Raw genomic sequence first — 72,089 nt, 5'->3', positions numbered from 1 at the left:
AGGGTCTCTCTCTCTCTCTCTCTCTCTCTCTCTCTCTGTGTGTGTGTGTGTGTCTGTCTGTCTGTCTGTCTGTGTCTCTCTATCTGTGTCTGTCTGTCTGTCTCTCTCTCTCTGTCTCTCTCTCTGTCTCTCTGTCTCTGTCTCTCTCTCTCTCTCTCTCTCTCTCTCTCTCACACACACACACACACACACACACACACACACACACACACTTCTTCAAAGACAATTCTGTTGAAGCTCCCATCACAATGGAAGGTAGGTCTGATGTCTCCCTAAAAGGGGATAATTTGGACACAATCATTCCCACAGAGGAATTTCCCTGTGAAGAAAAGGCAGAGTCTGTAGTGGTCAGCAAGGAGAGGGCTAGTGGTACAAGCCTGAATTCCCAGATACTCAGGAGGCTCATGATCATGAGGTGAAAGCTAGCCTGGACAACCCACTGAAAATTACTCAAAACAGATAGTTTTTTTAAGAGAGAGAGAGAGAGAGAGAGAGAGAGAGAGAGAGAGAGAGAGAGAGAACATTGCTAGCATGTTCAATTCCCAAGAGCCAGTAAAATAGATAAAACTAGGAAAGATATCCAACAAACTACCAAAAGCAAAGATGTGGAACTGACTCTCCTTCACACCCCTCTGAAGGAATCACCTTTCCCTCCTCTTGATCTTGACCTTGCAACCTGCAGAACTATGAACATAAAATATTAGTTATCTGAAGCATCAGTTTGTGGTGTTTTGTTACAGTAACCCAAGCAATTGTGTCCTTAGCCTACATACTAGGGACTGTAGAGAGCAATGATATTACTACCCCCATTTGGTTCTTAAGAGCAGAATTGACAACTGTCTAGAAGTTAATCATTTCTCAGCTATTCATTTTATAGCCTTCTGGTTCCTAACATTGTAATTGCCATCTGTTGGAGTGAGGAAAGGTCTGATGGAAATGTGTTCTTTACGTGAGTGATGTGCCTCGCACTGATGGATGGATGATGGATATATCTGCAAGAATGAGGCCCTGTTGTAGGAAAATGGGCGCTGAGCTGTATATAATCTCAACATATTGGTACCAAGGGCCCAATACATAAAGACTCTGCTTTGACATTAATCTGATGCCTGTGTTAAAAAGACACTAATGACAAATGTTCAAAAATAATCACGGGCAAGTTTTCTGTTCATATAACACAGGTGCTCATATGTTTTGCTTCTGTATAGAAAACAGTCAGAACTAGGTATGAAATGTCAGAACATGGGTAAGACTGGGAAAGTGATATGACAGCAGAGAGATACTCTATTCTAGAGGTTCATGGGAGAAGAGGAGAAAGAAAGAGCCGTGAGATCTAATAGTGCTGTATCCTGTCCCTACCTGCTACCTCCTAACTACATAGTCTTCTGGAATAGATTCTATCTGATTGCCTCTCTGATGTGGGATAACAATGCCTTTGTCATATACTTGAATTGAGGATTAAGAGATAATGTTGGAGGCCGGAGAGACAGCAGAGAGGTAAAGAGCAGTTGGCGATCTTGCAAGGGAACCAGATATCAGTTCCCAGTTCACATGTCAGTCAGCTCACAACAGCCTGTATCCTTAGCTCCAGGTCTTAGAGCCAGAGTCCTCTTCCTTTGTCGGCATCTTAAACCTCCCCCACCCCTCCCCCACCCCTCCTCCACACACACACACCATGCACACACATTATTTAAAGATAATATTGTTGAAGTTAATGTCACAATGCCTGGTAGCCTCAACAAAACTGTTCAGTCGATGGTAGCTGCAAATTTCCTATTAGACCTTGTTATTGCTGGAGGTAACCATTTTTTTCCCTCCAACACTGGGGAATCTGAATGAAAAATCTGCTTAGTAGAACCCAAATTAGTGAACATAAAAAAATGCCAAGAAAAAAAAATGTTGATTTAGCTACTGAAATTTCTCCTCCACCATGCACTGTGAACTGAAGCCCTGGACAGGCCGGCATGTCTTGCTCAGGGGTTTGGATGAGTCCTGGATAGTTAACCCAAATACAACTTCAGTCTAAAATGCTTACTGTTCTGAAAGACAAATTAAAAATAAGGCAGGCTCTGCCCATGGAAAAGTGGCTAGAAGGTGAAGTTTTATAAAGGCAAAAGTTCACAGCAGGCTCCCCTTAATTTCAAGGCATGCTTTCTTTGAGGCTCTGGGATATCGGCCATGCTTTTTTGAACTTGATTCCAATCAGAACAGTCTTTGTGTGCATTCTCTGAAAGAGGCATTCTGGAACTATAGACACAAGGCAAGCAAGAGGCTCTAGTGTCATGCTGGGCATTCCTTCTTGGAGGGAAAATAACCATATTCCAATGTGACTCTGAGCTGACAGCATGGAAAGTGGGCAAGGTAGGTCGTTATATAAAAGAACCCTTTATAGAAAAGGAACTACGCAGACACACACCTCTTTCAGGGTTGCAGCAACTCAAAGGCCATGCCATGAGGTACCTGTTACAAGTACCCTCTTGATACCAGGCAGCTTCAAACTTCAGTACATTTAGCCTGGAATCCTCGGGTCCAACATTACCATGTGTTTCCCTAGAGGTTAATTTGTTCCAGTTTGAATGTAGTGAATTACGCCAGGTAATATCTCTCCATCCCCTCCTGCCACACCTTTCTCCTTCCATGTTCCCTGTTGAAATTGCTCATTAATCAGCCTTGAACTTGCCAATGGGAAATCTCATCCACGAGGCTCTAAACTTGACAGGATTAGAAAAAATTAGACCTAGACGTGGGGGTAATAGGCTCAGGTTAGTGCGACAAGCCCGGAATATACAATGCAGTGGGCAGGAACGTCCTTGATTGGCAGCGCTGAGGCGCAGCTGTGGATGTGAAGCAACCATTTGTCTTGCAGAAACAAAGTGAACCTGTGTAGCTTCAGCAAAATAAAAACACAATAAGTATGGCTTTTACATTTGGAATGCTAAGCCCAGAGATTTAGGCCATCTGAGAACTGCATAGGGCCTCTTCTTTCCTGATTTAGGGAATCCATCCGAGTTTGTGGTGTAAGGTATTTGTAGATCAGTTCATCCAGGGGCTAAAGTTGCCTCGGAAATAGATTACTCATCCATTCATTGAGTGACAGGGGCCTTCTTTACCACTGGAAGTAACTACTTAATGGGCAGTAAGGGCTCTGTTTAGCCTCTCCATTCCTGACCTAGAATAGACTACTTGCTCTGAACCACATAACCATGAGTTTCTTTCTTCTCCTAAAGAGGTACTTTATACTCTGCCCTTAGCTCTGAATGTATGAACTGTGACTCAGCCCCACCACCTAGCACACCTCAAAGAGAGACATTTCAAACTCGCGGGAAACCAGTCCATAGTCATTTCTTTCGTTTAATGGCAAGCAGTAGTTGGGTTGAAATTGGCCAAGAGTTTCAAAGCACAGGAGAGGGAAAGGGGGTGGTTCACTGATAAGCGATGCTGGAAGCCTTTGTACCCACAGATTTCAGTATAGAATTGCCAGTCTATATTTATCCTGAGTGGTAAAGTTCCACCTGATGTGAGAGTTTTGGACAGAAGACATTCTTCAATTCCTACCAAACTTGAAGTTGGATCTCCTTCATATTAAAGAGGAATGAGGTTAGGGGAGTAGTGGCCTCCTAAAGCCAGCAGCAGCCAAGGGAAAAACAAGGTCAGGTCCCTGGGGCTTGGAGACAACAGTGCCAACTCCTCTCCTGTACCAGAGCCGCACCTGCCACCCTCCAAATGCTCAGACATGGATTGATCATTCTGAAATCAGTTCACTGGAAACGCAAAAACAGTACTGACTCTTGCATTTTTTGTCACCAGCACAGTCCATTGCCACCTCTCTCTAGACCAGTGGTTCTCATCCTGCGGGGTCACAGTCCCCCTGGTGTGGGAGGATCCTTTCACTGGGGTCTCCTAAAATCATCAGAAAAACACAGATTTTTTTTTTACATTATGATTCATAATAACAACAAAGTTACAGTTATGAAGTAGCAATAAAAGTAAATTTTGGTTGGGGTCAGCACAGCATGAGGAACTGGGTTTCAACATTGGGAAGGGTAAGAACCAGTGCTCTAGACCTTTCCTTATCTTTTTCTGCATTGTAGCATCATTTGTTTACATGTCATCTACTAGGAGACAGGCAAGGTTTAGAGGCTAGAGGTCATAGGGAGGTCTATGCATCATGACCCTGATTTATTATAAACTACCATCCCATGTGTGAGTTCATTTCTTCCTGAAAAAAATCAATTATATTATTTAAGGATTTGAATGGGGTTTTTAGATCTACTGTAGTGCATTCACACTTCAAACAGTTGTTGGAAAACAGCCATCCCTATTCTGACATGGCTGCTGTGTCTTTGTTGTCATCTCCAAACTCTTCACTGGTCCACCCACTGTAGAGACACTGAGCTGTAGTGATAGGACATTTTGAGGAAACAAATCCTTGAATATCTTAAATGTCATCCCCTGCTCCTTTTGATTGGCATGTTACACTTATACATATCAATGAGAATAGTGTGATGCTTTGGTTGCTGTATGTATTGGATAGTGATCAATTCAGAGTAATTAGCCAATCCGTCACCTTAAACTTCAAATATGTCTTACAGTACATGTACTTGAATTCTCTCTTCTAAATACTTTGAGGTTTTTTTTTCATTATTAGCAATGATAATCACCCTGCTATGTATAGAATAGCAGAACATACTCCTCATATCTAACTCTAATGTTGAAGTGTTGACATGTTGGCCAGCTCCTCTTGGGCCTTGCCCTGCTTTCCTCAGACTCCCATAACCAACAGTCTATGTTCAATTTCTCTATGCTTGATTACTTTAGATTCCTCACGTGAGTGAGATCATCCTGCTGTGCCTGGCTTATCTTACCTAACATCGTGTCTTCTAACTCCATCTGTGGTGTCATGAGTAACAGGATTCAGAGATGAGTAGTGTTCTACTGGGTATCCCATTTGAGTGTTATACTGGCCTCACAGTAGTCATTCAACCCTTTTACACCAGTAGCAAGGGCTCTCAGCAGCCACCAGGATGATGAACCAACCTGGAACCCTCTTAGAAATGCATAGTAGACTTGAGTCTCTGAGAGGCAACGTTTTGACTTCTATGGAGGCCACACTGTAGCATGAAGAATATTCTAGCCTTCAGCTTGCTGGATGCAACTGACTCTTTTGTATGACACTGTGCCTACATGGTCCTAAGGATGATGGTCTTGTTATACTTCTTAATCCTTGGTCGATCCTCTATACTAGTCTTGACACTGAACTCAGCTCAGAATAGTAGTTCTTCACGTGTGGACCCTAGACTGGCAATGCAACATCACCTAGAGACTTGTTAGAAATAGTCCCAAGTCTCAATCCAGGCCTACAGCATCAGAAGACAAGGGCAGAGGACAGACATCTGTGGTCTCCACTGGGTAGTTCAGATATGAGTTTAAGCATGAGAGGTCTAGAGATGAGGGAAATGAGAATTGATCATGTGGACCGCATGTCCAATTTTGAATGGATGGCTTTTCTTGAGCTGCTACCTGTCACCCCACCAATTGATCTACAGATTGTAGCCTAAGAACAGCTGAGATGCCCAGCCCCCATCAGTCTAGGGTTTCAAGAAGATTGCAGTCTCAGCAGCAGCAGCAGCAACAGTGCCTGGCACTCCTAACTGTTGGAGAGGATAGTCCAGATGCATATACCATGATGAGAAAAACAGCAGTTTCACCTGAGGACAGTGGATGAAAGACAGACTGGTTTTTAGTTTTAGATATGGTAACAGCTGTTGTATTCAAAACTTAGAATTATTATAGGGCTGTAGATGTAGCTGAGTGGCAGAGTGCTTGTCTGGGGTATGCAAGACCTTAAGTTTTATCCCCAGAACCATGTGTGATGGCAGAAATTACAGATCAAATCCCAGCCTAGGCTATTTAGCAGAACACTGTCTCTGGAAATAAAAGAAACTATTCTTTGTAAATTAGAACCCCATAGACAAAAAATACAAGGGTCCAGATTTATACCAAAGAATAAAGAACGGTCTAGTGACAGCAGACACACTTAAGATAGGCACATGGAGGTGTGATGTAACTCTCTCCGTGTTCATAGTCAGACAAAGGCCATAACAGTCTTGTCCAGGACATGGGATTGACAAGAGTTATCCTAAACAAACTGCGGGGTTCTTCGGACATTCTGTAACTTTATGCCCTTGAGTTAATAGACACTTAAAGCATATAGGAAAGAAGAAGAGGGAGGGGAGAATAAAAAAATAGGAAATAAAAATTATTCATACCATAACCCTAATTTTGACTGACTATGCAACATCAAACGTACCATCCCATTATGTGTTCTGTTAGTGTGATGCTATTTTTTTATACTGAGTATGAATCTGTGAACACTTAGAAATGATGATGGAGATGCAACAGCTGATTCACTGATTTGCAAAATATATACCAATACGCCCTGTGAACTGGCATCTGGCAAAATAGGTGTTGGGGTAAAAGAGTGACGATGTGGTTTCTCTGCGGTAGTACTCAGGCAGGATAGAAACAAAGCAAAGAAGACAACTTTCTAAGGTACATGGTGGCCTCTACTGGTTGAGAACTAGGTTCAGGACATTTGATCCAAAGGCAGAAAACCAAATCCACCAAGGAGGCCAGTTTCGCTCTTCTGACTTTCCAGAATTAATATTTAGCCCTTGATTCTGCCCTCTGAGCATCCCTTCTCCTGTGCCTCCTTGCTCCTGTACATCTGTGTTGTCTTTTCTGATGCCCACCACATATAAGCGCTGCTTTTACCTTGCTTTTCATGAGTATTTAAATAAGAAAACAGATTTCAAAATAAAGGAGAAAGAGAAAATACACAGGACGTTCATATTGTTGCTATTAGAGAAATACTTCAAATAGTTATTATTATTAATATATTAAGGGGGCCGGCAAGATGTCTCAATGGGTAAAGTTGTTTGCCCACAAACCCAGCCACATGAATTCAATCTCCAGAAACAATGTAAGCTGAAAGGAGAGCACCAACTCCTCAAAGCTGTCTCCTCTGACTTGTACGTGTACATTACAAACACATCCGCACACATACACACTCTGATTTATGAATGCTCTCACACTGATGGATGCACGCACACACCACATTATTTTTAATGAAGGAAATGTGTGGCGATCATCCCAAGCCTTAGTGACATCTTTTATATTTGTCTTCAAGCTGTTGTTTGAGCCATCCAGATGCTCAAAAAATGTTCAGAAACTTGTGAAAGGTTTGGAGATCAAATGCAAATCCTTCTAGTAGACATGGAGCTGAAAATGGCCAGAGTGCAGTAGTATACTATAAACTATGGTTACATATAAAAGAATTTAACCTAGTTAGAAGGGCTTCAAGCTTTATTTGGTAAGGAGTGTAGATTTCCTGTCTTTACAGTACATATACTTGTTTATTATTTGGTAAATGGCTGTTCATGAAGAAAGGTCAAAGGCTTACAAAGCTGATGGTTGAACATTCAGCACACTGAATGGAAGTGTGCACCTCACGGTCTTTGCTCAGCATCAAACACCATCAAACAGACTTCAATCTGATCATTTGGCAGAGTGCCAGGGTCCCTTCCCCCATCACTCACCCTGTGGGCATCAGTTGTCATTTGTGCAATGTTATGAGCCAGGAGATTACCCTGAGACAGTCCAAGCTCGCTCTGTGACAGCCCTGGAAATTGCATTTTTGGGAGTCATTTTCTGATTACTATTTGATAACTTCACATTTGTCCCTTATGCTCAGCTGTCTCATCCGAACTTGGTAGAGAAAAATCTTCACCTCTGCGTTGCTTTTGCTGTGAGGCTAGGTTGGAGCAGCTTGAGGTGGCGATGATGTCTGTGAGTGGTTTCTTCCATGCTTCCCTCTCAGATGGCCTGAGCCTCCTGCTTGACCACTAGAAGAAAGTAACTTACTGCCTAGCCCCAGGAGGGGGGTGATCCATGGTGTCACCTTTCTGTACAAGGAATATCTTCTTTTGCTTCCATTTTAACCTTGTGTTGAAGAGTCCCTTTCCTTCTCTGACAATGACAGATGTGCTGATGACTGTTCAGGTAGGACACACCCATATAAGTCATTTGGGTATATGCAGATAATTTATGTAAATCTTGGGACACTGCTATTATGCTTTGAACATGTTTAATGCTACGAATAATGCTGACTAGTACATAAAACAGTAGGCCACATAGTGTAGCACTAGAGTGGAGTCTAGACTGCAAATACATTCTTCCAATGCTGGCATGACTCTTCCTACCAGGGCCAACTGTCTTTCTAAGCAACCATCTGGGCGATATCATCTTCTTTTCCATCATCCCTCTCCCCTCCCTGCCGAGGGCCCTCCTTTCATTTCACAGTCCAAGACCAGGTGTTGTTCTGCCTGCCTTGCTTCTCTCTGCATCCATCGACCTTTCTCTCCACCTGGTGGGTCTCCTGGCCATTCCCATGGGGTTCGGAACTGGAAAGAAACCACTTAGTCCAACTTTTTTGTTATTGTTCTTAACGAAGAGAGCAACCAAAAGGGACAAAGTTAATGATCCCAGTGGTAAGACTTCATGTTGGACATGACCATCACTACCTCTCTCTAGACCTATATGTAATAGCACAGCCTGTTTCTTGTCACTGCATTGCATCAAGTTCAGACTCCAGGCTGTTCTTTCTAAACCACTGCTTTTACTACTCTTCAGTGGTCCTTCAGTGCTTTCCAAATAAAAATTAAGCTTCTAAGCCTAGCATTCAGCAGGCAAGTTCACGCTCTTCCCTGGACTACTTTTACAATCAGGCACACTGATGTATATCCTGATTCCCCCACCCCCACCCCAGGTGATTTAATCCCATACCTGCATGCACTCGGCTGGCAGGTCTTGGCACTTGTTTTCCAGGCAAACATGTGTGAGTTCTGCTTTCCAAAACACCCTCTGTTCTTCCACTCAGTTAAAAATAACCTCCACTTCAGTGGCTCAGCTCCTTGTCCATAACTCCATTACAACCCCCATCACCTGGGTAACAACTGAGTGAGTTTACATTGATATTGTCTGTTGACCTAAGCCTTCTTAGAGAGAAGGGTCTAGCACACCTGATATGCTATATTCAAAACTTTTACATATGGCATTTACCCACCTAAGGATTTGAAGTGAACCTCTGTATTTGCAAGTTATTAGCCAATAAAGTCAGAACTTTATCATTTCATAAAACCAAATATAACCTTTTTTTTATTTTTGTTACTTCATAGTTGAGGTAGAACCCAGTTACATAGTTCTGTGAGACGGTGTTCAGCTTAATTGTTGTGACCCACAATGTAACTGTCTCCTTGAAAGCCCAATTATATGCCACTGGGTTTATCTGACACGAACCTATAAAACATCGGATAAATAATTTTTTCCTTCTAGAGCAAAAATTTCTACCACCTTACATACACACACCCACATTCACACACAAAAGACCCAAATCATCTCAGAAACACTTACTGCCATCTACTGGACGGATAAATGCAACAAAACCACTAAATAGGGCTGAGTAGCTAGCTAGCTCTTTCCATGAACAGTCTATGAATGGTTAAGCAAAAGGAAGAATTTTCTTTTTTAATTAGAACATTTTCTCAGAAAGTGTATTTTTAAAAGATGCTTGTGTAATTATTCTTTATCATTAGAGAAGCCTAAACTGGTTGTTGGAAATGTGCATGCAAGTAACCCTAGCATTCTCGTCTTTCATATCTGGGAGAGGTGGAAGTGGTCATATAAAGATGATTATGTAAACTTTAATACCATAGTTTCTTGAAGCAAGAATGCACAGAATTGTTTTAATTAATACGTTAGCAATTAGTAGTCCATACCCAGGACGCAAGAGATAGAGGATGGTTCCAAAGTATCCGTGCTGAGTTGCTAGCAAATAAGTAGATATCTAACCCAGAGAAATTGACATTTCTTCACATTATTATGAAACCAGTATTTCAGAGAAAGCACCACCATAAGGCCACATTATGGCCATTCACCTCCTGGAAATCAAATTAGCTACTAAGAAATCATTCCCTAAAATTGATAGGGAAAAGCACAATAAATATTAAACAAAAGTCATTTCCTTTTGTTTCTGTGAGATACCTTTCCCTACAAACCTTTCGTTGTTTAGGCTTTTCCTGGTAAATCATCAACCTCCTAATTCAAAAAACATGGGTGCTTAAACTATTTCCCTTCTGGATTAAATATAGTCCTTAATCAAATGCTGAGCCAGACCATATCCAAAAACATCTTCATGTTATTATTTTGTCTCTGGGGAGCTTTTATTGCCTTCTGTTTATCTGTAATGAAACTCCTATATGGCATTCAACTTGTCTAAAAGAAATGATTTCTTATAATGCACAAAATTATACCTGAAGGAGAACCCTGGATACCTAGAGTGAAGCCTGTTTATGAAAGTAGTTTTAGCACCCACCTGCACCCACCCCGACCCCCACCCCTCACCTCCCTACTCTTGGCACCAAACTTCACACTCTGACTCTAGGGTGTGAGGACCACTGTGTTCTACATTTTCCTCTCATCCTTGATTGCATTTGTCAATCCTTCTAGAAAAGTTATTTGGAAATTAGCTGTCTGAAAGGAGTTGAATATTAGCTCAGTTATTCACTGAGTCAATTTATAGGGACCACTCAGTATTAGGGTCCATTGCATCAGCTCAGGCTGGAGACAATGAAATAATGAGTGGCTATACACTCATCTGCATATGAGGGCAGCGCCAGAGAACTGAGCTAGAAGTGCACGAAGCATGCTGCGGCCAGCCCTGAGGTACAGCAGGACATGTGGAAGGCCTGAAACAGGTAGCAAGAAGTCCTGAGATGAGAGCTACATGGCTCCCTTTTGGGTGCCTGATATTTTCATCAATGCCAAGAGAATAGAACTCCATAATGAGCTTAAAGCAGGCAAGTGGCGTTTCACGTTTTACTTTATTTCAAGCACTAGATTAGATAAATGTAAAAGGGTCAAGATGGAGGTCACAAAGGCTGTGAAAACCTCACCCATGAGCCTCAGCTACAGGGTCAAACCTTGAGTCAGAGCACCCAATTTTTGAGTTTTGAACAGGCTTAGTGGGAGGTTGACAATGGAAGTCACACTCCTAACACTGTGAACCCCAACCATAAAATTATTTTCATTGCTACTTCATAACTGCGAGTTTACTACTGTTGTGAATTACAATGTAAATAACTGTGTTTTCCTTTATGGGTCTTAGGTGACCCATAAAATAGGTGCCTGTGAAAGGGCTGTTTGACTCCCAAAGGGATCATGACCCACAGATTGAAAACCTCTGCTCTAGCACAGTGTTGACCATGACACCTACTGTTATGGCTTAGATGACTGTCAAATGTAGTGCTTTACGGAGGGAGGAAATCACTGTCCGCTCTTCACCCATTACAGGGCTTTAGCTTAAGCCCATCTCACAGACATGTGAACAAGGCAGGAGCATAGAGATTTGGCCCAAAGTTTCCTCCCATGACATGGAGCCTTCCAAAATGAACGCCAAAGAAATAGCAAAATCTGTGGATGCTTATGGACAGGCACACTGAAATGTGGTTAGGGGGCCAAAGGATGCTCTCATGCTGATAGACTGGGCGATGCACATTCGTTCAAATTCTTGGCAGCGCTGAGTGATAGTCCTTCCCTAGAGTGTAGAAAGGACCCCATCCTTAGATGCCCCTTATGGTGGAAGGGAGGAAAATGTCAGAGATCATCCCACTGGATTTGCTGTGCCTCATGGGAGAAGGATGGGGGAACGGAAGAGTGACCTTCTTAGTTTTATTTCCCAGATGACAGACAGGGTGCTATAACTTAGGGAGTGTGTCCTGGATGTCTAGCAGTCCCATTTAATATGGGAAGAAATAGGACTGCTGGGTAGTAAGTGTTAGTGCCAGGGCAGTGGAACCCATCCATGCCCAGAAGACAGTGGTAGGACCATTTCCAAAAGATCACTAAAGCAAACTAAAAACTGATTATGGAATTCTGTGGAGATAGCATGGATAAGTTAAGTTAGAGAAATCTTTTGAGAATTAAAGTGATAATAAGCCAAAGATGATGGCTTTATAAAGCAAATAGATCTTGGCTACACATTACAGTCATCGCCAGGATTTTCAAAAACTACTGGAAGTAAGTCTGCATCTCAGAACCATCGAGCTCAGCATGCAGTGTGCGGCTCCAGTGTGCAGCTAAGGGCATGACTGTGAGATACTCAGCTCTCTCAAGTTGCTGGAATGGAAAAGAAACTCGAGTGGGCAGAGTATTTGTTGAAGGTATTTGGGGTTCCTGTTTGTGTTCTGAGAAACGGGTTCTCTGTGAGAGTAGCCACGGCTGATTCTTCATCCTCCTGCCTCAGTGCCACACAGGCTCATCGAGTGCTGGAATGGGAAGTCTATCAGATAACAGTTATTTGAGAAGAAAACAGTCATGGAGCAAGTGCTAGTGGAGACTGACAAAGGGAAACAGGGAAGAAACATCACTGGGGAAACCTGGGAAGGAGATGGGAGCAACAGAAATGCCTGTAAAGTAGGTTTTGGTTGGAAGGTGAGATTAGTAAAGAGATGAGATTAGTAAAGAGATGGGTGTGCATATAATTAAGTTTCCAGGAGAGGGTGAGAAGACTCCCCATTACCGTAATTAAAGCATCTGCAAGCAGATCCGTTGGTCTTGGCTCCCACTGTATGTAAACAGACGTTAAGAAAACATCCCAGGACACTCCTTGTGGATAGGGGACTAGATAGAAGTGTGAGTCCTTCCAGCTTTTGCTGTCACCCCAGCCCCAATGTTGGTCTTCCCTCAGCTTAGCAAGGTTCTTGCAGAAGGAGCTAGCCTTCTCCCCCTACATCTACTAACCACTCCTGGCTATCTCGTCGCCTTGCTAAATACAAATGTGCACTCACATGTCATGTCACTGTATCAGATGTCAGAACACCTACAAGCTGGATCCCACCATCTGAACCTCTGGGATCCAACGGGGGGGGGCTCCATGACCAACATGGAGAAGATGCATATTAAACAGGTGGCAATGCTGCATATGGTAATATATACATTCTGTGATGTAGGTGTGTCTCTGTGGATGTGTGTGAATGTGGAAATATGTGTACATGTGTATATGTGTGTATGTGCCTCTATGTTTAAGTGTGTGTGTGTGTGTGTGTGTGTGATCTGTGTGTGTGATCTGTGTGTGTGAGTGTGCATATGTGTGTGTCTGTGTGTATGAGTATGTATGTGTATGGTGACTGTGTGTGTGGTGTGTGTGAGTGTGTGTATGTGCCTCAGTGTTTATGTGTGTATATGGTGTCTGTGTGTGTGCATGTGTGTGTCTGTGTGTGTGTATGACAGAGTATGTATGTATATATATATATACATATATATATATGGTGCCTCTGTATGTGTACATGTGTGTATGGTGTCTATGTGTATATGGTGTCTTTCTGTGTGTCTGTATGTGTCTATGTGTTGTGTGAGTGTGTGTGTATATGGTGTCTCTACGTATGTGGTCTTTGTGTGTTGCATGTGTATGTCTGTCTGTGTATGTGAGTGTGTGTGTGGTGTTTGTGTGTGTCTGTGTGTGAGTGCACATATATGTGCATGGTATCTCTGTGTGTATGTATGTGTGTGTGGTTATTTTTATTGTATATTTACAGAGCTCAATGCTATATTCATCTCTACCTTTTTAAGTTGTGGCAATTTTTCCCAGTCACAACTTGTGTTGGTGTATTGGTGTGCCTCAAAAGCAGTAGCTCTGTTGTCAGTTTTTAGAGTACTCCATGTTTTCCTGCACCACCCTTTATAAGACAAACCTAAAACTCTGCTGTTTCACTCTGCAGCAAGGACAGGACATTGGCTGTGCTGCCGTCTCATCACATTCCTCTCTCTGAATAAAGCTAAGTATACGTAGCATCAGTTCCAGAGGCACACCTAATCTAGACTGTGTGCTGAGTGACCAGCCAGGCTGCACCACGGCCAGTCTTCCACACGTGCAACCATCCTTCACTGCTTCTGACATGCTGGACTTAAGCGGCAGATACTCCACACTTGAATGTATTGAAACTTAATAAGACATAGCCTAGGCTTTTGTATGGTGAAATAAACATGATGTACAATCAGTTTGTTAATCCCATACGTGATATCTTAACAAGATTAACAGAATCATCAAAAACACCCCACTGCATTGGAGCAATGCTTTCCAGAAGTAGTACAGATACAGGGGCAGGAGGACGGTCTGATTCACCTTCTCTCAAGCTGTGTCATCCCGACACCAGGCCAGACTTCATCTGTAAAAGGGCAACAATATTGGCTATCCTCTTACACCCACACAGACACACATGTGCTCCAGTAAGCCCACTTGAGCACATGCATGCACACAAGTACACAGAGAGACACACATGTGCATGCATGCACACACAAGTACACACAGGCACATGTGTGCCCATGCATATGCACATACACACACACACACACACACACACACACGCTCTCAGGCACACATGTGCAAGGCATGCAAACACACACACATGCAGGCACACACAGGCACAGCAGTATGATGTTGTGATGCACTGCAGAAGGAAGGTAAAGTAACCAAAAGAGAACACACTCACGGTGACAGCTTGGGGAAATGTGTTGCTTCTATAATATTAGAAAAAAACTGTGCTGAGAGTAGACAAGATGGAGAAGTGGGATGGAGACCCTGTAAAGGAGAAACGCTGTGATCTTTGTCCTTAGATCCTTTAAACACTAGAGGAAGAGAGAACAGGACAGTCCTGCCTGTCTCTGTATCAGGCAACTTGCCATTACCTGAATTAATGGGGATTTTGTGTGCTCGTCGTCCCCTGTATGATGACACAGGATACAGGAGATGAGTCCTGTCACTGACCAGGTTCTCCTTTTCATAGCTTGTATAGAAAGCTAGCTACAAGCAGAAGTCTAGGCCGATAGGACATTGTGTTGTTTTGTAGTGCTGGACATGGAACCCAGGACCTGATCATCCAGTAGGCAAGTGCTCTCTCTACCACTGAGTCACTTCCCCTCCTGCACACTAAGCTCACTACTGTCTGATTATTTTTTTGCAATTTTCCCTCTTTCCTTTAGTTTTGCTTTTATTTTCAAATAAAATATAGAAGATTGATGTACTATATGTGACTATATATGTTGCTTTATGTCATTTTTTGATAAAGCATATCCTTGATCAAAAATAATTAATGAGGAGACACATATATGTGTGTACAATATATGTGTGTATTAAATTGTGTGTATGTACATGTGTACATACTATATTAAAAACAGAATATATATACATATTACAGAATACAACAAGTCAAAGCCTCTAAGAGATTGCCCCAGAATAATCACAGAGGTCACCTTTAGGCGTGAATGGACAATGCGTTTTAAATGGCCCGCATTCATTCTGTCCTTGGCACAGATGCCATTGTGGTTAATTATTCTGATGCTAATATATGTGCATAACCTCTTTAATGTGGAGACCAGCCAAAGAATTGGATGGAGACCAATAATCAACAGATGGTAATCACTCGGGGTCATGACTATCCTGGGCCAGGTTTTCACTGGTGATCCTCAATTATATGGAGACTTATAGCCCCAATCTGGCCTTGCAGGAACTCCTCTGATGCCTGCACACTTCTGCAGAATCATCCCACTGCCAGCATCCATGAACTCTTCCTCTCAAAAGGGAGTAGGGGCTTCCTGAATAAAGTTATGCAATAATACACTGTAGAGAGTGTAGGAACAGTCTGCTATCCACAAACTCAAAGTCAAACACCACGAAGTTTTATTTCTTGGTGTTAAGTGACATTTATAAAGGCATCTTTTTATGAACCATCTGTCTCCTAGGGCATCGTTTGAGAATAACATGAAGAGAATGTCAGCAGTAATTGTAAAAACGGCTTTGACTCATGACAGTGATATTTGAATGATTCTATTTAATATCACACCTTGATATTGCACACATATTCTTCTCATGTCACTGTGTGTGCTCTGTGATGACTGTCCTGAAGGAGTCCCTGGTCCCTGTGGGTAAAACACTTTGTAGTTATAATCCAGAATTCATAGAGCAAAAATACTTCCTTTCCCTGTTGGCTGCCACATTCACTCCGTAATAGGCACCAGCTGGAGTTCACAGTCAACCTTCTGATCAGTTCCCAAGTTGATTAAGAACTTTCTATAGGGATCTTTGGAGGACTGAGAGGATCTCTTAACTCGAAGGAAGCAAAAGCAGAGACTTTACTGTCCAATATCATAGACAGTTCAAAATCTGGAAGCTACTTGAAAATGCTTTAAACTCATGGCTCCAACATGTCACTAGGACCCCATCTTGCTCAGTCTCTGTCTCCCCGTTCTGTCTCTACCTCTAACAGGTTTGGTCTATGTAGAAGCCCTGGGGGTTACATTCTTATTTTCCATATCTAGAAGAAAAAGAAAGAGAAAACAAAAAACCTGAGATCGTCACTTTTCCAATTGCTTCATTGAAAGTCCCAGCCTGAGTTCTCATTGGCTCCTTTTGAGTTCCTTGACCACCTCCACATTAGTTTGCTAGGCTGTAAAGCCAAGGATCACATGCTGGGTGCCTTGGACACAGACATTCCTGGTCTCACACTGCTAGAGCTCAGAGATCGAAACCCTTGCTATCTTCTGAGAACTATGAGGGAGGTCCTCCACACCTTTCTCCTAGCTCTAGGTTGCCTTCGGTTGAAGGGGACATTCTGCCCACGTTGACATATAGTCTTCCCCCTTTGAGTGCCTGAGAATTGTCTTCTTATAAGAATTCTGGTTGCTTTGGAGCTATTTGAGTGACATTTAAAAACATGCTTACTTCTGTAAAGCTCCTATGTTTTATGCTTCAGAAGTAGTAAGCACTGTAGGGGAAATATAATCTGTCTCCAATAAGACACGTCCTACAGTACAGGAGATACCACCCACACACAACTCAACCCACAACAACTCCTTAAGCAACCAATGACTCTGAGAAAGACACAAAATGTGGGTCGGCCAGTTCAGAATGACTTGTGGTCCCTGCTGCTGAGTGAATGCAAGAGATAAAACTGAGAAGGGACCAGCTAGCCTAGAAAAGGTCAAGTGCTCTACAAGGTGAAAGGAGATGTACTGTGGGCAGGTAAAGCAATATCCATTATATTAAGTATCTATTAAATAAAAATAAAGCCTATGCCTACCTCTTATACACAAAACTACTGTGAATCACCAACTAAAGTGCTAAGTAAGTGTAAAATGTTCCATCATTCAAATGGATCATAGCATTCAAATTTCCCTCCAATTCGCTTTTCTAAACTCTATCTATCTATCTATCTATCTATCTATCTATCTATCTACCTACCTACCTATCCATCTACCATCTCTTTTCGTGTGTGTGTGTGTGTGTGTGTGTGTGTGTGTGTGTACCTCTGGTTTTGATCTTTACCTTTGACCTTTTTTGAAACAGAACCTCTTTATTTTTTGCCACTGGGTAGGCCAGTATACCAAACCTATGGATTTCCAGGGACTGTCCTGCCTCCAACTCCCGTGTCATCATAGGAACACCAGGAGAGCAAACATGTGCTACTTTGCCTGGCTTTTCATGGCTTCAACCTTCTGCAGCAAGTGCTTTGCCCTTTTCCCCCGACACTCTATTTCTCTCCAAGTAAAGAGAAAATTTGCATTTTTCTTCCCATTTTAATAAGCTAAGAGCTAATTTGACTATTTTGGTGCCAGTGACAGGGAGAGTAAATCTAAAAAGAGAGGGATCGACAGCCAACTCCCATTAGTTACCAAACAACGAAGAGTGACAATTGAAGGGCTGAGGGACAGTCACAGCATCCCTCATGGCTGGAGCCTGGCCAAGGATGAACTCAGGAAGACACAGAAGCAGAACCTACAGCAGGGGTCCTCCATCGCCTTCTCGTGTTGTGGAAAATATCACGCCTGAATCAAAGCACTCCTCTCACCAGGCTTTGAGCAGGCTCAGAATCTCATAACTGTATATCGGTCCTGTGATTGACACACCCAGCTATCAAGCAAAGCTCATCTTTGCATGGCATCGGCCAGCCTGTCCAAATTCTTCCTAAGCCAGGCTCCTACCAGCCTTTACAACTGTCAGAACTGGCTGGAAAAATCCCAGCCATCTGCCCTCCTGCCCTTCTGGGCCTTCCGAGATACCAGCCCTCAGAGGGCCTCACCTGAGTTTTCTGATACCATTTTGTCTCTGAAAGCTCATTTCATGCACATTCAAAGATGCATAAGGTGCACACTATCCATGATAATATGTTAGTAATAGTTCACGAATTCCTTGGTTTGGTGCATTTCTTATCTAAATTAGAACTAATTCTCTTTATATCAATGACATGACTTCAGACCTCTGGTTTCTAGATGCTCACAGATACCTTTCTTAACAATAGCTCAGAATCCGGGCTGGTGTCCTGCCAGCTCCCTCACCGTTAGTTCATTTCCTCAGTAGCATCTCAGTGAGGGTCTTCAGAGCCCGAGACTTCAGCCTCAGCCCCTTCTATTAACTAAAGATGCCTGACTAACCCTCTGTGTGGTGCTGCCATAGCATTTGATAAATACCTGGCTGATTATTTATCTGACTGCACACTGGTGTTGACAGGCCCCTCACATTAGTCTGAATCAAAATGGAGCTTTTGCTGTAAACATCTTCCCATGACTTTCTGTCACTCAACTAAAGAATATACTGAAGCTCTGCTCCAATGAAGTTTGGGAGAACATGGAAAGAAACAGAAGCGACGGAGGAAATTGTAAGAAAAAGAAGGAAGCGCCAGCCGAGGTCCTAGTGAATGCATTAGTGCCTTCTGTCAGTGTGTCTTCTGACTGTAAACTGCTTTAACCACCAGGATCAATGAAGGGCAAGACCTAGAGAGGGTAATTATGCTAATTGGTAGTGACTGGAAAACAGGCAAGCTGCAGGATAAGCAGACAGTGTCTCTGGAGAAACAGACATGTTTGCTTAGGAGGGCAAGGTCTAGTCCTCTCTCCATGAAGCTTTCCTATAATCTGTTTTCTAAGAAACTGCAAATGGGGTGATCAACATTGGAGTTTGTACCTAAGCAGATGTTAGGAGGTACCACGACGCCTGCCTTTCCAAGTTGACATCCTGGCTCGGTCTTCAATAGTGGCCAAGTATGTACATGCATGTGTATGTACATGAACAGGCACACAAGAAATCCATTTCCACTGTTGAAAAAAAGGGGAAAAACAAAAGGAAGAAAGATAGGAAGGAAAGAAACAAACAAAAAAGAAAGAAAGAAAGAAGGAAGGAAGGAAGGAAGGAAGAGAGAGAGTCAGAGCTAGAGAGATGACTCAGCAACAAAATGTGCTTACTATGCAAACATGAAGGCTTAAGTTTGGAAACCAGCTCTCAGGTAAAAAGAAGCCAGGTGTGGCTATGTGGCCACATGTAACCCTAGTGCTGGCAGACAAGGATGGAGTTAGTGCTGAGAGGACAGTGTTGCAGGATATATCATTCTTGGTGGGGGGCTGGGGTTATTCCTCGAAACCATATAGCTCCCAAATAAAAGACACAAATCTCTAGATTTATAATAAGCCTTAAATCAGTAGACCTGAGCAGATACCAACCCTCTATGCTATTTTGTCTACTTTCCTGTCAGTAGTTCCAAGATATCACTTGCCGTGTTCCTCCTGAGCCCTTCCTACTCCAACAGGACCGCCCTCATGGCCTGTACTAATCATCTGCCTACCTGATGGTGGCTGCTTCCTTCCTCCGCCTCTCCTCCTGGGTCCTGCCTGAGACCTAAAACCCGGGAACCTTTACTCTGCCCCCCTCTCTTCTGCCCAGCCCAGGCTGTAGACATCTTTTTAACCAATCAGGGATAACTTGGGGAGCAAGATTTTCACAACAAAAGCTGGCATAAGTGAGAATCTGGAGCAACCAGATCTTGGGGTATGAATTTAGCATTTGAATAAAAGCAACAACAGATCAACCCCCTACAGGAAAGGATGGAGACAGTGGGATGATGGGGGCTTGCTGGCCATTAGCCTAGCTCCAGGTTTAGGGAGAGATCCTGTCTCAAAGGAATAAAGTGGGGAATAGCATGGTAGAGTCACATAAACCATGCACACACATATACGACAGACACAAAAGTGAACAGCTGGGGACACAATAGTAGAGGGCTGTCAAGAGGAAAAGGGACCAAGGCCAGATGAAAAGAATCAAAAAAAAATCCTCCTGTCATCCTATATTTGGGGTCTTGTGTTTGGGGGCACTGTGTTCTGGGTGGAGCTTTGATTAAAGACAATGAAGTAACGGAGGCAAGCGGAGGCATGGTAGAAATCCTGACCCAGGAGCTTCCCACCAGATTCATTTAACAGTTGTGTAGAAGTACATTATTACATGTGGAAATTTAAGAGATCTTCGTTGCCATGGCTATGGCCATAAATGGACAGAGCAATGATCTGAAAGTTGGTGTCACCTTCAAATTTCATATTTGAAACCCCACCCTCAAGTGGTGGTATTAGGTGTCTTTGAGATGTAATTAGCTCTTATTGGTAGAGCCCTCAGAATACCGTTGCATAAAGGACCCCAGAGCATCTCCTACTTTTTTCCCATCTCATGAGAATTTACAAAAAAAAAAAAAAAGTCTGAAAGCCTAAATTATCCTTTACCGGAACACAATCACAGCCTTAAGAATCTTCTAGAAAGCTACCCAATTTATATTTTTTTAATAGCAGCCCCAACTGATTGGGATAAATACCACATTAGTATGGACAGCCATCTGATCATAATGTGTAGAAATGCATCAAAGACACACATGCATACATATATACATACATACATACATACATACATACATACATACATGTGGCATATTTTATATATATATGCTAATAAGTTTAGACTTATTGCTTTTCCAGACAACTCTGAGATTCTGAATTTCTCAATAAACATTAACCACTATAATTATACAATTTTCTTCTTTGATCACTGTAATTATATTTAAGACTCACATATTAATAAACCCTTGATAAAACTTGGATAAATCTGTGAACATTTAGGAAAACGATGAAAATGCCCTGGCTGTGTAAATATCAAACCCATTTATCTTGATCCCTTTCTCTAATCAAGAGATACAGCTGTGGAAGAGATACAGCTCTTCCCTTGAAACTAAATCTTAGACTGGTCAATGAGGTTCCCTCGTCATGCTCAGGCCATGAAGGAGAGGTGGGAAGTCATAAATTCTGTCCACATGTGGGAATCGTCTTCCTTCTGAAGGGATGTCCTGGAAGTTCTAGTTACATGAATCAGATACACAGGAGCACATTCACAAGGGAAGCACCAGACTTCCTTATATGTCTTTTAAAATATCATTCAAACTCTATAGTGATGTCAACGTCACCTCTCTACTTAAGAGCTGGCTGTTCTCTATGTATTCCTGAAGTTGTATGGTGTAGAAAGGCTTGAACACAAAGCAGTAGCAACACATGTAATGTTTCCTGGCTGCAGTTTCTACTCACCACTGTGGAAGATGGAAGGGGAGACAGGGCAGAGTGGTTCAGATTAGCTTAGAGAGCTTTAGTGTTTCTGCCCAATAGATGTTAGAAGAATAACCTAGGAAGCCCTGTTTGCAGGGTGGCAGAGCTGCTACCAGCAGGGGACAACATGCCTTAAATAAATATATTTGTGTCCTTCCTCATTTAGGAAAGTAAGGGAGGGCTGGAGAGGTGACTCCGCAGTTAACAGCACTGACTACCCTTCTGGGGTCCTGAGTTCAATTCCCAGCAAACACATGGTGGCTCATAACCATCCGTAATGGGATCTGATGCCCTCTTCTGGTGTGTCTGAAGACAGCAACAATGTATTCACATATATAATTAAAAAAAAAAGGAAAGTAAGGGAAAGAGAGTTCCTTCCACAGAACTCCAATTAACATGTATGTGGTTTCCAGATTCAGGGAGCCAACAACCTCCCAACAGATGTGCTATTACTTAAATAGATGATGTTATTTTCCTTCTGATCTTTGTCTTCTCATCATGTCCTAGCTTCTTCCAGTTAAAGGAAGAATAGCATTATGGAAATTTAAAGTTGAAAAAAACAGAAGTATTCTTTAGGAACGGTAGAGCCAGGAATTACCTTGCCCCACACAGGAGAGGTACACTATACCCCGAAGATTCAGTAGAATACCAGCAGGGTCCTCTGGATGAGAGATGTAGAAGCCAGGGATAAAAAGCAGATTAAGAACAATGGGTAAAGAGTGAAGATTTGATGGTGGAGGTTGGTAGCATGGACATGAGTCAGTACCTAGTCTACAGAGTGAACCAGGGCGATGAGAAGTCCAGTGCCCACTATGATTGGAGTCTGTGAAGATGACAACCATCATACTGTGCGGAACTCAGTATGGTCTGGAGAAAGGAAAGAGGAGAGAGAGGGAATGGAGAAGCTCAGTCCCTTGGGTTGAATTGTAGGGACGGCAATGACACATAACTTGCCCCGCACACCTAATATTAAACCTGTGGGAAATGAAGTGGAGGGGGGCTTCTCATTCGCACTGAGAGACCTGAATGGAGTCCCCCACGGGTATGTGTAGTGTTCTCAAAAGATATTCATTGCAGTCTTCCTACACTTGATGAAACAGAGAGGATACTAAGGGTGGTGATATGATCTGCCCAAGGTCACCTGACTAGTTTGGTTGGTACCCAGCCCACCCAGGTCTTCTGGCCTCCCTGTCGGGCACGCCCAAAACTGTCCCACCCTCTCCTCATTTTATTTCATCCAGTGCCTACAAATGTCTCCTGATGACTCTGGTTACAAAACAAGAGAATACTGTACTTTAAAGCCATTTGGAGACATGTCATCCGACTCATGGTTACAAATAATGATAATGATTGCTAAGCCAAAATCGAGTCTGTCTATCACTGAAATAATTCAAAAAGCTATTTTTGTGGGAAACATCTTATGTGATAAAAGCAGTCATTTTAGTTGCCTTTAAAGGACACATCCCTCTGTAAATTCATACCACCATGTTGGATTCTGGCGACCAAATGTGACACCTTCCACAAAGAGTATATAAATGACTGTGATCTAGAATGGAGGTAGGCGAGATAAATAAGGCTGACAGTCTGCAGAAGAGGTCTTCATTATGAAGTTATTTTGAGAGGTTTTATAAGTCGAGAAAATGAATCTGCAGCTAATGCCCCTTCTGTGTACTTATCCTGTCTTAATCTACTCTCGTCGACAAGGAGAGAACAAGAAGGCAGGGTTTCGCCTCCCCTTCATCAATTACAACCACATCCTCTTCTCCCATCTCCGTGAAATTACATTTCTTATAAATGGCCCTGTACTGGTGCCTTTTGAAGCAAACATCCAAATTCCAAAGACAGATATGTCTGCCCTGGGCAGTGAAGGACAGCTATCCTCCTGAAGCTGCTAAAATCAAGCTGACTCCACCTGTAGTCTCAGCAAGTAGGGGCAGGGAGAGCAAAACACCAGGCTATGATGGCTGTCCATAATCTACACTGGGAAACTGGAAAGGCTGATTATCTCAGAACAAGTGGGTGGCAGAAGACACAGCTCAAGACAATGCCCCTGTGCCAGTGCCAAAACATCATCTTTACAAGCCAGTGTGTTAGATGGGAGGCGTCAGGGGCTGCTGCAATTCAATGGTGAGAGATCCAGAAAGAGCTCCACAGAATGCTAAGGTGCCAGAGGTTGTCATCGAGCCTACTCTTGGCCCATCAACCAGGAAATCGCAAGATTTACAGGTCTGGAAGGACAACTGGAGGTGTCACTCTCTATTGTTTTCTCAAGAGTTGACAGATATAAAAGAAATCTTCATCTTGAATAATTAATAAGTAAGAATATTTGATAATGTCCATAATGATGTTAAATATATTCATTTGCATAAATATACATATTAACATTTGCATAGATACTTAAAGCATGCAAGAAGAAAACAAAGCCTGAAGATAATCTCTATTTCATTCTTAACCATTGTTTTATTTGCTTCCCTTAATAAATATTGTATACAGAGTTGAAATTACCTCATAGGCTTTTCATCTGTTTTGTCATTCCTGTGATTGTTGCTGTTGTTGTTGCTGCTGCTGTTGTTTGTACTTCAAACCTAATTCAATTTAGTTTCCTTGTGTTTCAATGATTCCAGAAAATAAGAACACAGTCCACACATGACTTCTAACGCTTTTATTGAGTGTTTGGTTAAAGGAACAACCTTCGAAGTCCCTAGGTACTAAACACATTATCAATTCTTTGATCATGTTATGCCAAGAAGATTATAAAGTAGTCAACCATTCTGATTACTCCAAATCCTGTTTTCTAGATCAGTGTAGAGGGAGTTTAAGCTCTGTTCAGAAGAATGATTTAGTGTTATTGTTGTTCCCTGGCCAGGTGGCTCAGCTGTTGCTAAAACATTCCCAGATCACCACCTCCATCCCCAGATTTATGATGGAAGCAGCTGAATATAGTCTTAACTCTGAAATCATAGGAACTCCAGCCTGGTACTCTAGGATCTTGTCATTACATCACATGGCAAATATCAGAAGTCTGAGTGAGCAAGTCTCTTCCTTTAGGTTTTATTGTTGTGAAGAGACACCATGACCATAGCAGATCTTATAAAGGAAAACATTTAGTTGAGGCTGACTTACAGTTTCAGAGATTTGGTCCATTATCATCATGGTGGGAAGCATGGCGGTATGCAAACAGACATGATCCTGGAGGAGCCAAGAGTTCTATATCTTGATCTACAGGCAGCAGAAGGAGATTGTGTGCATAGTTTGAGCATAAGTTGAGACTAGGCATAGCTTGAGTATATATGAGACCTCAAAGCCTACCCTTAGAGTGACACACTTCCTCAAACAAGGCCACACCTACTCCAATAAGGCCAAACCTCCTAAAAGTGCAACTCCCTATTGGCCAAGTATTCAAACATATAAGTCTATGGGGGCCGTTTCTCATTCAAACCACTACAGCAAGTCCCTTCCTACGCTTACATCCAAATGGATAGGACTCTTAAGTGGCTCTTTGATGCCTTTATGGCACAGAGATATGGACCTATTTGTAAGACAGATCATCTTAACACCTACAACCTAATGCGTCCATACACAATAATTGAGCTTTCTAAAGAGGGCTTACATTTATATGGAAAGTTGAAGCTCGCTGATCCTCTAACTTGCTACTGGATTTTTATTTCAATTACCAAATAAACTCAACACACATGCGTGTGTGTGTGTGTGTGTGTGTGTGTGTGTGTGTGTGTGTGTTTGAATACTATCGGCTGTTCATTCAAAATTTAAATCAACATACTTATTAGATCCTTCGAGAAGTGAATACAAAGGTCATATCAAGCAGTGGATACCCATTGGAGAAGGCGTATTGCAAGATAATTGAAACAGACTTCTGTTTTTACAGGTGAAACCTACAGGCATGTGACTGCATCTGTAGCATCTGCTTTCAGAGCACACAGGACTTCAGCGAGAGGAAAGAGACAGGGCACAGAGGAGAGCAGATAGGAAAAGCATATGTCAGAAGATTGAGCATGAGATCTTCATACAGGCTTCAGTAGAGAAGAAAATGCTACTTTCTATCTTAAATAAGGATAGAATATGTTCTGACACAAATATGTGGAAACTTTCATTATTAGTCCAAGAAAATATGCTAGGAATTGAGCGGATATCTGTGTCCATTTTGTGAACATGGGCTGTCTTGGTTGGTAATGCTGAGGCTAGAAATTGCACATCCCTAACCAAACCTGGGCATTGCTGTATTGGTCCATCAGAAAGAGATTGCAGTATGTGTCAACGAGAGAGGATTTTGTCAGCATGAATATAACCAAATTGTTCTCATTCTGATTCTCTATAATTGTTCAGGGCAAGTCAGAGCAACCATGGCCAAGAAACATAGACACCCCCCTCACTCGAGAACATCATGTTAATACCATCAGATAAAAGAAATTTTCAAAGGGTAGCTCAATTTAATGATGGGGTTTTTTTCGTCCAATTTTTTATTAGGGATTTACTTCATTTACATTTCAAACGCTATCCTGAAAGTCCCCTATACCCTTCCCCCTGCCACTCCCCTACCCACCCACTCACAATTCTTGGCCCTGGTGTTTCCCCTGTACTGAGGCATACAAAGATTGCAAGACCGAGGGGCCTCTCTTCCCAATGATGGCTGACTAAGCCATCTTCTACTAAAAAGGCAGCTAGAGACACAAACTCTGGGGGTACTGGTTAGTTCATATTGTTGTTCCACCTATAGGGTTGCAGACCCCTTCAGCTCCTTGGGTATTTTCTCTAGCTCCTCCACTGGGGGCCCTGTGATCCATCCAATAGCTGACTGTGAGCATCCACTTCTGTATTTGCCAGGCACTGGCTTATCCTCATAAGAGACAGCTATATCAGGGTCCCTTCAGCAAAATCTTGCTGGCGTATGCAATAGTGTCTGCATTTGGTGGCTGATTATGGGATGGACCCTGGGTGGGGCAGTGTATGGATGGTCCATCCTTTCTTCTCAGCTCCATACTTTGTGTCTATAATTCCTTCCATGGGTGTTTTGTTCTCAATTCTAAGAAGGGGAGAATTGTCCACACTTTGCTCTTCCTTCTTCTTGAGTTTATGTGTTTCGTAATTGTATCTTATATTTTGGGTATTCTAAGTTTCTGGTCGAAAATCCACTTATCAATGAGTGTATATCATGTAAGTTCTTTTGTGATTGGGTTACCTCACTCAAGATGATACCCTCCAGATCCGTCCATTTGCCTAGGAATTTCATAAATTCGTTGTTTTTAATAGCTGAGTAGTACTCCATTGTGTAAATGTACCACATTTTCTGTATCCATTTCTCTGTTGCGGGACATCTGGGTTCGTTCCAGCTTCTGGCTATTATAAGTAAGGCTGCTATGAACAGAGTGGAGGATATGTTCTTATACCAGTTGGAACATCTTCTGGAAATATGCCCAGGAGAGGTATTGCTGGATCTTCCTGTAGTATTATGTCCAATTTTCTGAGGAACCACCAAACTGATTTCCAGAGTGGTTGTACCAGCTTGCAATCTCACCAGCAATGGAGGAATGTTCCTCTTTCTCCACATCCTCACCAGCATCTGCTGTCACATGAATTTTTGATCTTAGCCATTCTGACTGGTGTGAGGTAGAATCTCAGAGTTGTTTTGATTTGCATTTCCCTGATGATTAAGGATGTTGAACATTTTTTCAGGTGCTTCTCAGCCATTCGGTATTCCTCAGGTAAGAATTCTTTGTTTAGCTCTGTGCCCCATTTTTTTAGTGGGATTATTTGGTTTTCTGGAGTCCATCTTCTTGAGTTCTTCATATATATATTGGATATTAGTCCCCTATCTGATTTAGGATAGGTAAAGATCCTTTCCCAATCTGCCGGTGGCCTTTATGTCTTATTGACAGTGTCTTTTGCCTTACAGAAGCTTTGCAATTTTATGAGGTCCCATTTGTCAATTCTCAATCTTGCAGCACAAGCCATTGCTGTTCTATTCAGGAATTTTCCCCCTGTGCCCATATCTTTGAGGCTTTTCCCCACTTTCTCCTCTATACGTTTCAGTGTCTCTGGTTTTATGTGGAGTTCCTTGATCCACTTAGACTGATAAGAATGGATCAATTCACATTCTTCTACATGATAACCACCAGTTGTGCCAGCACCATTTGTTGAAAATGCTGTCTTTTTTCCACTGGATGGTTTTAGCTCCCTTGTCAAAGATCAAGTGACCATAGGTGTGTGGGTTTATTTCTGGGTCTTCAGTTCTATTCCATTGGTCTACTTGTCTGTCGCTATACCAGTACCATGCAGTTGTTATCACAATTGCTCTGTAGTACAGCTTTAGGTCAGGCACGGTGATTCCACCTGAGATTCTTTTATCATTGAGAAGAGTGTTTGCTATCCTAGGTTTTTTATTATTCCAGATGAATTTGCAAATTGCCCTTTCTAACTCAGTGAAGAATTGAGTTGGAATTTTGATGGGGATTGCATTGAATCTGTAGATTGTTTTCGGCTGGATAACCATTTTCACTATATTGATCCTGCCAATCTATGAGCATGGGAGATCTTTCCACCCTCTGAGATCTTCTTTGATTTCTTTCTTCAAAGACTTGAAGTTCTTATCATACAGATCTTTCACTTACTTAGTTAGAGTCACACCAAGGTATTTTATATTATTTGTGACTATTGTGAAGGGTGTTGTTTCCCTAATTTCTTTCTCAGTCCATTTATCCTTTGTGTAGAGAAAGGCCATCGACTTGTTTGAGTTAATTTTATATCCAGCTACTGAACTGAAGGTGTTTATTAGGTTTAGGAGTTCTCTGGTGGAATTTTTGGGGTCACTCATATATACTATCATATCATCTGCAAATACTGATATTTTGACTTCTTCCTTTCCAATTTGTATCCCCTTGATCTCCTTTTGTTGTTGAATTGCTCTGGCTAGGACTTCAAGTACAATATTGAATAGGTAGGGAGAAAGTGGGCAGTCTTGTCTAGTCCCTGATTTTAGTGGGAATGCTTCCAGTTTCTCACCATTAACCTTGATGTTGGCTACTGGTTTGCTGTAGATTGCTTTTATTATGTTTAGGTATGGGCCTTGAATTCCTGATCTTTCCAAGACTTTTATCATGAATGGGTGTTGGATTTTGTCAAATGCTTTCTCCACATCTAACGAGATGATCATGTGGGTTTTGTCTTTGAATTTGTTTATATATTGGATTAAGTTGATGGATTTCCGTATATTGAACCATCCCTGCATCCCTGGGATGAAGCCTACTTGGTCATGATGGATGATCATTTTGATGTGTTCTTGGATTCGGTTTGCGAGGATTTTATTGAGTATTTTTGCACCAATATTCATAAGGGAAATTGGCCTGAAGTTCTCTATCTTTGTTGGATCTTTGTGTGGTTTAGGTATCAGAGTAATTGTGGCTTCATAGAATGAAGTGGGTAGAGTATCTTCTGTTTCTATTTTGTGGAATAGTTTAAGAAGAACTGGAATTAGGTCTTCTTTGAAGGTCTGATAGAACTCTGCACTAAACCCATCTGGTCCTGGGCTTTTTTTTTGGGGGGGGGGGGAAATATAGGACTGTTTAGGTCATTAATTTGATCCTTTTTTAACTTTGGTACCTGGTATCTGTCTAGAAATTTGTCCATTTCATCCAGGTTTTCCAGTTTTGTTGAGTTGATAGTCAATTTTATTCAATATTGGAATGGCTACTTCAGCTTGTTTCTTCATACTGTTGCTTGGAAAATTGTTTTCCAGCCTTTCACTCTGAGGTAGTGTCTGTCTTTTTCCCTGAGATGGGTTTCCTGTAAGCAGCAAAATGTTGGGTCCTGTTTGTGTAGCCAGTCTGTTAGTCTATGTCTTTTTATTGGGGAATTGAGTCCATTGATACTAAGAGATATTAAGGAAAAGTAATTGTTGCTTCCTGTCTGTCTTAGGGTTTCTATTCCTGTACAAACGTCATGACCAAGAAGCAGTTGGGGAGGAAAGGGTTTATTCGGCTTACACTTCCATACTGCTGTTCATCACCAAGGAAGTCAGGACTGGAACTTAAGCAGGTCAGGAAGCAGGAGCTGATTCAGAGGCCATGGAGGGATGTTCCTTACTGGCTTGTTTTTCCTGGCTTGCTCAACCTGCTCTCTTATAGAACCAAGACTACCAGCCCAGAGATAGTCCCACCCACAAGGGGCCTTTCCCCCTTGGTCACTAATTGAGAAAATGCCTTACAGTTGGATCTCATGGAGGCATTTCCTCAGCTGAAGCTCCTTTCTCTGTGATAACTCCAGCTGTGTCAAGTTGACACAAAACTAGCCAATACACTGTAATTTTTGTTGTCAGAGTTAGGATTCTGTTCTTGTGGCTGTCTTCTTTTAGGTTTGTTGAAGGATTACTTTCTTGCTTTTTCTAGGGTGTAGATTCCATCCTTGTATTGGTGTTTTCCCGTTATTATCCTTTGATGACTAGATTCGTGGAAAGATATTGTGTGAATTTGGTTTTGTCATGGAATACTTTAGTTTCTCCATCTATGGTAATTGAGAGTTTTGCTGGGTATAGTAGCCTGGGCTGGCATTTGTGTTCTGGTAGTGTCTGTATAACATCTGTCCAGGATCTTCTGGCTTTCATAATCTCTGGTGAGTAGTCGGAGTAATTCTAATAGACCTGCCTTTATATGTTACTTGACCTTTTTCCCTTACTGCTTTTAAAATTCTGTCTTTATTCAGTGCATTTGTTGTTCTGATTAGTACACAAATATAATATGTAAGTATGTATAACATATATTATATAAATTATATTTTATTTATATATGTTATACATATGTATGTATAATTTATTATATATGTAAATTATATTTATAAATTGTAAATTGTAATATATTACATGAAAAATAATATATAAAATAATTTAATAATAAAATAAATATAATAGACAAGTATAATACCCAAAAAAATTCTGAAGACACCATACCCTTTAGTCACAGAACATAGAGAAATAAATTTAATAACTAGCCAAGTATTCTTCATGGCTAGCTTTCATAGAACCAGAGGTGGCAAGTAGGATGGATGCTGGTGGGGGAGGGGCATCAACAGTCTTGTCCCACTGTGAACCCTGTGAACTACAACAAGCTATGTCCATGGGTACAGTACTGACACAAATGTATGTGGTTACCAAACACTTTCTGATTGGATTTAAGACCACTCCACAGGATGAAGCACATGCCTGATACTGCAAATCTAGCTAAGAGACCATAACTGGGCAGCTCATGAGCCTCAGTGGTGAACCTACTACTACTATTATGCCGAATGACAAAGTATCAAATAGTATCTAAATTCATACTTCTGTCCTCATGGATTAGTGCAGCTCTTGGACCTCATCAGACAAGTTTCTTAGCACAGTAGACAGTGGCTAATGCAGAAACTCACAGCTGATCAGAGTTCAGAGAGTCACTGTCAGCAGACACCCACCCCTGCCCCAAAGCTTGGGGAGAGTTACAGAAGAGGGAACAGAAAGATTGTAAGAGATCAGTCTTCTTTAAGGGTGTAGCCCCTGAGAGATTGACCATGCTCCAGTGATAGTCCCACACGTGAATTATACGGACAGCACAAAATAGACTAGGTGGGTTATTATATAAAATAAGGGCACACAAAGTTAAGAGGGGATCTAGAGATGGGAGGTGTTTCTGAGAGAAGTAGAGCAACTATGACCAAACCTGTATTAGAACTTGGCTATTAGTAGCTCAGCATGAGCAGAGTTCTGGATGCTGAGATGACATGGACTTAGAAACAAATCAGCATGGCTATCAATCATGGTTTAACGTCTTAATGACCACATGGCTTAATATCCAAGTTCAGAGGTTCAGTCCATTACTATCAAGGCAAGAGCATGACAGTTCCCAGCCAGGCATGGTGTAGGAGGAGTTGAGAGTTCAATGAAGACAAACAGAAGACTGACAAAAAGGTAGCTGGGAGGAGGATCTTAAAGCCCACACCCACAATGACGCACTTCATCCAATGAGGCCACACCTGCCCCAACAAGGCCACTCCTCCTAATATATGTGTAAAACTCCAATATGTAGGAAAGTTGAAGTCTTCCTCTCACCACCTCCCTCTCCACTGATGTTGCTTTTACAGCTGCATCCAGCTGGGTGAATATCGGAGATCTGGGAAATCTTTTTGGCTTTGGTTTTCCCTCTCCAGTGAAAAAAATCAGGGTCTACCTTTCAGTTTTTAATAATGAGATGTTAATCCCTACAAAAGTGCAAGCATGAAGTGGGTGTTTAATGCATTGCAGATCCAAACTTTCCCACCTTTTCTTTCTTCCAAAAAAAAAAAAAAAAAATAGCCAGGAAACTCCTCAATCATGATGCCTTGTCCCCAGGCCAGCTGCTCTCTGGAGGGTCATCTTAGATGCACTCTAAATTGGACTTGCTATCCAGATGTGTGTCCAGAAAAAGATCCATGCACCCCTTCAGGCTCAGTAGGTCCAAATTCATCTTGAGGCTGTAGAAAAAGCACATGAATAGTCCTCTGAGAAGACCTTTCTCCTTTTCCTTTAGGGACCCAATGCAAACAGCTCAGGCAAAGACTTTGCTTCCTTTGTCTGTCCTTGCTCCCCAGCTCCCATGGATATAGACAAGCCATACCAGTTCCCACAGTTGTTGTGATTCTGCCCATCCTTCAAGGACAGCCAGACACAGGACGACATGCAGTTACCCATACATGCAGCCTGACACATGCCAGCTCTTACACTGGCAATGGGACAACAGCTCAACACAAACACAGAGCTTTACTGACACTTTCCCTTCCGCTCATGCCGAGGGTGTTCATGCAACCTGCTCTTGCTCTGTGTCTGGGAGACCTTCTGTCAAAGGACGGGAACCCTGCCCAGCCCTTCTCGGTGCACGAGGGCCTTTCTTTCAAGGAGCATGTTCTGTGTGTCTCACCTGCTAATTCTTCTGCAGATCACTTAGGCAAGGAGGAGAAATGTCTTATTTTTTGTTATCAGAACTCATATCATCATGACAGGGCTCACTTTCAGTTTTAGTTTTTTGATTACTTCATCAGTGGTCCAGGAGACTCTGGTAATGGACAGGGGCAGCCTGGACAGTACACATGTAACCAGAAATGACCTTGAACTTTCAGTCCTCCTGTTTTCCCTTCTAGTTGTCCTGGAATTACAGGCATGTACCACCATGCCCAGTTTAAACCATCTTGGGGATTGAACCCAGGGCTCGTTTGTGCATGTTGCATGCTCTGAGACATTCCCAAACCTTAAAATCAGTTTAATGTCTTGGAAACTATAAATCAACTTTGAATCCTTATTTCCTCACAAATGGTTTGGAACCGAGTAAGCAAACATTGCTGCTAATGAACAAAGGGTTCAAAACTGCTCTCTTGAAGAAATCTAAAATTTTCCTGGTAGAGTCCCATTTGTGTTCCAGTGACCCCGGGTAAATCAGTCACCGGCCAGGTAGGATTAGCTTGGATCCTTCAATTTACTAGAGCACAGTCTATAAAACCTCGGCTTGTAAAACTTACATTTGACAGGTAGTTTGCAAAGGCTGTAAATGCTGATAAATGGATATGCTGGGGTCTTCCTCTAAGTATCCAGGTATTTTCGAGTCAAGTATATGCATGTCTATCTCAGGGTTTTCTACACAGTTTAGAAGGATGGGTTTATTCAGTGTTTCAAACGCATGCATTCATAAAAGTGCATGTCACCAGGCTCAATGAAATGCATCTCAACACAGTAAATTCTACCCAGTGACAAAGACGAAACCTCCCTGTCTGCTGTACTCCTGGGGAGTTGCACAGTTAGAGCATGACACACCAGCTGCCCCCAGCCAGCACAAAGGTGAACGATTATGTGGTTGGACCTGCACAACAGGCTCTGAAGGCTAAGTAAGAGGTTAAAGGAGTAGTTAGGCTAATTGTACTTCAGGCTTCTGGGGAGAAGCGTACAGGAGGACTTTTAGGCATCCTTCCAAAATAGTCACCTTTCCCGCACTGAAAACTTAATGTACGCCCTCCTCAGTTTTGTTTTGCTTAGTTTTCTTTTGCTTTGTCGTGACCCCAGAATTTTTTAACATATACACCATGTCTTTATTTTATAAATCTAAGCAGTTGGTATGACAATCATTTGGGGTACCTAGGGAAGAAAGGAAATGTACCAGATATAAATATCTGTTCTTCAGTGTGGAATGTCTTTAGACTGAATGTTTTAGGAAGCCCAGCCCACACTAACACGGGAAAAATCACCTGGTCTCAGGGTGTTGCTACAGTGGTGGCAGCTTCGTGTTCTGCGCAGGCTTTGGTGACACCTCCACCTTTGATCACAGTTATGTTTTGCTGTAAAGGACCAGGGCACGGGAAAACCTGAATGATCTGAAGCCAGCCTGAGGGAGCATGATGTCAGACCGGCAAGCAGAAGAAGCAGGCCCTGCCTTTGGACTTGGCTCTTCACCCTGAGTTTTCACTTCTTTATAGGTGCCAAGTATCCCTGAGATGTTTACTAGTTACGGAATGGTTGCGGGCCTTCAGAAAGATGCTCCTGCAGTTCCCTCGGATCTCCACAGTCAGGCTTTATGTGGTCTCTACGTCCCCTTATTCTTCTGCTGGCAGGAGTGCTGGGAATGGGGTGTTAGATTTTCTGACGAGAGATCACAAAGAAGACAAGGGTGTGAGGAAAGGATAGAAGGTGAGGAAGAAGCACACACAAAGACTTGCCTCCATACAAAAGAAAATTAGGTATGAAAATGTAACACTGAAATTTGTTTCTTTGTATCAAATCACCCATGAAAATGCAACAACAAAATTTGTGACTTTGTACGCTGATTAACAAGTAATTAATTGAATTCTAACATAGTAATAACTCGGGGTTATCGATCATAGATGCTAATAACACAGAGGGTAGATATCTCCGCAGTTCTTGTGCTGTTTAAGGCTTATTGTAAATATATTTAAAAATAATTAATTAGGATAGAGAGATGGCTCAGTGGTTAAGAGCGCCATCTTCTCTTCCAGAGGTCCTGAGTTCAATTCCCAGCAAGTGCATGGTGGCTCAAAACCATCTATAATGAGATCTGATGCCCTCTTCTAGTGTGTCTGAAGACAGCAAGCAGCAGTGTACTCACATACATAAAATAAATAAATCTTTAAGAAAATAATTAGCTAAATTATTTTTTAAAACACATTTCTTGTTTTTAAAAGTATATTCTATGTAGTCAGGGTGGGAGGGGTAGATATATGTGCTCACGCAAGTGTCAAAACCGAAGTGTATAGGTCAGAAGACAACCAGTGGACGTCAGTTCTTCCCTTGGTCCATTTAGTCCTGGGGGACAAACTCAGGTCATCAGGCCTGGCAGTGAGTCGCTGTTTCTTCTGAGCCATCTCCTTGGATCATGAAGACACGTCTTCTCATCAATCCTTAGAAGGAAAATGAGTATGCTCGTGTCTGAGATGAGCACCACAGATGGAACTCTCTAGATTATTTTTGAGAAAACTACATCATCTCCCACCTTGTGTCAAGAGAAATGAGAACATTCTACGTCCTTATTTGCTCACATAAGTGTTTAAAGTTGTAGACGTTTTTGCCACCCCATGAACACTGTTAGTTCATCTGAACCAAACACACAGCTCTTCGTAAGAGCTCACTGTGAGCGGTAGGTAGGGAAGAACTGACGTCCACTGGTTGTCTTCTGACCTATACACTTCTGTTTTGGCACTTGCATGAGCACATATATCTACCCCTCCCACCCTGACTACAAGAAATGTGTTTTAAAAAAATAATTCTGCCTGTTCTAATATGGTAGGGTAGAGAATGGATCCTTTGGTCACCAACTGGTTAATGTCACCCACAAGAATGTGGAATGTTTCCCTCCTGTTTGCATTCCAGTTATACATTTTTGTATACTACACACACCTTAAAGTGAGCTGTGAGATGTATAATTACTAGAGTCTGCCGAGAACCAAATGCCAGAAGACACCTACACCACCCACTGAAAGATTCTTGGCACGGGGACTGAGGCGGGGGCCCATTTGCACATGGAGATGTGAGCTGTCATGTAGTGATTGGCAGTGATGAGAAAGGCATACTTTTCTCTTTTGAGTTGTATTATTATTTCCTTGACTGAGACGTATCTCCATCTTGAATCATAAGTGTGGGAAAGCCCACGCCCATCTCACGCCAACATGTGTAAATTCCATTTCTCCCAAGACCGCCAGCTATGACAGAATGCAACCCGCCGATGTTATGAAAGTAGCTGGCTTGAAATGTTTGTTCTCCTCCGTTCAGTCACTTCAGCCATCCAAGTGACACACTTGACAAAGCAGAAGGAGAAATTTATCCCTCCAACATGGAGCCGTTTGCAAGGGAAGCCGAGTTTTGGAGCAAGCTAATGGTAAGTGGGAAGAAGTATTTACTATCAAGGACATCCTGCTGGGCACTTTCCTTGTGGCTTTTTATAAAATGAAGATGAAAGGGGAATTTATAATCAAAAGATTGTGGTCTTGCTCATTAGTTTTAAGTGAAGCATGCCTTGTAGATACCAAATGCTGTTAGTGATAAATGGCTTTGAATGAAATGTTTGGTGTGGGTTTTTTTTTCTCTCTCTCTTTCTAATGTTATTGATGAACCATATTCAACAGCCTGCTGGCATGCAAGATAATGTGACCTGAGCAGCTAGGGAGCTTTGCTGATGGACAGGCACACTTAAGAGGAGTGTGAGTTTTGTGTTTCAAGTGAAGTGTTCTCAGAACTCTGTCAGGTTGTGGTTTTCAGGCGAAAGGAGATCTCGTAACTGTTTGTGCAGAGGTGTGCATATACAGTTGTGTCTGCGTGTGAGGTGAAAGGATCCGAGGGGTGTGATAAAGGGGCACACTAATATCTAAGACTAGCTTTCATGATTTGCGGGTGGGAAGATTCAGACCTGCTGCTCACCCTCGCTGTTACTATGAGCTGTGTGTTTGGTTCATATGAGTTAGGGTTAAGGTTAGGGTTAGGGTTCGGATGAACTGGCAGTGTTCACAGGGTGGCAAAATTGTCTAGCCCTGAGGGGACCCTGATGATCACCCCACTTGAAAGTTGAACAAGATCAAGTTCTCCCTACCCAAGCCATCTACAGTGAGCTACAGGCTCCCAAGTCACACCCTGCCTAGACTGGCGAGTCTTCATTTAGTCATTCTATCCCAGTGTCTCATAGCCTAGATTTTCATCTTCTCTTCGCCTTCCCAGTATGAATTCAAACTTCATAGGAGAAAGAAAAGGGCGTTGAAAGATGTACGCCATCCTTAGATTGACATAAAGCATTACCTTCTGGTGGCAACAAGGTCACCTGTCTATCAAAATGACCTGTGCTACCTTCTTTTATGACAGGATGTTGATTCCAAGTACAGTGTAATACCCTGATTTCAGATGTGCCCCACCGAGCTCATTAAGTGCAGCCTGCTATCTCTAGTGTCTTTTGTTTTAATGCTTTGCTTAATCTTCAAAGCCAGATTGTGAGGTACGTTGGGAAGACTATAAAGAAAACCAATTTATTTTCTAGGGGTGTAAATTAAAAGATACATTTTTTCAAATCAGCATTCATTTTTTAAAAACATATTTTTATTTATTTATTTATTTACATACAATATATCAGTGTTTCCTTATGGTATTTCCATATGAAGTTCCCACAGGTTCACCCTGCTGTCCCCATCTCACTGTCCCTCCTCCAGCTTATACCAGGCTCCCTGCAGCACTCTCCTTTCTGCTATGTGTATGCTCTGTGGCCTCCCTGCCCCTCTTCTTAGAGTCTCTTTCCCCTCACAAGACCCCTTCCCGGTTTCCCGAATTCTGCTCACCTTCATTTCCATATAAATATGAAAACTTAGATGCAACCATCTGCACATGAGAGAAAAATATGAGACATTTGACTTTCTTTTCTTTTCTTTTTTTGTTTTTTGATTTTTGTTTTTGTTTTTCGAAACAGGGTTTCTCTGTGTCGCCTGGCTGTCCTGAAACTCACTTTGTAGACCAGGCTGGCCTCGAACTCAGAAATCCACCTGCCTCTGACTTTCTAAACCTAGGTTCCCTCGCCTAGTCTAATCTGGTTCCATCCACTTTCCTGATAATTTCATAATCTCATCTTTTTAATGTCTGAATAAGCAGAGACTGCACCAGTAGCCAAACATAGCACAAACATCTGCCCTTGTTTGGCGAACTCCTTTGGTTACTTATCAACAGAGCACATCTGGGGACTCTGTGTTTATGTGTTTATAATCCATTCATTTACTTCTCATGTAGTCATTTTTATTAAGCTCACCTTTACAGACTATGAATGCTAGAAAGGGCTTCTCCTACATGTGCCCTGGTGGAGAGGAGAATGTGTCTTCCAAAAGACTGGGAACTGAGGCAGAGGCTGACTCTGTTTGGCTCCGGGTCTTCAGAGAGTTTATAGTCCTGACCCATGCTCAAATTCAGAGAAGGCAAAAAGGACTAAGATACCTGTATTGTTCCTTCCCACTCAGCACCAAGTCTCCACCCCTCCAAGGAGCCCATGAATAAGATAATCACTGGAAAGAGCTATACAAACTATAAAGGAAACCTCTACCATGCAATTCAGGCCAGTCTGTTGTTCTCTTGATATGAGACGTGCCATACTGAAGAGTCTCTCTTTGTGATATCAAATTGTAGTGGCAGAAGTAGATCCCAGAGCAGCAAAGAGTATCTCCAATGGACTAAAATTATGAGCCAATGGCTGCTCGGAAGCCAGAGAATGCACAGAAAGGGATTTTGAACAGATTACTGTTATTTGCCTAGTGTCTTTCTACTATAATTAATGCACCTCACCTCTCCTGTGGTCAGCAGGTTGTTATCATTGCTATGTACATGGTGATGCATAACATTTTAATAAAAGGCTTGACGCTTTCCTTTGAAGAGCAGGTTGGGAGGTAAACAGAAGCTTCTACCACTCAAATCTGGCCAGGTCACACAGAACGTTGGCCACCAGACACTGTTTTCCAGTTTTCTCTGCCAACCATGAGGGTTTGTCAGTTTCAGCCACACTTACTTCTGGGACCTTTTTTTTTTGCTTCTTGGCACACCTGGGATTTTGTATGTCCTCACCTCTGCAGAATACTTCTGTAACTTCAAATATCATTCCTGTGCTGGGCATGACTAGGAAATGATCATGTCCAAGAAGATAATAGCAGCTCACAGGAATTCAAATCCAAGAGCCTGTCTCCAAGTACAACTTCAAATCACCATGGACCATTGGTAGGCCAGATCTCTGTCCTGACTGTAAGTTAGCAGTAGCAATTTAGTAGCACATAAGGTGTGGTAGCCTCTGTGAGCATGACTGTCAATGGGCATGGAGCAACAGTGGGTATGACATCCTTGTATGTGTGTTTTGGAAAATAGTAACTAGCTACATAGCCCCATGTGACCATCTTTACCTAGAGTCTACAAACCATCTTTCTTTACCTAACCCTGAAATCCATCCCTCTCTATCTCTTTTTTGAATCTGTTTTTCCCAAGGAGAACACAGAAGAAGAGGGACTCCTGAAGGTCAAAATATAATTGAGAGATGAGATATACATGCATGAAACAATTAGAGATCAAACGCACATGTAATTGAGTGGCAGATGTCACGGTAGGGAAATTAAACAGGATAGTGAGCTGGTGTCAGCGGCATCAGGAAGACCTACAAGAATCACAGAGGCTGCAGGGAAAAAGAAAGTTGGCTGAGAATGAAGGATAAAGTGTGATAGGGAGGGGACAGGAGGTCAGGGACAGCATTTACATACATGTGCCTGATCATGTGCTGTGTCATCAGCAGGAAGTGGGTGTGAGGGACTAGAGAAAGATAACGTTGAGCTGATCTTAGACATGCCTGAGGGCCAAGGAGGGAATTTTGACTTTGTAGGAAATGGGAACCATGAGAGGTATCAGGTTCCTCTCGTGGCATGAAGGAAGTAACATCTAAATGAAGTCAGTCTGGCAAGATAGATTGCATTTTGAAGGTTTTAGACATCGGTCTATAAGCTCTTGTTACTGGAGCTATCCAGGCCTGGAGCTTGTTTCTAAGAAATGTAAAACACAACTTGACCAATGGAATCCTGTAGGATACAAATCCGTCAGTCAGCAAACTGTTTATCTTGTCTATGTAGCTGTCTAGCAGTGTTTAAGCCAACCTCTCCTTAGGTCCACTCTTAGAGTCTAGCATATATTTTTTCCAACTTCCTTCATGGCTCTTTGAGATAACTGAGATTTTTCTACAAAAATTCTCCATGAATCAGCAACCCTGACACTATAGCCAAAATTTATCTAGTAGATGACACTTCTGTCATCTAAAAGTTTCTCCCTCAAAATTCTCTCTTTCTAGGGAATCCAAAGATGCCACAGTTCATTTTCTGACTCATGATTCTGAGTCTCTCCCTGGTGGGCGTGGGATGTGCTTTTTCCATTTTTCCACCTCATCTCAGCCCCTAGCTAGTGTCTCTCTCTTCCATTTTATCCACGCTAACTTATTTGCCCTTTGATAGTTGGTACTAAACGACAAACTTCAGTTCTAGAGAAATGATTTTTCTCAAACATATTCTACTTAGTTGTATTAACAGGGGATGTCTCTTGGCTATAGGGAAAAAGGCTACACACAAAGTTCACTTGAAATTTGGAAAGAGGAAGGAAGATATCATTTGGGTCCACAAGTAAAGAAACTCCAGGAGTTATATGCTTGCAAGACAGTGCAGAGACAGGTTGGGAATTTCGAATGATAAAAGGCAAAAATTACAAAGTGTTTCAAACTACAGGAGTGTTTCATCTGACCTGTAGTGTGTGGTGGTGGTGGTGGTGGTAATGGTGCTAATGGTGGTTGGTTGTTTTGTTTTGCTTTGCTTTGCTTTTTGAGACAAGTCAATGTAACCCTGGCTGTCCTAAAACTTACTATGTAAATCAAGCTGGCCTCTGCCTCTCAGGTGCTAAGATATCTGTTTTCATAATCATTGTTTTGTAAGCATGTTTTAGCCACACATTAAATCCAGAAGACTTCGAATAACAATCCAGAGAAAGAGTTTCTTTGCCAAACAATCAGAGGACAAGAGCCTCTGATTGGTGACAAATACCTGTGATCAGTTCCAGTCCTGAGAGTCAGGAGGATCGTATTGTGTTCAAGGCTAGCCTCAGTTACATGATGAGTTTGGAACAAGTCTGGGCTACAAGAGACACTGTCTGACAAAGGAGGGAAGGAAGGAAGAAAGGAAGGAAGGAAGGAAGGAAGGAAGGAAGGAAGGAAGGAAGGAAGGAAAAAGGGAGGGAGGAGGGAGGGAGGGAGGGAAGAAAAAGAGGAGAGAATCAGAAGACCCAACAATAAGCAACCTGGGCTAAGGACAGCTGCCCCCCATAGGTGAGGTAAGCATAGTCCTCCTTGCTGCCATACTTGAAGATTTGTAGGGACTGTGATCTAGCCAATCTTCTGTAGAAAAGGAAACTGCCAACAGGTCAAAAGCAGAACTAGAATTGGGACTAAGTTCTGCTATGGTTTTCCTTTGCTTGGTTGGTTTAGAGTTATTACTGTTGTTGTTGTTGTTGTTGTTGTTGTTACAGTTACAGTTACAGTTACTTGTGTGTGTGTGTGTGGGAGAGAGAGAGAGAGAGAGAGAGAGAGAGAGAGCTTGTGTGTACATGTCCTAGGGGTCCATGTATGGAAATTAGAGGAGTTGATTATTGCTGTCTGTGTTCTGTCTGGATACCCTTGGGTATCCAGGACAAACTGGAAGAAACAACGCCTTTTTTTTCCCCTGAGACAGGGTGTCCTGGAACTCACTCTGTAGACCAGGCTGGCCTCAAACTCAGAAATCCGCCTGCCTCTGCCTCCCAAGTGCTGGGATTAAAGGCTTGCGCCACCACCACCCAGCTTGAAACAATGCTTATTTGACTGTGTGAGTTATGCAGGACCATAGTCAGCAGTGAGAAACAGCCTTCTCCAAGATGGGTTTCAGTGAAACAGCTCTCCTTTATTGGGGGTAACAAGGACTATATAACCTTGGGGAGGGCGTGTAGGGGTTGGGGGGATGAGCGAACATTATTAGCTGGTGCCAAGGTGCTAGAAAGGCTTCATTTGCCTGAAGAGGAATTCCAGGAGCTTGCTGAACATGTCCTGATAGGGAAAGAGGGAGTTAAACCTGTAATTTGGTCACCAGGCTACATGACTACCAGGTGGCAGTGGGGGGGGTCATACAGCCTATATGTGCTAGGACATGCAAGCCCAGAGCAAGGAGGGAACCGTCCTTCTCCTGAGGGTCTCGGGACAATTTCAGGGTCTGGACGCACCTCGACCTCACTCTTGCTCCAGACTGGCTCCCAAATCTCCCCACCTTTTGTCTTATAAAGGAACGGTGTCGTCATAAGCATCAGCCTCTATCTTGGGAACGGTTTGGTGGTGAACCAGAAACTGATTGGCAGTGATTTTTGCAATGCTACTTAGCTGCCATTTTAGAAATTGGATGAGGCAGGGTGTCAGGGGAAGTAGGGCTCTAATAGCCAGTATGGGTCAAGGAGGGGAAGAAACCAAGCTACCAGAGGGTTTGAGGACCATGAGGTAGGTGGGTTGGATGCCTACAGGTCTTGCTGGAGAGCTTTAAGCATTTTCTATGTTTTGTTCTACCAGCTCAGATTCATTGACCCAGAAACCACGTTCCTCCCCTAACACAATGCAATCCCTCAGCAGTTAGTAAGTCCAGATCTCTCCAGTTTTGTACAACAACCCCCACTAGGGAGATCATCTGTCACTGGAGGGACTCAGGACTGTCTCCCCAAGTCACATGGCTTTGGCCCTACAGATTATGTCCTTCCTCCATGTGGGGCTCTGAAATTGACCTGACGTTCTTCCTCCTTGGCAGAAGTTACCCACTGAGCCATCTCACTAGGAAAGGTTTGGTAGTGGTAGTGGTAGTGGTGGTGCTGCTGATGGTGGTGGTGGTAGTGATGGGTGATGATGGTGGTTTTGAGACAGCCTCATGTCTCCCAGAGTGGCCTAGAACTTGCTATGTAGGTCAAGATGACCTAAAATTCTGATCTGCCTACCTCCCCCCACCCAAATGTTGAGATCAGAGACATGTTCACTCAGGGCGGGGGAGCAAACCCCAAGCTTCGTGTATGCCTGCTGAGCACTCCACAGTCTGAGCTACCACTCTTGGGTTTCTTTGGTCCAAGGTTTGGTTTTTAGGATAATTTCCAGACAGGTTCTCACTCCATAGTCCCGACTAGCCTCACTGATCCCCTTACCTCAGTCTCCAGTTCTGAGATTACACTGGGTCACTACATCCAGCCTGTTGTAAGTTCTTAATTCTTTGGTGGGTGCTATAGCTGTTCCTTGAATCCAAACTTTGGAAAGTTTTGGGAAATGGAGGAAGAAGAATAGCATGGGCTGGAAGATGCTTATTAGTCAAGAAGAAAAGGAGCCGATGTCCAGGGGCAGAGAATCCAGCACCATGACATTTCTCCCCTGTGGCCCTTGCTGGCACTATCTCTTATATTCCTGTGCTCACTACTTAACAATGCCAATGACATGCTCCGTGACTCCTTCGTCCTCTTAATGATAATTTGCTTACCAAGAATGTGGCCATTGTGATACATTTGAAGCATTTATATTAGAAATGTCCCCATTTCCTAGCTTTACTCATGCAGATTTTTTGTGCATTTCTCTTCTTGTCCCCTCTCTGCTCCTAGCCTCGCTCTGTTTCTTTGGGACTCTAGCTTGAGCAGCTGATTGAGTTGGTCTCTGTCTGGAATATGTTAAAGTGACATTGCTGTTGGCTGGAAGCTCTGCCAGCTCCCGCAGCCAGCAGGAGGGGGCCGCCATCCTCCCGCATAGCATTATTGATGTGACCTCTGCTGTGTTCCTGTCCAGGGTGAATCTGGCTGCTAGTCAGAAGACACCTGCTGAAGTCCTTGCAAGAAACCCATGTGTGTGCCAAGGCAGGGTGGTTGGTATAGCTCTGGTAGCGGGAAGGGCAGCCTCATGACTCTACTTCAGTAGCAAAATTAATGGAAGTCAGAATTTTTTTCTGAGTGATTTTCAGTACAGAACTCATGCATGCTAGCATTTCCACTTTTGTGTGGCAATATTCAACCTACCCTTGCATTGATAATGGAAGATGGGGTTTTTATGGCTTGGGTTTTGTTTTGATTTGTGTGTGTGTGTGTGTGTGTGTTTCCTCTCTCTCTCTCTCTCTCTCTCTCTCTCTCTCTCTCTCTCTCTCTCTCTCTCCCTCTCTCTCTCTTTCTGTTCTTTCTGTTTCTCTCTGTTTGGATTGGTTTGGTTTGGTTTGGTTTGGTTTGGTTTGGTTTGGTTTGGTTTGGTTTTGCAGCACACTTAGAAGCTACACAGGGAAGTGGCATCTCTATGACCTTTCAAATACAGACAAGCTTTCAAACGAATGTTTTAATTTTAAAACCCGTGCTCACTCTCTCCTTTCACTCCTCCACCCTAGTTTTCCTTGAGCATTTACACCTCTGTGACTGCTGCTTTTCCTTTTGAGGAGCCTCCCTTTCTCCTTCCCAAGCTTTTGGAGCTTTTAACGGACGTAACAGGATCACTTCCTGTCCAGCCGTGAGGATGCTTCAGCCTTAGCGTGCCCCTATTATCTTCAATATAAGTTCTGTATGTTTGTCTGCCATGAAGCACATGAGCTTAGGTGAAAGCTAATAATGCTACAGGGGTGTTTGACCATGTGAGTTGACAGTAGAAAGTATGACATTCAAGTCATACTTAAAATGTTTATTTGACTTTAGATGTCACTGATATAATGGTATTAATGATAACACAGTAACATTAACTAAAGTGTGACCTCAGAAGATGGTTCCATGGGTAAAATGTTTGCCACACAAGTGTGAAGACCTGAGTTTAGATCCCAGGAAACCACTTTCTGTAATCTCAGTGTCCCTATATTGAAATGTGAGGCAGAAGAATCCTAACGAGAAGAGATGACGTGTCAAACAAGATGACAGGGGAGGGTCAGTGCCTGAGGAAGTCCTCTGACCTCCACACATGCCTGCACTCACATATGAAGAACACTTGCTCCATTCATGCCTGCACTCACATATGAGCACATGCTCCATTCATGCCTGCACTCACATATGAGCACATGCTCCATTCATGCCTGCACTCACATATGAGCACATGCTCCATTTATGCCTGCACTCACATATGAAGAACACATGCTCCATTCATGCCTGCACTCACATATGAGCACATGCTCCATTCATGCCTGCACTCACATATGAAGAACACATGTTCCATTCATGCCTGCACTCACATATGAAAAACACATGCTCCATTCATGCCTGCACTCGCATATGAGCACATGCTCCACACATGCCTGCACTCACAGATGAGCACATGCTCCATTCATGCCTGCACTCACATATGAAGAACACATGCTCCACACATGCCTGCATTCACATATGAAGAACACATGCTCCATTCATGCCTGCACTCACATATGAGCACATGCTCCACACATGCCTGCACTCACAGATGAGCACATGCTCTGCACATGTCTGCACTCACATATGAACACATGCTCCATTCATGCCTGCACTCACAGATGAGCACATGCTCTGCAGATGTCTGCACTCACATATGAGCACATGCTTCACACATGCCCATCCCCTTATATGAACACATGCAAATAGGCATTCATATATACAAACACACACTGCAGATACACACAAGATTAATAACAATAACTAGTGTGGCAAGCATAGGGATTTCATAGGTGTCATCTAATTAGATCCTCACAATATTAATTTAATGACTGCAGGAATGTGTAGAAGTTATGGTTTAGTTTTATAGATACTGAAATAGGAGAGAAATATAAGCAAATAGAAGTAGATTGCCATGTAAAGAGGAAACCAATGAATCACATAACAACTCTCAAATGAACTTGCAGCTCAGGCCTCTAAAGGCTGATGGACCCACCAGTAAGCACCAATCCCAAAATTTCCGATTCAGTGATCTATATGTGCCACAAAATGCACATCAGTGCCAGGTTGCCAGGTAATGCCTGCCCTGCTTACACAGGGTGTATCTACTGAGAGGCACTGACCTGGCCCCGAAACTGTTTTCATGTAGAGCAGGAAAAGTGACTGTGTTTTCTAGTGTCTCTCTCAGTAGGGCATCACTGTATCCCTCCACACTGAGGTGCTGACCTATGGTGGCTGCAGGATCTGCATGCCATAAATACATCAGAGAACTGTGTCTAAGCTCATCCTGGGTCACCAAGTCCTCCTTGGAAGACCGGCAGGTGTCCAGCAGTCTGGGAGGCTTGGCAAAGACAAAAGAGGCTGTTCAGAGCTAAGGATCGGCAGGAAAAGAGACAAGAAAGCTCTGTGCAGGTGCTAAACTGCTGACTCCTCAAGCTGTAGAGTCTCAGGATGAGAAACTCAGACTTTCAGAGCCAAGTGTGGTGATGGTACATGCCTGTGATCCCAGCACTTGAGAGACTAGGGCAGGAGGATCACAGTTTGAAACCAACTTGCTTCTATACAGCAAGACTCTGACTCAAATGACAAGATTTTTCCAGTAAACGAAATAAGAAGAAAAACAGAAATGACAGCAATTAATAAGATCTAATTTTAAAACGAGATATGGACCTGGGTTAAGTGTTTGTCTGGCAAGTGTGAAGACCAGAGTTCAGAACCCCCACAAGAGCTGGGTATCGATCGTGGCTGTAAGGTATGATGTACATTCCAGTGGTCAAAGGCAGAAACAGGAGATCCCAGGAGCAAACTGAATAGCTGACATAGGTATTAGTGAGCTCTGTGTTCAACTGAGAGACCCTGACGAGATGAATGATGTAGAAAGTGACCAAGGGAAGACTTCTGACATCAACCCCAGACCTCCAAATATGCTCATATGCATGCAAACATACAAGCACACACACACCCATACATACATACAAACATGCATGCACATATCACATGCATGCAAACATACCTGCTCATATCACATACACACATGCACATACCACACACACATACACACAAACATACATGTGCACACACATATATATACACATATGCAAACATACCTGCACACATCACAAATACATACAAATATATGGGCACATGTCACACACACATGCAAACATACATGCAGACATCACACATACAGGCCATCATACATATACACATCACATATGTGCAAACATACATGCACATACATGCAGACATATCTGTACATATTACTCATACATATATATACACACACTTGCAACTATACCTGCACACATCATACACACACATGGAAACATGCATAGACACATCATACACATACACACACATGTATGCATGCATGCAAACAGGAGGAAGAAGAGAAATGAGAAATTAAGACTTGAATGGCAGCTTCCCTTGCAAGCATGAGGACCTGAGCTCACTCCCCCAGAACCCAGATAAAAACAGCCCAGCATGATGGTGTGTGTTTAGAATGCCAGCACTGGGCAAACAGAGAGGTATACCTCTGCAGCTCACTGCCCAGCCAGCCTAGCCTTCTCAGTGAGTCTCAGGCCAAGGAGAGACCCTATCTCAAAAACTAAGCTGGATGACAACTGAAGAATCGCAGCCCAGGTTGTTCTCTGGCTTCCCTATTGTGCACACACATATGCACATGCATCTACATGCCACCACAACTGCAGACACATAAACTCATACACACAGAGATGAGGCCTTGTATTGTCTTTTATAGACATTGCCCTTGAAACCTTTGTAATAAAATCAGAAGAAGAGAAAGATATTAGCTAAGTATGCTGGGAATCCCGGGGAATTACAATCATATTGGTGATTCCAGCTCTTGGGAGTCTGATGCAGGAGGAGTACCATGAGTTTAAAGTTAGCCTTGACTACACATTGAGTCCCAGAAGAACCTGAACTATAGAATGAGACTGTCTCAAAAAACAAAAACAAAAAGACAAAAATCAACAACAACAAAAAACAAAAACCAAACCTAACTGAGCAGTAAGAGATCCTTCTAAAGCCCTGGTGTAGACATGTCTAAGTGGCTCCATCAAGCCTTTTCCAGCTTCACCTCCCAGTGTTTGGCTGCTAGATGCTCCCTGTAATCATTCCCAGGCAAGCGCACTGCTTCATTGCAAGAGTGAAGACAGCTAAGGGCAGAGCTAGGGACAGCATGGAGCCCCTTCCACAGCTGTGCTTTCCCTTGCTCCTTCCCGTCTTCTCCTTCCCTTCCTTCCCACATCTCTGCCACCACCCTGAGTGTGGCTGATGACAAATAAGGAAAGGAAGGCACGGAGAGAGCAAGGGTAGGATTGTTTTGATGATAATAAATTTGGCAGGTGATTTTTACACGTACAGAGTCATCTTCTCATAACTGAGATCAGGAACTGTATTCCTCCCAGGAGGGAAAAAACCCACTTATATGGACGTGTTTATGTTTGGGAATAATAATATTTGTCCATGTGAAAATATGTGTGATTCATTTCTGTCATGCCATATGGCTTATTGCTATTCATAATCCAAACAGTAGCAGCTGCTGCAGAATGTGAGAGTTTACGCGGAGTGAAAAAATGGGCTAACTATTGCATGCTATTGCATGCTATTGCATGCTATTGCATGCTATTGGGGGCTATTTCCTTGCTAGAAGCGTACGTTCCAATCGCTTCCATTCACAACAAGGCTCTTCATTAACCTCTCAAAAAACGACTTTTCTATCCACTCTCATTCTGTCTAATAGAGAGACTCTCGTTCAACTCTACCCCATCTTAGCTGGTCCCCCTTCTACTCTGGGACCAGGAAAGTGTTCGCCTCAAAGCAGTTGGCAGCTGAAGGTCTCAGTTTGGATTTTGTTGACTGATGACAGCTGACAGAAAAAATTACAGCAAATGTCCCACCTGTCTTGCAAGTTCTCCACTATGGCCTCCTCCGTGGCTGAACGACACTGTGTGTTTGTGGTTAATCAGACACGTGGGGACAGTGAGTGAGGTAGCCAGTGATTAACACTACCACCACCACCAAGCCCCAGGCCCACTTGCCAAGACTCTGACGTAATGGAAAATGTGGAATAACGCTTTTTCCTGGCCATTTAAGTGTGGTTTGCCAAAACCCTTGAGATTAAGAAGGAAGCAATTTGTGGGATACATGCTGGATGCTATGGTAGAAACTGCTACAATCAACAATATAAAATAGACCAAGTTTCACAAGAAAGAGATATCCACAGGGTTTGTTTAAGCCTCTAAAAAATAACCTTGAGTAACCCTAAAAGCTGAAGGTTTTTTTTTAATAGTTTTTATGCTGACTCTATATTTAGACTATAGAAAATAATTCTGACCAAACACTCGGAGGCTTGTAGCCCAAGTGAGAGTATTACATAAAATTACCCTGATTTTCCATTTCAGATGGTTTGTCACAATGATAACGAGCCTTCACACAAAGGGTCACTGATCTCAGGTTACTTTCATGTATATTATAAGTGATTGACTTTTTCCCAGGACGAGCAGTCAGGTGACCCAAATCAATGGCGATCTGTGAGCCTGGAATGGGAGAATCTCTGTGCCCTAAGCTTTGTTCTGGTCCCCTCACAGCAGGTATCCCTAATTTCCAACTTACATCAGTCTTCTTCTTGGAGCCATTTGTCTTCTTCGGATGTTTATTGGTTGATCCTCTAAGTAGCTGCTGCTTTTATCAGAAGTTATAATAGGGTCATTTTTCAATGTCCTTGGCCTCACTTGGCAACAAGAGAGCAAATATAGTCTCCCATAGGGCAGTTCCATACTGAGCCTGTAAGCACATTCTTTCAGCACAGAATGACATGGGTACTCGGCCATCCATGGGAAGAGGCGGTGACATGAACTTCAATGTGCCCTCACTGTCTGTTTCCCATCAGCCTTTGCCTGCAGGAAAGATGGTGTAATTGTTTCATAGGCTGCTTTTCCCCAAAAGGAATCTATGACATCATTCCCAAATCACATTTTATATTCACAGTCTCCCTCCCTCCTTCCCTCCCTCCCTCCCTCCCTCCCTCCCTCCCTCCCTCTGTCTCTGTCTCTGTCTCTGTCTCTGTCTCTGTCTCTGTCTCTGTCTCTCTCTCTCTCTCTCTCTCTCAGTATGTATATATGTGCATGTGTGTGTATGTGTGTGTGTGTTTCTCATGTCTATACCTCTTTAATCATAAGCAGCTTGATTGAGACCACATGGTAACCGTCCCTAGATCCCCATGATGTGACTGTAGGGAAGCATGCACTCATATGCCTTCTAATAGTAGATGCCTTAAGTCCCCACTGCTTGTTGTACCTCTCCCCCCAACCCCAGAAAAATCTTCCCGTGTATGTGCAACCCTGACAACTCCCCAACCAGACCTGAGAGCAGGTAGTGATCATCTGAGCAGGGCCTAGTCCCACCTGCCTCAGCCTGGTGACATGGGCACCCTGTTTTCTCACCCACACCTGACATCTAGTCACTGGAAGCTTGAACACACACTGAGAAAGAGGCTGCTTCTGAATAGTCTTTCAGTGGAGTGGTCTGCTCAAATACAACTGCCCCAGCACGCCCCCTGGTGGTGATGCTGAGCAAGCTCGGCCTTCTGTCTTTCATGACCTCAACGTTCCCTCCAAGACACTGAGTAGTAGCATTTATGGCTTCCAAGAACCCTAGACACTTGCACATTTGTAGACCCCTTCTGCTATAATATATACATATGTACATATATACATATCATATACATACAATTATGCTAGTGTAAAAACGATATTATATATTAAGTGTTGTCTTTAATGCTGTAACATGAAATTGACACCTTTTCATGGTCCTCTAAAACATTGTGGGGCTTTAGCACTGAGCTCAGAGCACCCTAAAGATAATTTGACTCCTCACAGAAACACCTCTTCCACATTACATCGCTGTTCCTCAAACTTCAGGTTTTGTAAACTACATTTACAGATTTTAAATTTGTTTGCTTGCTTACAATGCTGAGACTAAAGCTCAGAATGTCACCAATGCTATCCAAGACTGTTAGCACTGAGTGCTGCCTTAAAATCTAAACACGCATGGGCTTCATTGTGCCTCTCCCTAGATTTCATCCAGGGCAACTTTAGAGCTTTCTACTTCAAAGTTGGAATAACTTTTTTTTTTTAAGTTTGTTACCAGAGTAAGACCAATATCAACTGCCATAAGTTGAAAACCCCAATCAATACAAATTTAAAGTAAATGCATGTCTATTTTTTCTAGTTCTGTTTATTCATGGTCCAACAAACTGGAGTGTCTCTCCCCTGTACCCAGCCTGTTTGTTATTAGAGACTGGATCTATCCCTGCCTCAAAGCAGTCCACCCTGGCTAGAGATGTTTATTTACTCAAAGTCTGCCCACTGACAGCCACCTCTGTCTGAAGCAAAAGAACCAGCCAGACCTGCCCAACTGGACTGCACCTGGGCAGACCAGATTCCCATGGAGGCTACTATTCATGTGCTGCCACAATTCTGGCTCCACCATTTCCCAACAGGGCAGCCCTTCCCAAAGTTCCACGAGTATCCCTCCCTGTGTGGATGGAAACATCTCATCTCTGCACTGGTCAATCTGAGACCCACTGGTACATTTCTCTAGAGTGGTGGTTCTCAACCTATAGGTCTCGACACCCACAAGGGTCACATTTCTGAGTATTTTGTGTATCAGATACTGACAGTCCCATTCACAGCAGTAGCAAAATTAAAGAAATAGCACAGAAATCATTTTACAGTTGGGGGTGGGTCACCACAACATGAGAAGAACTAAATTGTTCCTTTTACATTGTTTTCATTTATTTAAATTTCAACTCTAGCATATAGTCAGCAGTTAGCACATGACACAGGGCATCTTACATGCTAGATTTTTTTTAAAGCTCATTACATCCTTCCCAGGTTTGAGATCTCTGTCCCGGAGCCAGTGAGAGTTCAGTGGGCAAAAATAGTTGCCAAGCAAACCTGATGGCCTGAATTCAATCCCCAGAACCCATCTAAAGGGGCAGGAAAGAACCAATCTCATATAGTTGTCCTGTGATATCCATGCACTTACACACACTAATCATACATACACACAAATACACAAACGTTGCTGCTGCGGGTGATGATGGTGGTGGTGGTCCTGGAGATGATGATGATGGTAATCACGACGTTGGTGATAGTGATGATGGTGATGGTGGTAGTATTCTCCTCGTTTCCCTCAGATTTATCATGCCAGAGTCAAGCGTATTTGTGAAATAGCAGTACTTTGGCAGTTTTTAGTTACACCCTTGAGTAAAAGAAGGCTCTGATAGGAGGAAGTAGGAACAGAATAAAGAGCCGTCTATACACAGGAAAACCTTATAGAGCTGCGCATAGCTAGGAAGCAAAGGTAATTTCCTCTTGATTTTCTTTTTTTATTATTTATCCTATTTTATGACTATAAGTGTTTAACTATTTGTGTGTGTGTGTGTGTGTGTGTGTGTGTGTGTGTGTGTATTGCGTGTGTGTCTGATGTCCACAGAGGCCAGAAGAAGACGTCAGCTCTCCTAGGACTGAAGTTGTGAGTTGCCATATGGGCACTGGGAACTGAACCCAGGTGATCTATGACAAGTTATCTCTCCACCAGTGAAAGGAGCCAATTCAAGCCAGATTAATACATAGAGGACTTATTGGAAGCTGTTCTCGGGCTGCTGAGTTCACCAGCCCCAAGGAAGGAGGCCAGGGACGTAGCCATGGCAGGGAAGACACAGGGGAGGGAGAAGAGAAAGAAACAAAGACATCGTTCACAGAGAAAGAGGGGAAGAAGGAGAAAAAGAGAGGGTGAGGCCAAAATGTCCAGATTTTATAGGGAAGAGCCTCTGGGGAATGGGCAGCCCAGCCCCTGGGCTGGGAAGTTCAGGGTTGGGGCCAGGGTCTGCCAGGAAGGGGCTGAGGTTTGCTGGGAGATCTTGGTGACCAGGTCTGCTTTGGTGTGTAAAGTAGGCACCGCAGTCCTTGTCCCAGACTCTGAAAAGGAACATGCGAAGCACCCAGTGCTCTTAGCCACTAAGCCGTCTCTCAGCACCCGTCTTGGTTTTCATTACATAATACTCAGAATTCTAACATGTATTAATGTTTTATTTCCTAAATATACTTCTCTTCGTTCCACTCAAGGCGACCATCAATCACAGTCAAAGGTTTGGGTTCAGAGTACGCGTCGTGTTCATGGTTTGTCATTAACCTACTTGACCCCAAAACTGCATCTTAAACTGTAGCTTAAGCTGTTGCTGGGTCCCAGACTCCATGTTCAGCCTGGACGCCAACAATGTTGAATCCGTTTCTCTGGAAACCTCGGTACTCTCTTCTGTGTGTAGTGAATCCTCAAGTGCCCGTGGCTGCGTTCAAGTACAGCATTTAGGGTCACAGTAATGAGCTCACAGCGTCATCACCGTGGCACAGCCCCAACTGACAGCCAAGCCTTCTCTCTACCTGGCCTGCTCTGTGGTATCCTGCCCCCTCTAGGAAATTAAGTGTTCAGAGACAATGACTTATCTGGAACTCATGGAACAGCACAACAAAGTTGATGATCTCGACCACTCATAGTATCTACTTGCTGATTTTAGATCAGGAAAATGGTCCAACATTGGCATTACTGTAACTAAACCTAATGGCAGTGGCTTTATATTAAAAATGTGGGTTTTTTTTTCATTATTTCAGTTTTGGGGCATAAGAATTAAAGTGCATATCTGTAATTTTGGGGGTCAAACAAAAGCATTACAAATGCTAGGCACCCACTCCACCTCCGAGCTACAGGCCTGACTTTAAAGGACGCATGTGTTTATGGTCTTACTGCTGGAGAGCATGGCAAAAGAGAGGAAGCATGGGCGCGTGCGTGCGTGCGTGCGTGCGTGTGTGCGTGCGTGCGTGCGTCTTCCTTGCGCTTATAAAGCCACCAAGAGTCAAGTGTAAAACATCGTGGCCAGAGTAAGTTTCCAGCCTTGTAACACTATTAACCCAGAAACTTGGTTTGACAAAAATTAGGGGACCACATTCAAACCACAGCTGCTAGCCAACACACTGGCTCAGGACTTTCCAAAACACTTCCTCACAGACAAAAATGAAGCCAGAGACTTACTCCTTCTGCTGTCAGTTCTGTGAGGTTGGTGTACGGAGCAGAGCTAGTAACAGCCATGTCTCACTATTCAGGTAAAAGCTTTCTGGATGGCCGGGGTCAGGTGTGCGTGAGGCGCAGACAATACGATACAGTGAACCCTGAGGGGTCTAGACATAAGTGACAGCCCTCTAACGGGTTAAAACATTTAGAAACATTGGATCTTTTCTTGGCAGTGGACATCATCGTCGCTGACATAATGCCAATGAGTTGTGACATCTTTAGTAACGCGAATTTGACTTGAACTTCCCTTTATCCAAAAAATAAGTAAAACAGGTAATTTTAGATTTTTCTTGCTTAGTGGACTGGAGAATATGTCTTTTCTGGAACCACTTAGTTCTTTCTTTCTGAACTACCTCACTGCATCAACCAATCAGTAAGCATGGTTTCTAAATCCTTTTATGGTTTTTTTTCCCCCCTGCTAGAAATAGAATCCAGAGCCTTGCACAGCCTAGACTAGCAATCTACCACTGAGCTACTTAAAGAGTGCAAGAGCAGCCTGGGCTACATGAGATCCTGTCTAATAATAACAACAGCAACAACAACAATAATAATAACAATAATAATGATGATAGTACCTTTTACAACCAAGAGTATAGCTCCCTGGTAGAACACTTCATCTGCATGCATGAGCACAGGAGCTCCAAGGTCCAATCCCTGGTGTTACAAAAACATTAATTAATTTTAACAGGGCTATCAGAAGACTTTTTTCTACTACATGGAAACTCACTGAACACACCTGATAAACAAATAATAAATCCCAAATAGCTAACCATTGATAGTAATAATAAGATGTGACCATTTTTTGATGAGACCTTTTACTTGCTGTGTTTTAAGAAAAAGGAGCCTTTTCCAGCTGAGCCCGAAGCGTTGAACAGTTTTTAGTAGGCCTCCGTTCCATTTCCACTGTAACGAATGTGCAAATGATAGTCGCCCTCACCCCAAAGCAGAAACCCTTCAGGGAGCCGGCCTCAGTAATGTGTGTGTTGATGTACATGCCTGTTGCCCATTAATACTAATAGAAACTAATGCAGAGATATATATCACCTGAATTTTGATTCGCTGTAAATCAAATGTCAGACAATTCAAGATGAACTCACAAGGTGCATTTTTCTGGGGAGCTGTTCCTTAATATGCCTCCATCTCACGGCCAAATTCCTCTCCTGTGACTGAAATGTTAATGAGAGACTGCGGCTTCTTGCTCCTAGCTCTCTCTCTCTCTCTCTCTCTCCCTCTCTCTCTCTCTCTCTCTCTCTCTCACACACACACACACACACACACACACACACACACACACACACACACCATCATCAGAGATCACTAGGCCTAGGGAAATTTTGAGCTTACATTAAATAAAATAAAAAGAGACTAGACAGAAACCAGAAGCTGAGACATTTCCCTTGGCTTGTCTAAATTAAGAATACATCTGTTCTTGAATCCTGCAAGAAGTATTAAATCACACAGGCTAACCACAAAGAGTTTCTACATCCTTACTCCCTGCTTTGTGCTGACCGGAGGTCACTGTGCCAGGCACCTGACCTTGACATATTAAAGGCCTCCAGAAGCCATGTTTTCCTGGAGCCTTGTGTAGTCCTAGAGATAGCTGTGTTATTATACCTATCTGAATGGTGGCGGTGCCTCCCTTCTCATCCCATATAACTTCCACTCTTCCTGCTCCTCTTCCTCTTCCTCCTCCTCCTCTTCCTCCTCTCTGATTCCTTCTTTTATTTGGATTCGGATCACAATAATTTCTCTTGGAAGCTGACTTTGTCTTTATCCTACATATACAGAGAAAGGAAATAGTAACTGTAAGAATTCACACATGTGGGGGCTGGAGAGATGGCTCAGTGGTTAAGAGCACTTGACTGTTCTTCCAGAGGTCCTGAGTTCAAATCCCAGCAACCGCATGGTGGCTCACAACCATCTGTAATGGAATCTGATGCCCTCTCCTGGTGTGTCTGAAGACAGCTCCAATGTGCTCATAAATAAAATAAATATTTTTTTTAAAACATTTTAAGAATTCACACATGTGCCACACACACACACTTGTGTCTCAAAAAAAAAAGTATAAGACAGAAAGAAAAATGAAGAACACTGCAAAACTACTATATGAGTCAGGGGAAAGACTCAGTGGACCAAAGTGCTTGCTAGGCAAGCATGGGGAATGAAGTTAGGATTCCCAAGCACCCACATAATGCCTGGTGGGTGTGGTGCCAGAACTCTGGAGAAGGGAAGAGATCTCCAGAGCAACTATAGGCGCCCAATCAAGGAGATCTGGATTCTAGTGGAAGACTGCATCTCAACATGTATGGTGAAAGCAAACACCCATACACATGCACATACAAAAAATATCCTATGTAATACTCATGTATGTTAAAGGATATGTTAGAGTTATGGAAATTTAGCACTAAAAGGAGGCATTGCATGGGCCAGTGAGGTGACTCACTGGTAAAAGGTGCTTGTTGCACAAGCTTGGCAACAGGGGTTCAAAGTACGGGAGGAGAAAATGGACACCACATAGCTATCCCTGATCTCCACACGTATCACAGCATGCACAGCCGCTTACACACATTATGTGTGAACAGAAGGAATGGAAAGGAGGGAGGGAGGGAGGAAGGGAGGGAGGGAGGGAGGGAGGGAGGCAAGAAGGAAGTGCTAACAGGATTCACTGCTGTGTGTGGTGATGTTCCTCCATCCAAGGCCCACTTTTGTCACACTGATAATAGTTAAAGCTTGGTAAAAGAAAAAAAAAAAACATACTGACTTAAAAATAGATTCTTAAATCTTACTCTAAGTTGAGGCATTCTTTTTTTAAAAAAAAGTGTTAGTCTTTACATCCTATTTATTAAGATATATTACTCTGTAGTTAAAAGTTCTTGCTGGAGATATAGCTTAGCTGGCCTTGAGTGCTTGCCTAAAAAGGCAGAACCTGGGCTACATTTACAGCATGGTGGGACATACCTGTGATCAGAGCACTCGGGAGGAAGAGGCAGAAGAATCGGAATCTCAAAGCCACCTTCGAGTACTTATGAACTTGGAGACCAGCATCAGCTAATAAAGACCCTTGTTCAAGGGGGGGGGGTTGAGAGAGAGAGAGAGAGAGAGAGAGAGAGAGAGAGAGAGAGAGAGAGAGAGAGAAACCTTTAAATAGAACAAATCACTGCGCTTACGCAACAACATTGGATGGCTTTGGACCTGGAGCTGCTTCTGTTCATCACCCTAGTGTACCATCTCACGGAAAGGTACAGAAACAATTGCACCATTCATTCATTCATTCATTCATTCATTCGATGTTTTTTTTTTCCTCCATTTGCCTTGGGCCTCATGCTATGCTTAAGCACAAATGCCAAGAGGGAACATGTCCACACTCTTCAGAGGTCCCCTGCATGGCTAAAAGAAAACTTTGGATATGTCCTAGGTGCTTGCTTCCTGGGATAGCTCTGTGAGTTATCTCATACAGGCCTAGGTCACATAAGGCCCCAGAAGTTTCCAAGTAACTAGCCTGGGCTTACAGCATATGGGGGAAAACTTAGATGCACTCCCCCATGCTTTTGTTGCTCTTGGAGACTTCTGCGATGGAATAGTGCAATGCAAGTGTCTGGTGACAGCTGCCATCTGTTGTGATTGCCACCACACTACTGAACATGTCATGCTCAGCTGTCATCTTGATGGCACCACCTGCATTCCTTCTCTGCAGCAGGGAAGGGGAGCTAGAAGCGCTGTCCTCGAGTGGCTTTGCTGCGTCACTGTCAGCGGCTGGGAAGTAGGTCTCAGGCACACCTGAATGGAGCTGAGGAATGTCCCCTCTCATCCCTCAGAAAGAATGTTCCTCTAACCAGTGAACCAGCCACATCACTAGAAGTAGCTTTAAGAGCCTGGAGGGCATCATGGGTGGCTCAGGGGCTCTGGGATAGAGGAGCTGTGCCAAGGAATTGGGAGTTCAGGACAAGGTGAGGAGTAGAGAAGCTCTCCCTTGCTCCGAGCCTCGGGACAAGAGGGGCCACCCGGTGGAGCACAGAATGAACTTGAAGGTGAGAGCTATCCACAGGTGGCAGGTTCAGCCATAGGCAAGCTGGCACTGGTGCCATGCAGGAGGAATGTCAGGACAAGCAGGACTTGCTGGTTCTGTATTGACAAAGAATTAGGCTTCACCCAGCCGTCGTGGAGAAAAGATAAGTCTGTAATTGCTTTTTATCAGTCCAGAACATTTGAGATAAATTCAAAGCAACATTTTGGATGCAAAGCTTGACCTTATTGATGTGTTCTCTCTGTAATATTGACTAATTCCTTTATATACCAAAACCATATGGGTTCATATGAACGTGTGCACATCCATACAATTGTGCTACGAAAACATGTAGATATCTGAGTATGGGTGATGCTAATAACATTAAATGTATGTGTGCCAGATTATTCTAAAGTAGGTGTGTATATTTATGTGTGTGTTGGTAGGAGATGAAAGGAGAAAAAGGGATCATGGGAGAAGAGAAAGAGCTCTTTGGGGAGGTGGGAAAGAGAGAAAATGGGTTATGTATACAGGAAAAGCAGAAAGGGAGATGCTGGGGCGGAAAGCAAACGAGCTTGGTTGGGGGATGAAGTGGAAAGGGGGTGCAGGAAGAGGCAGCTGAAAATAAGCTAATGATAGGCTGTGTGAGTACAGTGCGAAAAGTCTCAGTGTGCCGACTTCAGAAATTAAATAAGTAGAAAGCTTTAAATGTGGACACACAAGGGGGAAAGGGGAGAGGAGGGGAGAAGGTAAAAGAGGGTGGGGGAGATTAAGAGAGAGAAAATGGGAGAGACGGAGAGAGGGAAGGGAGGGGAGTGTTGGGGTGGGGGAGAGGGAGAACGAGAGGTAGAGAAGACAGCTCTATATCTATAGTACCACCAAAGTCTGAAGCTAAGAATATATGAGCCCCAGGGTTTGGGGAGGGAATTGTGTTTTGAGCATTTAGTTCCTTGTTGCCTCCTTTTAACCTCAGATTAAAAAAAAAAAAAAAAGACTTACTTATTCATTTATTTGTGTATGTATGCATGTGTGCCTGCATGAGTTTGTGTGCACCACAAGTGTGGAGATGCCCTCAGAGACCAAAGGGCATCGGATCCCCCAGAGCTGGAGTGACAGGCAGTTGTGAGCCCCAGAACAGTGCACTCTTGAGGACTGAGCCATCTCCCCAGCCCTCTCACTAATTCCCAGGAGGCAAGACTTATCCTCTTTTGTTTCTTCTTAGACATGCTACATTTTTTAGAGCTCTCCCCAGGGTTGTGAAGCACCACAGTTAGGTTGACTGAAATGAAGGTATTCATAAGTTTTTATGGCCTAGTGCAGGGGTGGGAGAAAAGAGTCCCCAAAAACTATCAATTCGTAAAAACACATTCCATGATAAAATGTTACCTTTTTCTTAAAATAGAATGGTAAAAACAAAACACAGCTTGCATTTTATCTGTATCCAGGAAATTATGTTTTTATATTCATTTATTTTGTCTGGTGGAGGGCAGGGGGGCACATATGTCACAGCATATGTATGGAGTGCTGAGGACAACTTGATGGTGTTGGCCCACCCCTTCTGCTGTGCTGGTCCTGGGGTTGACCATGAGTGCTCAGGCTTAGCAGCAAGTGCCTTTTGGCTGGCCACAGGCAAATTAATATTAAAGAAAGGTTTTATATTTCAGTATCTTTTAGTGGTATTGTCCTTTCTTTTTAAAACATTATCATTATACATAATAATAGGTTCCATTATGACATTTGCATATGTGTATATAATCTATTTTTATCATATTTACCCCCCCCCCCCGCCAGTACCCTCTCATTTTCTCTCTCTGATTTCCCCCTCCCAGAAACAGGAATCATCTTACAGACTGGAGGAGGGAGTGGGTGGGGTTATAAATTTGGCCAAGACCCTACAACTTGTAGAAACTAGCGGTGCACAGGTTGAACCCTGAGTATTTACATACAGCCTATGGCATACGTTGTACCAATGGGCACCCCACTGCAGCAAGCAGAGACCCTTGAAAGAAACATGAGAACATGGATGGAGATACTGCTAGATATACCATGCTTATATCACCTGCTGCTCATGCACATCATGTGTGTGTGTCTGTTTCTGTGTGTGTGTGTGTGTGTGTGTGTGTGTGTCTTTCTGCAGTTGTTTGTGAGTATTCCTGTTTTTTAAGCCTTCTGAGCTCTAGCCTCCAGCTATCAGAAAACTACAAATGCTGAGCCAGACAGAATTTCCTTGAAACTCTAAGATCTTAGAGACACAAGACGACATCAGAATCTAAATCCCTAAAGGAGTCTCTCAGTTCCCCTATGGATCTTCTGAGAGCAATAAACCCTCTCCATGAGAGAGAGAGAGACCACACATAAACCCACAGTTGAGGTTTGACACGCTGTTCTAGGGGATTCTGTCCATGAGACCCAGATGAGACTCTCTGTTTAGAGGATAACTTTGTTTAGAGGGTATCCTTTAGAGGATAACTACATTTGCCATGAAAATATTAATAGCAGAAATCAACTCTCAAGAGTGAAATTCATTTCTATTCCTGTAACTCAATTATTCTATTTGGATATAATAACTACAGAACCCTGAAATTCCCTGGCCAAAGGTGGTGGGGAGGGGAGTGGGTAGGCATGTTCACAGAGGTTAGGGGGCATAAGGTCCGTCCACCTATGTTTTAAGCACTGTTTTAAGCGCCTATGTTTTAAGCACGGCCCCCTTATAATCAACCAACTGGCCAGTCCCGAGACAGGAACTAGATTTGAAGTCATGTTTAGTCCCAGGATCTTGTCATTTTCAGGTGTCCACTCACATCCCAGAATTCAGCTTTCTTCTGAAAATTCCTTCTCATCTTCTGCAACACTAAAACTTTGAAGCCACTGTCAAGGCCCACTATAAAGAACCTCCAGCTGGCGCCTTAACTTCTAGTTTATTGTGCGCCACCCTCCTCCCAACTCGTCCCCTCCCCCTTTGCTCTTTTGATTTACTCAGATCATAAGCCGTTACGTTTGAAAACTTAGTGTTTCCTGCTCTGTTTATAGCTGTTTTGATTTTTTCCATAGCCTGATCCCAAGGGAAGGGGGTGGAGATGGTGAATAGAAGGGTGTGTGTGTGTGTGTGTGTGTGTGTGTGTGTGTGTGTGTGTGTGTGTATGTATGTGTATGTATGTGTATGTGTGTATGTGTGTATGTGTGTGTGTATGTGTGTGTGTGTGTGTGTGTATGTGTGTGTGTCTGTGTGTGTGTGTGTGTGTGTGTATGTGTGTGTGTGTGTGTGTGTGTGTGTGTGTGTGTGTGTGTATGTGATTAGCCAGCGTGGGAAAACAACCCCAGCTCAGAAAGTCGAAACAATGGCAGGTTCTGTTTTTTACATGATTACCTTTGTGACAGTTCTGTCACTCTACACCAACTGCAATATATCCTGGTTAGCTTTCTCTCTGACAGGGGTATCCATGGCTTGTGACTCTGGCCTGAACCACTTCTGATGTTTGCTGTTGATAATTGTTAGAAGCTGATGGTACCAGCATTTAAAATGTGAATTTTAAAAAACGGAAGAAGGAAACAAAATTTCATACAACGAATTGGCATGTCCCCCCATAAATGTACCGCCATCCCCTTGAATGTTAATACATAAAGTTAAGTGATAAATAAGTTTAGCAAAAGCTGGTTACAGTTTTGGGCTCTGGAATAAAGGCAACTTGAATGTGGGTCTTGAACTCATTGCTTTTCGGGTACATGACCAAGGTTGAGCACCTCATCTCTTCGGGCGCAGTTCTCTAGAATTAAAGATAATATACACCAAAGAAGTGTTCTAGCAGTAAACTGTGGTAATCTACAGGACATGCTTAGTGGGGCTTTTGTTGTTGTTTTTGTTGTTGTTTGTTTGTTTGGGGTGTTTTTTGATTTTGGGAGATTTTTTAGTTTTTCATTTTGCTTTTGTTGTTGTTGTTGTCGTCATCTGTTTTTGTTTTTGTTTTTGCCGGTTCAAAATGCCTTTGCTATTATGAACATCTTTTCTCACTAATGATTTGACAGCTCTTACTGCCTCACAAGATCTATCTCCAGCAATACTGAGGCCTAATTAAACAGACTCCTAAAACTTACCAAGATGCATGTTTGGGATTTTTCTCAGCCCTGAGATAGTAGTGGATGAGCACATATAGAGAGAGAGCGAACAGCTGTTCTATGACCATGGTGCTTGACCCAATAGGTAGGATTTCCAGCCTCCATCATGAACAACATCCCCTTGGTACTTAGTGTAGCCTAAAGGCTCCAAGTGTTTTTACTAACAGGGAGACTGAGAAAGCAAACATGCTCTGGTTGCACCTGTCTGCACATCAAGCCCCAGTCCCTCCATACCGTGGCCCATGCTCATCACAGAGTCTCAGAAAGATTGGTCTCACAACAAACCATTCCAAAGAGTTAGGCAGTCAGAAAGATGCCTGGTTCCCATGGGGATTCTGTTGGGTTGTGTCCTGCTCTGCTGAAAAACGTGAGGGGTACTGCCACTAGCAGGGCAGCCTCCCTGATGTTTCAGTAAGTCTCAAGTAGCTTTGAGCCTAAAACTGTGTTTTATAAAGTAGCCAGTAGGAAGCTCCATCAGTACATCTCCCCTCCTGGCTAATGTGTACAAAACATGGTTTCTTGGGAAATGCATTAAAATCTCAAAATAGACATCACACAGAGACAGAGGTTCTAGAGGAGAAGAAAATGATATGTCTATGTTTCAAATAAAGATAAATGGGTGTTTGCAACTTGATTTAGTAAAAGCTAAGAGCAAGGCTAGGAATCTAGCTCACTGCTGGTAAGTACTTGCCTGGCATGCATGAAGCATTACCCCACTACCAAGGGAAAAAACCACCCAATATTGAGGGTCCCTATATTTTGGTGCTCTAGAGAGAAGGGCAATCTTCATGAAAACACAAAAACACTTTACATCTAGAGCGAAGATGCAAACCTGGCTTTCCCCTGGCATTAAAATGTTGATGCAGCACCTAGCAGGTTGGCCTAAGAACACCTATTTAAAAAGCCTTTTCCTGGTAGTTCCAATATGTAACTGCAGACAGTAACTTTCCAGAGTGCAAAGGGCATGGGGGAGTTTGCAGCATTAAGTTCTAGACTACTTTTACAACTTTTTAGCTAGTTTTTGCTTTGCTTTGCTTTGCTTTGCTTTGCTTTGCTTTGCTTTGCTTTGCTTTGCTTTGCTTTGCTTTGTTTTTCCTTCTTACCACTTTGTTTTCTTTTGAAAAAACAAAAATGCCCAGCTTTGTTTGCTTGTTCCCTGTGCTTCCTTGTGTTAGTGAAGATTAGGCCTGCAGTATTTATTCATTTTGGTAAGGCCTTATTATTATAAGGCTCGTGGCTAGAGAGGAAAAAAGCCAACAAAGTTTACTGGATTACAGCATCAAGTGATATTCTCATTATAATACTAGGAACAAAAACAGAAAAACAGTGGGCTGGAATCAGGGCACACGGCTTCCAGGAAGCCCACTATTGCCTTGCGATAGACCTATTAGGTGATCACATTGGGCCAGTTCAGGACTGGACAGGGAAGGTAGGGACCCCCTATAAAGGGAAACAAGTCAAGATGTTGGTCCCCGTGTCAGTGTTAGGGCCAACCCCAGACACCAGCCTTTCTCCATGGTCTGGCTCTGTTCCCCAGTTCTGACTTCTTTCTCTCATGAAAGTAGTCATGGCTTCTCCCAGGCTGGGATGGTAGCATAGTGAAAGCATTTATCTGGGAGGTACCCTCAGCTTTGTACCAAAACACACAGCCAGGCCATTGTATCGCTTGGGCTGCCTTACTTAACACATCTGAGCCTTGTCCATAACACAGTGATAGTAAACAATGCCAGCATAGGATAGAGATGACTCAGTGGATAAAAGGCACTAGCCCCTAAGCTTGATGTTCCAGCCCCCAAACCCACGTGCTAGAATGAGAACCAATTCCCATGGCACATACATGTTTCCCTGTACACAATAAAAAAGAAAAGCCTAGGCAGGCATAAGACTCTTCTTTGGTAAGTTTTAAGGGCTTACTGCATAACCCTCAATAACTGAGGGTCATTTCCCGAAGCAAACAACTTTATCATTTTTCATCCTTATACAGTAGCCAATGATAAAACCTTGTCTTTCCAAGATCAGCCAGAAGGAGCTGGAGGGTCCAAACACAGGTCTGTGGAACATACTGGCTGCCAGCTCTTGGGTCTGCCCTTAGCCTGTTTGGCTCAGGAAACAGCTAGGCAGGCCCAGTATTCTAAGATACCTTAAGAACTGCTAGCCCCAAGTAAACCAACAAAGATCTTGTGCACTCATTGCTCTGAAAACCTCTGTTCCCAGGCCATCCCGCACCCCCAAGGCCCTGATTTGCAAGGCAGATTTGGGGCTGAGAGCAGCAGAGCCTCTGTCAAGAGGCCACTGTAAACACTCTGCTTAAAAGTCAAGCACTTTCGAAAACATCTGCTTGAAACTGTATGCTGTGATTAAGATGAAAAACAAACTCAGCTGCCAAGCAACCGTGGAAGAAGGATGAGAAGAAAAGAACCAGTGGGGAGTGGATAGTTAGCACGTGACCACAGATGGTCCTGATGAGGTCCCACCCAAGAGAACAACTTCAGAGCAAGAGCTGGGGATGGCAGCTCCAAGTTCCAATATGGAAAATATAAAAGTTCTCTTTTTTTTCTTTCCTTTTCCAACCATAGGCCTAGTGTTTACTGGGAAATTTCCTTAAATTTCTGATTCTTTCCCAAGGTGTCCCAGAGTGAACGGGTATCTGCTTTCTGTAGGCAAAGGCTCTGTCTTCACCTCCCTGACATGGCAGGCAGAGCCCTGGTGCTGGCACCTTAGAGAGCAGCTTCCTGTTCTTGCCCAGCACTCTTATCTGGACAGAAAACAGACCCAATCCAACAGGAATTTTGAAGGAATTTTGCCCCTGACTTTCCAGTCCACACAGATGGTGGGAGGCAAAACGGGGTTGGAATCCAGGCAGCTTGGAGTCTTCTCTGCCCTGGCAGCCTCTTCCACTTCTGCATGACAAATTTCACCTTATCTGACCATGATGATGAGTGTGCTTGCCTCAAAACAAACAAACAAACAAAAAAAGCAAGAAAAAGAACAACCAACCAAAAATAAAAAAGTGTTTGCCTTTTCCTCTGGTCCCATTATCATTACATTATTACTATCTTGACAACATTCCCCCTTCCAACTCCAAATGAGGGGACTTACAACCAGAGGCAAGCAGCATCTTCGTGGAGGGTTAAAACCAGAGAGAAGCAGCATCCTTGTGGAGAGTGTAATTAATGTGGAAAGGCAGTGGTTCTCAACCGTTCTAATGCTTCAACTCTTTAACATGCAGCTCCTCATGTTGTGGCAACCGTCCCAACCATACAATTATTTTCTTGCTGCTTCATAACTAATTTTGTACTGTTATGAATCATATTGTAAACATATGATATGCAGGCTCTGTAAAAACAGCTGTTTGACCCCCAAAGGGATAGAATCTCATAGGTTGAGAACCACAGCTATAGAGAAACTCTGGACACAGACAGGCATGATAAGCCAGGCTTGGCTCTGGGTACAGGGAGTAATATTTACCAGGTAACAAAAAGTCCTGTCACATTTGATTTGTATAAACATCTTTGGCTTAGTTTTTCTATCTCTACTACATTGGATCAATTAGATTCACCAAGTAGAAATTCCATGAGCCCCTTTCTCTCTGCTTTTCAGTTATGGTGACTTTATGCTTCATTTTTTATGGTAACTTTGCCCTCCTTTGCTTTTGCTGGTGTGCCCCCATGCATCTTACACAGCAGTGCCAGACCTTCTCCAGCTGCTGGGAAGTGTTCAAACTCCTCCTCGTTGTCCATATATATCCAAGCCAAGTTCTTCATCAGCAAACCTGTGACTGTGCTCCTGGGGAGTCTACTTTCTTTAGTCTAGCTTTGTTCTTGGAAATGAGAGCATTTGCTGCTAAGGTGGTCCAGCTGCAGCCCTTTTGGCCTGTGTGGTAGGGAAATGAGCTTAGATTTGTAGGCTGGTATGGTGGTGGTTTGAATAAGAGTGACCCCCCATAGGCTCACATAGTTGAATACTTAGTCACTAGGGAGTGGAACTTCTTGATAGGACTAGAAGGCTTAAGCGGTATGGCTTTGTTGGTAGAAGAGTGCCACTAGGGGTTGGCTTTGAGGTCTCAAAAACCTCATGCCGGGCTAAGTGTCTGAATGATCTCTCTCTCTCTCTCTCTCTCTCTCTCTCTCTCTCTCTCTCTCTCTCTCTCTCTCTCTCTGCCTGTGGACCAGGATGTAGCTCTCTTCCAGCTCAGTTACCGCTCTAGTGTCATGTGGGCCACCATGCTCTTTCTTAACCATGATAATAATGGTCCATGAGTCATGCATCAATAGAATAGCGACTAAAACAACCAGAAAATTTACATGTATGGTTCTACAGTTCCTACAATGCAAGGTAACTGTGAGATAGAAAGTAAAGAGAGCATCCCTCACTCTGGGGCTGTTTTTCCCATTCCACTGCCAAATTTCAACATGCTGAAGATTTTAAGGAATCTAAATCTAAACCTAGTGTTACAAGGCATCATCAAAGCAAAATAACAGGCCATGTAAGAACAGTTTGTCAGCCTAATTTGTAACTCAACACAGAACATACTTTATAACAGTTTGACTTACAACTTTAAGATACCAGGCAGGAAGTGTGTGGGCTTCGTGTGGCTTTCTGCCTGAGGCCTGTGAATGCTAGGGGGCTTTCTTCCCTGTCTTCCCATCTGCACCATGGGCATTATACCACCTTTTGAGTTATACATCAGAGCTCACTTTTACCATGAAGTATTCCCTGACGACCTCAGCAACAGTTCACTTCTGTTTTTCTTTCCTCCATTTACAGACCAGTTACATGATTCACTAAGGCACTATGCTGGCAATACAAGTACAGATAAGGGCTAGTGAGATAGGTCCATAGGCAAGGACATATGCCACCAAGCTGTGTTCGATCCCCAGTACCCATGTGATGGAAAGAAAGTTGTCTCTGACCTCTCAATATGCACTGTGTCTCCTTCCTCAGCACACACTCTAAATGTAACTTTAAAGTAATATGATAGTAATAATTCTCTAATGAGAACTGCTACATCCTGTAGTTAAAGCATGCAAGAGGCAAGAAGACTGCAAATTCTAGGCCAGCCTTAGCTATTCAATAAGACTCTTTTTCCGATGTCCTTCCTTCCACTGTAATTGATATAAAAATCCAAATCCTTAGTTTGTTCCCACTGACCTCTCTGGCTCACCACCTGTTTTCTTCCTGCCACCATCTCTCTTTCATCATTCAGAAGGCTAGCCTCTGGCAAGCCCTCAAGTATTTTTTGTTCCTCTTCAGGAATCTTTAAAGTCATCATGCTCACTATTGGGAACCTTCTCCTCCTATATTTGCATGTGACTCTGTCTTCCTCATTAATTATTTCTTCACTCATCTGACTTACCCCACATCTCCTAACTGGAGTGTCTCCCAGCTCTGTGTGATGCAATTACACTAGTCTACTCTCTTCTTGATGTATTTGTGTTTTTTCTGTTGCCTTTTTAGAGCTCTATTTGAAGAAGTAAAGACTGCTTAATTTGTGTCTCCTTGGTGCATAGAACAGTGTCAGAGATGTAGTTGGTGTTCTTTAGATACAGGATGGATGGATGGATGGACTGATGGATGGATGGATGGACTGATGGATGGTCCGGAAGAATGTAGTACAGTGTTGTAGGCACCAAATAGAGGAACCAAATATTACTAAGGAGAGATTGTTTGTTTTGGTTTGGAGAAGGGGATGGCTAGCAAACACAGAGCCTTCAAGAGAGGAGACACCAATAGACCTGACAGTACAGTAGACTGTCTGATGAGTTCCAGCTTTCATCTGAAAGCAGGGAAAATTCAGTAAAGGGATTGAGAAATACACCAGCATATATGTATTTTAGAAAGAAAGGTAGGGTAGCAGTGTGAGCAGCCACAAGAGAAAGTGAACTGGATCCAGATGAAGCTTAGCATAGAGAAGAAAGGAGAGCATAGCCAGCAAACCTCCACTTGAGTCTCACTGCCATGAGTCACCAGGGTGAAAAATACGGTCAAGAGGACACCTGTGAGGAGGAGGGAGGGAGGCAGAGCTGTTTGGGATGGCTGCCAACGTTCCCATTAGAACAGCTCTTCCCATCCCAGCTCCCAGAGAGACTGCAACTGGATTCTGGGGACTCCTATAGTACACGATGAGCTTACTACTCTGCTGGACTTCTAGGACAATTTAAGATATGTGCCACTGTGTGCAGTGAAGATGGAGAAAACATTCATAAGGCCTCCAACCTGTGCAAGGCAGGTAAACGGCAGCAGTGCTCTGGACTAGACATCGGAGCACGTTCTGGAAACAGTAGTGAGTTCAGTTTTAATACTGTGAAGTCTGAGATAAGACATAAGTCGTGAGCTACGGGAGAGAAAAATAAGAGAGAAAGAACATGACACCAAGGGTAGAAAGGAGGTTGTTCAGAGAGAGCATAAACAAAAGAAGGGCTTCATTGTTTAAAACTTACCTTAAAGCTGCAGGCTAAAAGGATCGACTAGGTCAAGAGACAGAGGAGAGATATGCTTGAGAAGACAGGAGGTTTCAATGAACACACACTGCCCGGTGCATGGTGTTGATAAGGTCAGGACTGGAGAGATGACTGATGAGCACAAGCACCCACTCTCCAAGCACGAAATCCTGTGTTCAAATGCTCAGCACCCAGGGGGAGACTGGCTGTAAAATAATATGAAGCATGCTTCTCTCCATCTATCTTCAAATGAATGAGACTGAAACTACGATTTATTGATTAGGCTCTGCACAATTACTGGGGGAATTACCCCTAATCGAATTCTCTAAAGCTGGACTGGCTACTTCCCCAACTGTGCTCCCCAAATACTTGCTGGTTGAAATATTTCTGCTCACAGCAATCTGGTGTCCTGCATTTTTTAAAAAGATTTATTTATTTATTTATTTATTTATTTATTTATTATATGTGTGTACACTGTAGCTGTCTTCAGACACTCCAGAAGAGGGCATCAGATTTTTGTTATAAATGGTTGTGAGCCACCATGTGGTTTCTGGGATTTGAACTCAGGACCTTTGGAAGAGCAGTCAGTGCTCTTACCTGCTGAGCCATCTCACCAGCCCTGGTGTCCTGCATTGTCCTGAATTTTATTCCAGTACAAGCTACTAGTCCACCATGAGTCATGGAGACCTCCTCTTCTCTCCATCTCCTCCTCCTCCTTTCTCTCTCTCTCTCTCTCTCTCTCTCTCTCTCTCTCTCTCTCTCTCTCTCTCTCTCTCTCCTTCTTCTTTCTCTTTCATGGTTCCTACTTGTAACCCCCAGCCTGGTAACTCAAACACTACCTCTCTCTGTTTTCCCTAATATTGGTTGTAGCCATTTTTATTTAACTAAGGTTTTAAACTGGGGAGCAAGATTTACACAACAAAGACTGGTGTATATGAAAATTTGTTCATCTTGGGACAATCAGGTCTTAGAGTAGAATTTAGCCTTTGAATACACAGCAGCACCAGACCAACCCCCAACAGCTGGATGTAGCCCACATATACATGTAGCCCCAATGCTGTGTAAAGCTGAGACAAGAAGATCGCTGGGGCTTGCTGACTGGAGCTTAAGTCCAGATTCAGTAAGACACCATGTCTCAAAGTAATACCAAAAAAAAAGAGAGTGCTGGGACAGGACCCCTGATGTCCTCTTCTAGCCTCTACGGATGGACCCACGCACATGATTCACACACACACACACACACACACACACACACACACACACCATACCACACTACACACACATAGAGAGAGACAGACAGACAGACAGACAGACAGACAGACAGACACAGAGACAGAGAGGCAGGGACAGAAGCAGAGAGAGAGTCAGAGATAGATGGGGGGTGTGGCCAATACTCACAACTACAACAAAGGTGAAATAAGAAATAGAACATGGAAATTTAAGTTTGTTTCTCATAGTTCTGGATGCTGGTAAGTATAAAGTCAAGGCACCCACAGATTTAGCATCTGGTGAGGACCCCATCTCCTCTCCAAGATTGTATGTACACTTTGAACTTTGTGTCCTCATATGGTAGAAGAGACAAAGAACAAGAAAGGAGTGGATTTCAGTACTGGTGTGGAAGAAGGGGAGAAAAGCCAAAGTCCTCAACTGGTTCTCTCCATCCCTTCTGCAACCATTAAGCTAATCCAACAGGGTGAAGCCATCATACAACTGCTTAAAAAATTCATTTATTTTTATTTCTGGTGTATGAATGTTTGCCTGCCATGAATAAATGCATATGTGTATATACATATATACATATTCATATGTATATATGCAGAGCCTTCAGGAGGCAGACGAGGGCATCAGATTCCCTGGGAGTTGAGTTACATGATGGCTGTGAACCGCGATATGAGTGCTAGAAACCCAACCAGGGACCTCTGTAAGCAATTGCTCTTAAAGCCCCACTTTTTAATAGCCAAAGAGTAGGATTAATCTTCCACGTGTATTTTAGAGGGAATGGATTCAAACCATCGCCTCCTGTGGCAGTCACAGTCATTTTTGAGCCTGGATGGAGGAAGCAGGAGGGAATTACCCATATAGTGGCAGAAGTGATTTCTCAAAGTGCAGTCTCTGAAAGGAGAGTTACCATGATGGATTAAGATGGACCCTTCACCCACCAGAGCCAAGGCCATGCATCCTACAAGCTGACTACTTCAAAGTGGTCAATAGATCCTATAGCCAATAAACAAGTTCAGTGGAGTCCACCATTAAAATAAAATCCCTCAATTTTTTTTCCCAGTGATGTGAATTTAATTTGTTCTCATTTATTACAGCTACTTCCTGGGACTTGGAAATGCTTTCTAAATGTTCATTTCATTTTTAGATTCGCAATCCATTCCATTCAACATGCCTTTCTGCAGATTGAATCGCTTGCTAAATTTGAAAAGGATCGATAAATAGCAGCAGAAACTACGGGAGGTCATTTAACTTTTTTTTTTTTTTTTATTAACAGACCCAATAAATCTGAGCAAATTTTCTTCAAATAAATCAGCTGGAAATAAAAAATTGCTTTTGGGCCAATTTACCAGGCTAAATCTAAAAATAAAATTTTCACTTTCATTTGTGGCTTGCATTAACATGACAAAAACCTAAGCAGAATTTGCCTGTTGCTGGACTTAATGTCTCCTCCCATTTGAATAACTGAAATGAAGGAAGGGAAAAGATTTTAAATAGAAGGAAGTGAATGTAGAAATAAGTCCCTCTGTGGGCAAAGGTTTTAGGGTACAGACAATAATTTTGATTTTTTTTAGGAAAATATTTTGTTTTGTTTTGTTTCTTTCCTGGGAACATTTCCTCCTGAAATCGACCTGGATCCTGTAGCTGCATGAATGATTTGATTTGGGTTCAGATAGAAAAAGGTGACACAACTTTCTCAGCCACCCCAGAGCATAATTTCCCCTTTGGTGAGCTTTGGTGGTTGCAAACAGTGATTAATTGGCTAATTAGAATTTCAAAGGGCAGTGGGAACAGCAGTGGACATAAGGGGATGACAAGAGAAGTTTGAATCCATTAGGACACTTGGAAATCATTGAGGTCTCTCTTCCAAGGCTCTCCAAGTCTGTTCTGTCCCTTCACATTCCCTGTAGTGTGTGTGTGTGTGGGGGGGGGGGGGGTAATGTGTGGGTATGTGTGGGTGTGTGTAGGTGTTGGTGGTCCTAACTTGTGCCTGTCTATGTGCAGTTGTTCATGTGTGCCCATCCACATGGAGGCCAGAGATCAGCCCAGGTGTCACTGCTCAGGAATCTACCCTGTGGGTTGAGACAGTGTCCTGTATTGGTATTTGGGGCTCACCATAGGCTTGGCTCCTTAGCCTGTAAGCCCCAGAGATCTTTCCGTCTCTACCTCCCCAGGACTGGATTCCGAGCAAACGCCACCACACCCAGATTTTTGCGTGAATGAAGAAGATGAAATTTAGGACACCATGTTTGCTCAGCAAGCACATTACTAACTAAGCCATCTCAACAGCACACTGTCTCTCTGTCCTGTTTTTCATCTCCTTTCTCTAGCCTCCCCTTTCTTTCCTTTTCCTTTGCCATAAAACAAAACTGAAACACATACATCTTTTACTTTATAAGGCTTATTTTCTTTCCTGAATTCAAAACCACCCTGAGCTATTCTTTTCCCCTCTTTCCAATAAAAAATGTCTCTTAATAAGAGGGGGAGCATCTTGGTTTTGATTTTCCTCTCCTGCACCGATGGACCACAATATCCAAAGAATTTCTCAGCAGAGGATAGTTTAAGAGTTCTTTAGGAGCTGTGAATTTGTGCAGATCAATTGCCAGTTAAGATTTTTTTTTCCCAGATAAAATCAATACCCCTCAGCTTCACAGCCTAGCAACATGAAAATACATCACCAATTTCCACTCTT

The 72,089-nt window shown here is 43.0% G+C and overlaps 1 long non-coding RNA gene across 1 annotated transcript; it reads right to left on the bottom strand.

Moving 5' to 3' along the window:
• Positions 1 to 34,855: 34,855 nt before the first annotated feature.
• Positions 34,856 to 54,274, bottom strand: Gm51794. Its single transcript, XR_003948990.1, has 3 exons — positions 54,199 to 54,274; positions 49,106 to 49,389; positions 34,856 to 34,929 (listed from the first exon to the last, which is right to left on the bottom strand). It is a non-coding gene; the product is annotated as a predicted gene, 51794 (long non-coding RNA).
• Between the last annotated feature and the right edge of the window lie 17,815 nt (positions 54,275 to 72,089).

Source organism: Mus musculus, chromosome 10, assembly GCF_000001635.26.
Source record: "Mus musculus strain C57BL/6J chromosome 10, GRCm38.p6 C57BL/6J".
NCBI classification, from domain to species: domain Eukaryota; kingdom Metazoa; phylum Chordata; class Mammalia; order Rodentia; family Muridae; genus Mus; species Mus musculus.
Note: the sequence above shows the minus strand (reverse complement) of the source record. Positions and strands in the feature narration are given on the sequence as shown.